This window comes from Lotus japonicus, chromosome 4 (assembly GCF_012489685.1).
Source record: "Lotus japonicus ecotype B-129 chromosome 4, LjGifu_v1.2".
NCBI lineage: Eukaryota > Viridiplantae > Streptophyta > Magnoliopsida > Fabales > Fabaceae > Lotus > Lotus japonicus.
In genome coordinates this window covers 75,076,801-75,148,889 of record NC_080044.1, presented here as the reverse complement: position 1 = coordinate 75,148,889, position 72,089 = coordinate 75,076,801, and the positions used below count along the sequence as shown (strand labels likewise).

Below are 72,089 nucleotides of genomic sequence, written 5' to 3'. Positions count from 1 at the left end.
TTTGACTTTCCGCTATTTTCACAATCCGCGATTAACAACACTGATTTGTTTTGCTTGTTAATTCACAGGTCATACAAGAGTGCAAAGAGATATATGAAAATTCTCTTGTTGATGGAAGACCTCCAAAGGCAGGTTTTGTTTTTCGACGCGTGAAGTGCTTACAAGCTTCCAAGGGAGGGCTTTGGCGTAAACTCACTTGAAATGTGATTCTATTCACTTATTTATACAGTTTGGTTTGCTTTTTAAATTATTTGTTTCTTGTGCATAAATCGCTAGTTATGCTGTCAATAGATGAGTTTTGTAAAATTTCATTTATAGCAGTTGTTACTTCATTAGTTCATTTATCAATTTATTTCTGCTATCGTTCTGTTTTACTACACAAAAGAAAAAGCGCCATTGACATTTTCAAGATTTACATTTTTCTAGGCCAACAATACTGTGAGCTAATAGCTACTACTAATACCCAAGAGAGTTATTGTTCTGTACTAGGGCAAGCTTATGTAAGAGAAAGACAAAAAGTAAACCCTAGCAGAGCACTAAAATAGCAAAACTACCATAAAAGGAATATTCTCATTAATGCTGAAAAAGTTGGTTTCGTACAAGTGGATGACCTCCCCTTTTATAGAGGGGGTGGTCATGATATGGATCTTTCCTATATTTGGGCCTGACAATCAGGGCCCAAATCCCCGTACATATAAGACAAATCCAAAGGAATCTTCCAGCTGGCTTGTGGGTCCATCATCTAAGGGGGGGCAATGAAGCTCGTCGTGTCGCCTTTCCCGCCATGGCTATCTTCAATGGTTATTTGTTCATTTTGGGCGGGACATAATCTTCTTTATGTCCCGCCCAGTCCACATGCCCCCAAGACATGAGACTCGAGTAGAGTTGAAATGTCTTCATCATGTTACCTAGTAGTTCGCCTCTATTGTTTATTCGTTCATCGCCATTTTACCTTCGTTGTTACATCGCCATTTTCACGCTTCGCCACCTTTGTTGCCGTTTCAAAGATATGTCGCCATTAATCATAACCGTCAACCACGTCTTTTCAACTGACGCACGTATCCTTATTTTCCGGGATTTCGTCATCATTTGTTATAAATGCAATCTTCAGTTGCGCGTCTCGAGGAGTAATGTCTTTTCGCTTCCTAACTTTTCGAATTTCAAATCCCACGATCCCACGATCTTCCCCCACTCATTCTCTCTCTTCCTTTCTCTCTATAAAATCCCCTTTTCACTTTTCATTTTTCACTTTCTTAAAACTTTTGCTCTGAAAACCCTTTTCACCGCAGCTTTCATCCTCTTCTTTGAACTCCGGTGAACCTTTTCTTCTTCCGGCCGTCGTCATTGCGCGGTGCTCCCCTATCGCCGACGTTCTCCTTTCTCAAATTCACGGTTCTCCCTCTGGTTAGTTTTTCTCTTTCTTGAGACTCTTCGTTTACTTCTTTTTTCTCTGACTCTGTTCATCTTCTTTCTTCTTTTAACTCTGTTCATCTTCTTTTTACTTTTAACTCTGTTCATCTTCTTTTTATGAAACTGCCTCACATGTCTTTACCAAACGCTAGCCTTTCTTCCCTAGAACTTTCTTCACCCTCCACGGAGGAGGAAGTTGTCGCCCCCTCTATAATTGAAATTCATTCCTCGCCTTCTACCCATGATGATTCCGGTCCCGCCGGCTCTGTAGACTCAATTCTCTCCTCTAATGGAGATTTGTCTTCACCTGAATGGCGCTCTGACGTGCATTTAGTTGAAGATAAATGTCTGTTGCATTCTATCTGGAGCAGCGTTGGGAGCATTAGTTCGCTTCGAATTTCTGCTCAAGGGTTCACGAAGATAGATCCCGCCACCTCGAATAATGAAGATCATCTGTTGAATGTCCTCCCATGTGGCGAAGATGACTGTGTTCTGTTGCGTAAAGAACCAGACGATGGATCGCCCGATTTTTTCTTTGTTTATGGCTATTTCTTCTTAGATTTAAACATTAAACTTCCTTTCTCGCCGTTTATATGTCACGTTCTTTCTTTTCTGAATGTGGCGCCTTGCCAACTCCAGCCCAACGCCTGGGGTTTCCTCCGCTGCTTTGAAATTCTTTGTGAACACTTGAGTTTCACTCCAACCTATCCCTTGTTCTTCCTTTTCTATAAATCAGTCACCACTAAACCTACTTCTGTGAAATGGGTTCCACTATTAGCCCGTAAGAACATGAGTCGGTTTACCGCCCTTAAAAGCCATTACAAAGTATGGCAGAAGAAATACTTTAAAGTTGTGGAGTCGCCCGAAATAAAGAACTTGTTCCGAGATTCTGACAATAACCCCCTCTTCCCTTTTTACTGGACAAAGAACCCTCGCCGAAAAATATCTGTTTCATACGACGCCTTGGATGAATCTGAACAAGGCGTCGCCGATTACCTCCGCACACTACCAGTAATTTCCGGTCACGACTTGATTGAGGCGTCGAAGTCCGGCACTTTAAATCAATTTTTTAGTAAGTTTATAATCTTTGTACGTAACTTCTTTTTCTTTTTGTTCATGTATCTCGTCTAATTGATGTTTTCCGTACAGCTACGATGGGAAAAGGCAAGGTTGACGCGAACCCACTCAAGATGAAGGAGTACCTCGCCCAGTCTGCTGCGGCGGCGAAAAAGAGGGCCGCCGAAACTGAGCAGAAGAAGAAAAATGAGGGTACCTCGGGTTCTGACAACGTCAGGGACCCTAAACGTCAAAAAACTTCAGGTGCTGCTGGTGGTAAGCCTCTCCACCAATCGACTCTTGATTCAAAAAGCCGTCCATCTGAGAAAAAGAAGGGACATGACAATGTCCCGCCCCCTCAACAAGATTCAAGCACGCTGATCAACCGCCCATCAACTCCATTTGGCCAGGCTGGCCCTAGTTCAGCCATTGGTGGCGAAGCTCCTCCCCCCTTGCTGAGCTTGTCGGATCCTCACTTCAATGGGCTGGAATTCATGACCCGTACTTTTGACAACCGGATTCACAAGGACATTTCCAGTCAGGGTCCCCCCAACATTGCTTCCATGGCGATCCATCACGCGCTTTCTGCCGCCAGCACTGTGGCGGGAATGGCTCAGTGTGTAAAAGAGTTGATCTCAGCCAAGAACCGTTTTGAGAAGAAGGCAGCTGATTACAAAACAGCCTATGAGCAGGCTAAAACTGATGCTGAGACTGCCAACAACAAGCTGAAATCTGCTGAGGAGAAGTGTGCTAAGTTAACTGAAGACTTGGCTGCTTCGGACCTGCTTCTTCAAAAGACAAAGTCTCTTAAAGAAGCCATAAATGACAAGCACACTGCCATTCAAGCCAAATATCAAAAGTTGGAGAAGAAACATGATCGCCTGAATGCTTCCATCCTAGGGCGTGCTTCTCTCCAATATGCTCAAGGCTTTCTGGCGGCCAAAGAGCAGATCAGTGTAGTTGAGCCGGGCTTTGATCTTTCCCGCATTGGGTGGCTGAAGGAGATCAAGGATGGTCAAGTAGTTGGTGATGATGACATTAGCCTCGATCTCCTTCCCCAATTCAATGATGAGAGTGAGCCTGAAGAAGATGGCGAGGATGGGAATGAGCAGCACAGGAATGAGGATCAAGGGAAGGAAGATCCTCAAGCTGGGACAAGCCAGGGCAACAACTCCAACAACGAGAACCTGGCTTGAATTTGTTTTTATTTTATGAAGTTGAAATTTTTCTTTGGGCATTGCCCTGTTTTATTTTCATTCCAAATCATGTATGGGCATCGCCCCCTTTTTTCTACTTTAAATGGATATCATCTTAAGTTCATTCGTTGTTTTTAGTTGTTCCCAACTTTCGTTGTTATATACCTTAGCCGATTTTTCGACGAGGCTTGGTTTCTAGTGGCCACTAGAATTGCCAAGGCTTTAACTTTTGAAGGCGATACTTTCTTATTCCGAAAGGTTTACTCGCGGTATTGCATACCTTGATACGATTTGCATTGCATGAACTCGTAATAAAACATATATGATTCTGTTGAAATGATCTTTTCATTAATTTTCTTTCGTATGGGAACAATTGTCCCTTCATTACAATTGTCGCCTCATTAAAAACCTTTCCAAAGAAAGGGAAAAAGAGTGCGACTTCGTTCACATTTGTTGTTTCTACTAACTAAAATACTGCTTTAGATGAGAGGCGTTCCATGTTCGTGGAACCTTTTGACCGCTTAGTTGTTCCAACTTATAAGCTCCTCCTCCAACATCGCCAATAATCCTGTAAGGCCCGCCCCAGTTGGGTGAGAGTTTGTTGTGTTTATCGGGCATTGTATTTTTTCGGAGCACTAAGTCTCCTACCCTCATTTTTCTTGGCACCACTTTTGTTGAGAATTTTCTTGCCACCTTCACTTTTCCCGCCTCATTTCTTATGTGGGCCTCTCGTTGTTCCTCGGGCAGCATAATTAGATTTGCTATTAAGTTTTCTCCGTTGTCATTTTCATTAAACCGAGCCACTCGCCAATTTTGGTTTTCAATTTCCACTGGGAGCATGGCGTCAGTTCCATAAGTTAGACGATACGGGGTTTCCTTTGTGCTTGACTGCTCCGTGGTGTTGTATGCCCAAAGAACGCCTGGTAGTTCCTCCGCCCAAAGCCCTTTTGCCTCATCCAGTTTCTTCTTTAAACCCTTCAGGATAACTTTGTTAGCCGATTCAGCCTGCCCATTGGTCTGTGGATGTTCTACAGAGGCAAATCGCATCTCGATTCCCATTTCTGTACAAAATTCTCGGGTAACACTACTTGTGAATTGTGTTCCGTTGTCCATTACTAATGCCCTGGGAACCCCAAATCTACAAATAATCCTTCGCCACAAGAAGCTCCTGACCTTAGCGGCCGTGATAGTTGCTACTGCCTCAGCCTCTATCCACTTAGTGAAGTAATCAACCGCCACGATGATGTACTTCATTTGTGCCTTCGCCACAGGGAATGGTCCTAAGATATCGGTCCCCCACATGGCGAACGGCCAAGGCGCCATCATGGTTGTTAATTCTTCTGGTGGAGCCTTGTGTAGGTCAGAAAAGACTTGACATTTTTCACATTTCTTAACATACTCCAAACAATCCTTCTTCATCGTTGGCCAATAGAATCCTGCTCTTATCACCTTAACTGCCAAGGATCGCCCGCCAATATGACTAGAACACACGCCTTCGTGGACTTCCGCCATTATTCCGAGGGCGTCCTTGATATCGACACATTTGAGCATAGGAGACATGATTCCTCGCCGATACAACTCTCCACCCACCAGTGTGTAAAAACTGGCTTCCCTTCGTTTTGCTCTCGTGTTCAAATCATCCTCCTTTGGTGGGTTCTCTAAGAAGGTTTTAATCGATTCCATCCAAGATATCTCGCCCTCACTGACTGACTTTACAGCTTTCAACTTTATTTCTACCAAATCAATGCTCGGGCGAGGCAGGGTTTCTTGAATGACTGTCTGGTAGTTGCCCAATTTCCCTGTGCTTGCCAACTTCGCCAATACATCAGCCCTCTCATTTTGTCCCCTCGGGACATGTTCTATTTTGATTTCTTTGACCTCCATCATCAATCTGCGCACCACTTCCAAATATTTGGACAGTTGCGGATCCTTCACCTGGTACTCACCTTTCACTTGTTTAACCACTAACTGCGAATCTCCTTTGATAAATAACTTCTGGACTCCCAATTCAATGGCCAACCTTAAGCCGGCAATCAGAGCCTCGTACTCAGATTGATTATTGCTCGCCTTGAACTCGAACTTGAGAGACTGTTCAATGATCATTTTATCTGGACTTTCGATTGTTATTCCCGCCCCACTTCCAGTGTTATTAGAGGATCCATCCACAGACAGGACCCATTCTCCTTGAGTCTTCTCTCCTTCAGTGGGTGTTAATTCCGCCACGAAGTCAATTAAACTCTGGACTGTGACTTGGCCCCTTGGCTCATATTGTAAGTCATACTCTGACAGCTCAACTGACCAGCTAACCAATCGCCCTGATAAATCAGGCTTCTGAAGTACTTGCCTTAAGGGAACATCAGTTTTAATTTTGACTTGGAAACTTTGGAAGTAAGGTCTGAGACGCCTTGCAGTTTTCAGAATCGCCAAAGCCGCCTTTTCAATTTTTTGGTACCGCAATTCTGCCCCCTGTAAAGTATGGCTCACGAAATATATAACTTTCTGCTTTTTTCCTTCTTCCTGGAGCAAAACCGTACTTACCGCCTTGTCAGTAACCGCCAAATAGAGCACTAATGGAACGCCTGGTGTTGGCTTGGAGAGTACCGGTAATGTGGCCAATGTTTCTTTCAATTTGGTAAAAGCTTGTTCGCATTCCTCTGTCCACTGAAACTTTGAATTCTTTTTTAAACATGTGAAGAACGGGGCCGCTTTGTCACCCGCCATTGGCAAGAAACGTGACAAGGCGGCCATTCGCCCTGTCAAACGCTGAACCTCCTTTACACTTGTTGGGCTTTTCATTTCCAAGATCGCCCTTCCCTTATCTGGGTTTACTTCTATTCCTCTTGATGTTAACATAAATCCCAAGAATTTTCCTCCCTGGATCCCAAAAGAACACTTCTCAGGGTTTAACTTCATTTGATATGTTCTTAACTGATCAAACGCTTCTTTAAGGTCGCCGCCATGATCACTAGCCCTGGCGGATTTTACAATCATGTCATCCACATACACCTCCATATTCCTGCCTACTTGCTTTGAAAAAATTTTGTCCATGAGCCGTTGGTACGTAGCTCCTGCATTCTTCAAACCAAAAGGCATTGTCTTGTAACAATAGTTCGCCTGATTGGTCATGAATGCTGTACTTTCCTCATCCGAGGGATGCATCATAATCTGATTATAGCCCGAATAAGCGTCCATGAGACTTAAAAGTTCATTCCCTGAAGCTCCATCCACAAGCTTGTCAACATTGGGAAGTGGGTACGAATCTTTGGGACACACTTTGTTCAGGCTCGTGTAGTCCGTGCACATTCGCCATTTCCCATTGGCCTTCTTGACCATTACAACATTGGCGAGCCACGTTGGGTACTGTACCTCACGGATGAAGCGGGCCTTGATCAATTTTTCAGTCTCTACTTGTACAGCCTTGTTCTTTTCTTCACTCATTCTTCGCCTTGGTTGGATGACCGGGGTCGCCCCTGGTCGTATGGCTAGCTTGTGGGTGATCACCTTGGGATCAATCCCTGGTACATCATTGATGGTCCATGCGAAGAGATCTAGATTATCGCCCAGAAGGGTGATTAGTATGTCCTCTTGTTCTGTTGTCAACCCACTGCCAATCTTTAGAAACTTGTCCTTGACTTGCACCTGCTTGGTTTCTTCCAGCGGTTGTGGGCGAAAATCATCAGCATCATCTCTTGGGTCCAAGCTAAATCCTTCTTGTGGGAAGATTTCTGTGATTCGGTGGCTCTCCTTGGCGGCCTTCCGCCCATAGAGCGCCACGCTCCTCAAATAGCATTCCCTTGCTGCATTCTGGTCTACACGCAATATCCCGACCTTCCCGTTGCAGGCGGGATATTTAACAGTTAAATGAGCAGTTGAGATGACCGCGCAGACCTTATTGAGGGTGTCTCGCCCCAAGAGTACGTTGTAATTGGCTCTACACGCCAATACTAAGTACTTTACTTGAAACTTCTTGACAAACTCTCCTTCTCCAAAGGCAGTCGGAATTTCGACGTATCCCCGCACACTGACACGGTCTCCTGTGAATCCCACCAAAGTTCCCCTGTATGGTTTCAAATCTGATTCCTTTAGTCCCAGGCGATCAAAGGCGTCTCCATAGATGATGTCTGCCGAAGATCCCTGGTCTAAGAATACTTTCTTTGTCACATAATTGTTAACCCTAATTGTTACCACAATTGGATCGTTGTCATGGGGAATTACATGCGCAAAATCCTGAGGGGTGAATATAATAGGGGAATGATTCACCCAACACTCGCCTTCGTTCGACTCCTGTACTGAGTGTACTGCCGCTACGTAGCGTTTTCTAGCCTTACATGAAATTGCACCCCCGCCAAATCCTCCTGCAATAGATGAGCATTCCCCAGCAGGATCGCCCAACTCTTCAACTATCTCTTTACCTTTACCTTTGTCCCCTTGAGTGATTTTAGCTACCTCCGGCGCTGCTGTGTCTTTGACAAAGTTTGCCAAATGGCCAGCTTTAATCAAGCGATCAATTTCCCGCCTTAAATTCCAGCAATTATCTGTCGTATGCCCCAACGCTCTGTGGTACTCGCACCACCTATTGGTGTCCACGTTAGCTGGCGGCCGCCGTGGGGGTGGTGGGTACTGCACAACGTTGGTCTGTCCAACCGCCCTTAAAATGGTACTTAAGGGTGCATTCAACTTAGTAAGTGGGATTGGCGTTGGCGAAGCACCAGGCTGACCAGCTGTGGCAGCAGCGGGACCTTGTGAATTTCTGTGCCATGTATTTTGAAAGCCAGGTTTAGAGTTGTGGTATGGTCCCGGTCTTGGTACGCGGGGGGTTTGCGCTATCCTGGTTTCCTTCCCCGCCTTAGATTTGTCTTGTGAAACACCGCTAGATTGAGACTGCTTACGTCCTTCCTCTCTTTCTTGTTTCTTCTGGTCATCTTGCTCAATCAATATGAACTCTTGAACACGAGCGCGAAGATCCATCATATCCTTCGCCGGTCGCCTTGTTAAGTCTCTATTCAAATCTCCCGCCCGAAGACCATTTTTGAATGACGCCAAACAGACATCTGGATTTTCATCCTCCAACTGCACCGCCATCTTGCTGAAGCGTGCCATGTAGGTTTTTAATTTCTCGCCTGGTTGCTGATGTATGCTGATAAGATCAAACATTGTTGCTTTTGTGGTTTTATTGGCGGAAAATTGAGTCAGAAACTTAGTGGACAGATCAGTGAAATTATCAATGGAGAAGGGCGGTTGTCGAATGAACCACTGCATCGCCATGCCCTTGAACGTGGAAGGCAATAATCGACATTTTACCGCATCCGACGCCCCGCCGATCACCATTTTAGTATTGAAGTATCTAAGATGCTCCATAGGATCAGATTCGCCCGAAAAGGCGTCTAATGCCATGGTTTGCAGGTGCTTTGGAATGTCCACCCTAGTGATGGCCGGAACAAAAGGTTGGAATTCAACTACATCCTCCGCCTCCAGGCGTTGTTCTTGCTTAAAATTCTGCCGCTGAGTAAGATACTCAACTTGGGCTTGCAACTGCTCGTTTTGGGACTGCACCTTCTGCAAGGTATCTAACATTTGTTGCAAAGCCGCAGGCGTGATACCTGTCACTGCCTCTTGCGCTCTCCGTGGAGCAGTTGTTTTAAGATCTTCCAAGTTCACGTAGTCAGGCGGCGTTGAACGCCGCCGAACACCTGGATCTGATTTAGCGATCAGATCTGAAGGTCTTCCCGGAGCTGCATTCACCAATGACGCCGGCGACGGCGCCACTGAGTGGACCCCCTCCGAGGAAGCTTCCTGCTCTTGGTCGTCCAGTACGGGACGGTTGTTGTTTCGTCCGCCGGCGCGACCGCCGTGTCGACCACCACCGCGCCGGCGATGATCGCGCCGACCTACGCCGTATGAACGAGTCTCCATGGCTCGCGATTCCTCCTTCTGTCACCGGAAGAGCTGAGTCTTCCCCACAGACGGCGCCAATGTTCTGTACTAGGGCAAGCTTATGTAAGAGAAAGACAAAAAGTAAACCCTAGCAGAGCACTAAAATAGCAAAACTACCATAAAAGGAATATTCTCATTAATGCTGAAAAAGTTGGTTTCGTACAAGTGGATGACCTCCCCTTTTATAGAGGGGGTGGTCATGATATGGATCTTTCCTATATTTGGGCCTGACAATCAGGGCCCAAATCCCCGTACATATAAGACAAATCCAAAGGAATCTTCCAGCTGGCTTGTGGGTCCATCATCTAAGGGGGGGCAATGAAGCTCGTCGTGTCGCCTTTCCCGCCATGGCTATCTTCAATGGTTATTTGTTCATTTTGGGCGGGACATAATCTTCTTTATGTCCCGCCCAGTCCAGTTATATTTTTTAAAGTTTGATAATAAATCTTGCAACATAATGTTGCCTTCAAAAGAGATTTTGTACAATGGATAAAGGTTTTTGTAGATTTGGTTTCAATCACCATTGAGTTATGGCATGTCTCTTAAATCACGTCTGGGAAATTAAACATAAAACTTTTTATGGAAGTAGTCCATCTTTTCCCACTGAATAATCAACTAACCTTCTAAGTTTTTCATTAAAAAGGGTGGACAACTCATCAGAGTTAAATGTTCGATGAGAAGTGGCATTAAAAAAAGTGAATTCGATTATTTCTATCTTAAGAAAAAGTGCATTCAAGTTAAGCTAGTTTTGTGTTGAGAAGAGTATAAACCAAGCTTACCTTTTTGTCATTCAAAAATTTGTTTTTGGCTGAACATTATGAAACAATTTTTTCCTTTTTTTTTGTCTTTGATAGGAAAACTGTAATGGTTCCTCCCAAATGATTTTTATAGGGATCGAACTTGTGTTCTCACTCTCATGAAAGTCTAAACTACCTACCATTAGATCAATAACTTGTTGGTAAAACAACTTCAATCATTTAAGCAACGTACTGAATTCATGTAAGAAAAATGAATTCATGTCAGAAGAAAAAACTTTTTATTGTTGTTAAATAAAAATAGACGCTCAAAGCCTTTAGAATTTGGACCTCCTTATATTAAAACCCACCTCCTTAAATTAAAACAAAGTAATGATGTGAATACATCTACTTTTTGTGAGTCAAATAGCTTAAGTTGTAAAAGCTAGTGACATAAGGGTTGGGTGAGATAAATGGTGAAAGGTCCCGGGTTCGAACTTGAAGGATGAATTAATTTACTAATATTTTTAACAAATAACATTTGCCTATAAAAAAAATCTATTTTTTGTGAACATACAACAAACACATATTAGTGATGATTTTTAACTGTCATAGCATTTAGCGGCGGTTAAAAACAGCTAACATATGTGTTTGTTGTATGTTAGAAAAAATGTATGCACAAGTAATATTTTTCTAAAATAAAAATATACTGCTCTCATAATTTATGCAGCATAAAAGTTAATGACAAAAAATTGCAATTTTATCATCTGAATAAATGTTAATAAAATTAAAAGAAGCTGAACTATATATTTGTATCAAAAGAATAAAAAAAATACGGAACAATTTATTTAACAATTATGCTTCTTATACATGATACATTTATTTTTCCCTTCACCCCATTTTCTCCATCTCTTTTACTATCACCTTACATCATTCCTCACATTTTGTATTTCTCTTTCCTCTATACACTTTATGAGGTGTCCAGCTATTTTTCCTTCAATCGAATAGCAACTCACATAAAAGCAAGTGGACCATACCACATGAACACCATATGGGCTCCCCAAATTATGTATGACAATATACTAATAGCATGCTGGATTAATTTATATTTTCTCAGAATTGATTCTGGAACTTATAAATTAATCACAAAAACTTCTCACTAGAACTGATTTTATTTTTAATATCAATTGTAGAAGAACTTTTAAACATACATGCATTGACATACTATAAACTATATATTTTTTCCCTTATGGCAAACATACCAAATAAAACTGAAAACTTATACTCGATCTCTAATTAAAAATCACCCTCAAGCATAATACCATTCACCTTAAGCTCAGATTTGAGCTTCACCATTTCATCCTCAGGCAATATCATGGTCACAAACTTCCCTTCAATACCATTCTTGATTGAACCTTTTGGCCATGGCAATACCAAAACAGCTCCTTCATCTCCAACCCCTTGAAGGGTGTAGTACACATACATTGGTTTTTCTCCATTCAATTCCAAGTCATAGACATTAACATCTTCCAAGTCTAAAAATGTCAAATTGGCACCATAGACACAGAAATCAACCACCCCTTGATCTTTTTCCATTGCTTCCTCAATCTGATCCCTCTCATCCACACCTTGATCAGCAAGCATGCTAGCCAAAACTCTCAAATCAGTGTCAACAATGTTTGAACATTCAATTCCAGCTTCAACCTTACTTATCACTTGGTGGTTACCAATCACATTAACCCTCCTATAATGCGGGTCAGGTCGGCAAACCGTCACGGTATTGGGTTCGGATCCGGCCCGAATCCGGGCAAGGCTTTGCCAAATAATGGCACATAGGGACTCAAAAGGAGGGGTTTGGTCAACACTTGGACCCCAAACCTGTGCTTGCAAGTGGCTCATTTGGGATCCTGTTAGGTGGAAGGAGAATGTGTCCATTTTGCTGTTGTTGGCTGGGATCCAGTGGTCACCCACCGGGTTGACCCGTTTTGCTGAAACAGGATCATTTTCATGACCCGGTTGGTATGGCCTTGGAGCGGGTCTTGGGCTGTTGGAGGGTGTTTTCATGCCCATATTACTCATGACTTGGCCCCAACTGTTGATGAAATCTGAGGCTGAAAGTGGGTCCCCCAGTACATGGGCCCAGCTAAGGCCCAAGGAAATTCCACCACACTTGAATTGAGTTAGCTGCAAAAAAGCAAAGTTATGAATTTTATTGATTCCAAATATATATCAATAATATTGATGTGATGGTTTTCTAAATAAATTTTGATTAGATATATGAAATTGGGTGGTCAGCATGTGAAGAATATTTGTTCATTACATAGTACTATTAGTTTTTCTTGGGGTCTTTGTGTTGGGATGTTCATTACATAGTACTATGGTTAATATCATCATAGAAGTCTATTTGATTATTAAAAGAATCAGCCATGTGTCCTAGGCTGTTGATTTTGTTCCTGTCAACAAACAATTCAAAATATCTCAACTCAATTTCGTATGTAGAAAAATAATTATTAGAGGTCACACGTGGTCCGTTAGATCCAGGTTTGAAACTCACTCTCAAAGGTGTGGGCTCGAATCCTCATGTGAATAAAAATGTTAAATTGGTGGATATTTCTACTTAAAATAGTTGCTTCTCCGAGACCTACCATTTTTATTATTAGGGAAAATTGTAATATTTCGAGGTTTATCATTGTTACACTGACATTTATTTTATTATTCAATAAGACACTAACCATCCTTATTTTATTAAGAACATTGTACTAACCTTCATTGAAATTTACTCATAAAATTTCTCACACACTTCTCTATCTTCCTAAATAATATTGAAAGATGAGAAATTCGTGAATTTTACAAACTAGATAAAAGATCATTATAATGATAACAAACCTCAGTTGAGATGATTGCATTTACCTTAATTACTATTATCCTTAAAGTATGGAAAAGTAATATATATATATATATCACCTATCTAATTCGTATTGGGATTTGTTTCATACTTACAAATAAAAATAAAAATAATGCGTATATATTTATTTTTGTATTTTGGTATTTATGGATGAGCATTAGTTTTAACACTCCCTCAATTAATCCTCCACCCTCCTTTATGCACCAAAATGTCTCAAATACCCTTAAAATTTAATTTCATTCTAAACATATCTCTTTTCCTACTTTATCACTACCATCATCTTTGTTTGTCACACCACTCTTCACTTTTACTCTCATCTCATAGTTTTCTTCGTTGTCACTTTTCACACTTAATATATGTGAAAACATTTCATACTTTGTAAGTGTGAACCGATGTATGTTCATTCTCTCTTCACCTTCTTCCTTTCATTTTAAGTGTTTCACACTCAGTGAATGTGAGTGTGAAAATGTTTCACAGTTAGTAAGTATAACAATTTCATTTTATCACTGTTGTTCGTATTTCACACTTTAGAGTGTGAATTTGGTTTGTAGCTCACACTATGGAGTGGGAAATAGTTGTTTTGTTCACACTCAAAAGTGTGAAATTTACTAACAATTGGTTCCTTCACACTCTTGAGTGGGAAATGAAAATATAAAAAAAACAAAAAAATATATTTTTAAAAATAAAATTATTAACAGTTCAATAACTTACACTCTTGAGTGTGAAATTTAAAAATGTTTTACACACTTGAGTGTGAAATCTAATTCTAAAGAAACGAAAAATTTAAAATTGAAAATAAAATTCTCAACAGTTGATCAATTCACACTTCTGATCTTGAGTGCGAAACTGAATTGTGTTTCACACCCTTGAATGTGAAACACAATTGTGTGAATTGAGTATGTTCATTCTCTCTTTACCTTCTTCCTTTAGTTTTATTTTCACACTCATTGAGTGTGAAAAATGTTTCACAGTTAGTAGGTGTGAAAATACTATCACACTTTGATTATCTCTTTATAAAAGAGGGTATTAAGAAAATTTAAATAATAAAAGAGGGTGTGAGATTAATAAGGGGTGTTAAAACTAATGCCCTTTATGGATATCTCCCTTCATTTCAGAAACTATAATGTTATTCATTTCAATAAATGACTTTCCTGATATTTATCTCATATTACTTCTTATACTAGGAGTGATAAGTTACTTACTAGTGTATCATTAATGCTCTTCAAATTTCAAAAATAAATTAATTAATGCTCTTGAGCTCTTCTGTTCTGTTGTCGTGAGGTTAAAACATCGTGCATTCATGTTGACTGACATGCATTTATGCATTTTTTTTTTTTGAAACACATTTATGCATTTTCACTTTAACAACACTTCCGGTTTTCAATTCATCTTCTCTTTTGGACAATAAAATTCATTATATATAATTTTTATTTTACAGATAAAATCCATCTAATATTAAAATCTAATTCTATTTGCTTATAAAAAAAAAATCTAATTCTATTTTTGGTAAATTCATATTTTCAAAAAGTGATTTAGAAAGCACAGAATCTATAGGTTGTTTTTAAGGGGAAGGGAGAATTTTTTTCTTTTCTAAAAGACAGATCCTTAAAATAGAATCTTTGAGAGTGGAAAAAGACTTACAAAGAATTTGCCTCTTTCAGGAGGGAAATGAATTAAAATTGCTCAGTATTCTTGCAGGGTTGCGGGGGAGTAATCATCATGTAAAAACTTTCTCTATGTTAAAGTTTTTTTATCAATCTTTTTCTTCATATATATTAAATATGTATTAAATGAGGCCTCGTTTTAAATAGGAGTAAGTGAAATCATGTGAATATTTAAGGTAGAAAAATACACACAAAAACTTCACCATAAAAAAAACATCATAGAATTGTTAAATAAGATGATACCAATCCTTCATATAATATTGCTATATGTCTTTGTGTGATAGTTTTCCCCTTTTTAACCGCATTTTAAGTAAACTATTAAAGTAACTATTTTTTTATAGGCAACTGTTAGTTGTTAGTAATGTTAGTAAATTAGTCAATCTCAGAGTTCAAACCTTGGATCCTTCACAATTCATCTCACCCAACCCTTATGTCTCAACTTCTTACAACTTGAGTCATCTTTTGAGGACAATAAGGTATTAATTCATGAAAGATAATGCACAGAGTAATAAGTAAGTATTAAAAATCTACTGTCGTGTGAGAATTAGAATGATTAGGACTAGTCTATAAGGGCTAAATAGTTATACGGGCAGATTGAACACTCAAACAATATGAATTTGTGCCTGTTTTTAACTGTTACCATCTTTGTTTAACGTTTTTTTTTAATGCATGTAGATTGTGATAGTTAAAAATTGTCAAAAATCCATTTTGCTAGTGCATTCTATCAATGATTTTCATGTGAAGAATTCAAACTTCTTTGTCTCTTTTATCCTTTCTTAATTGTATCCATCAATCAACAATTATATCAACTTAAAAAATCAATAATATTTTTTATAGCCAGAAAATATATTTTTCTCTCAATATGTGACATGTTTGTTGAATGTTTTCAATTTGAATAAGAGCAAATTTATAGAGATGCATGCATAAAAGAATCAAAATTGGACCAGTCACTATTCACAAGTAAAAATAAAAATAATGGACCAGTTAATGTTTAATGCATTTGCCATGTGTAATATGCTCAGGCAAGGGAAAATAATGACTTTCACTTTACTTGGTTAATATACCTAGAAAGTAGCATATATAGTAGTGAGACCTATGATAAAGACTTATGAGGCTGTAAACACCTCAATTAATGATAAGTGAGAAAAAAATATAAAAAAGAGATCACAAATATAATATATGATAAAATATCACGTGAAAATAAAGATAAAGAATATATGAGATGTGCGTACTATATATTATAAATATGGTGTTTAAAATTTGGAATGGTATGATAAATGATTGGAGAAAAATAAAAACATGTAATTAAGGTGAGTGTAAAATAAAGTGTGCATAGATAAAGCACCTGAAACAAAACACTAGGGGAAAAGGATAATTCTGGCCCAATGACTTGTTGAGACACCAACAACTTATAGAGAGGCCAATCCTTCATGGCTAGCCACTCATCAAGAGTTTTCTTGCACTTGGCCTCAATGAACCTGGATCCACAATCATTGCACTTGATGAACGGCCGACCGGACTCCGATCGCCGAAACCGGCCGCAAGTGAAGTAGTAGTGGTTGAACCACTGGAACATGTGCTCCTTTATTTTCATAGTGGTTAGTCCTTGTGCAGCTTCACTATCAAAGAAGTACACCACTCTAAGATAGTGAAGCTTCATGGCCAAGTCCAAGCCACCCGGGTGGTGAAACACGTCTGAGCCGGTTGCCCGGCCCGGCCCAACGGAGGATAGCTTCAGATCATAGACTAAGGTCTCTTCTTCTTGGGAGAAAACCATGTTGGCTTCACCCTAGCTAGAAATTAAGAAAGGTGGTGGTAATTATTTGATGAAATTACAAAGGTGAGAGGCTTATAAAGTGGTTATGGTTATACCAAACATAGAGAATGATAAACTGTATATATAGAGTGATGGAGTAAGGTGAGATGAGAGGGGGGACCACTAAGGGCAGGTTGATAGAGTTAATGGAAACTTATTGTGCGTTTGCTTGTTATTGGTTCGTACTGAATAATCGGTTAGCAACTGGCACTCGGTGTTAAAGTTTGGAAAAAATGGTTTTACACTTCTCATTCACCTACTAGAAGTGATATAGTATTCTCTCGAGTCATGAATTTTTTTTATATATTTATTCTTATATTTAATATTAAAGCATGAATTTTTTTATATATTTATTCTTATATTTAATATTAAAGAAATAGTGTGATTTTAATAAATTTTTAACTTGAAGGGAGAAGATTATGGAGTTATCCTGAAATATATTATTATATTTATTTATTTTCTAAATAAACAAGACTGGGCCGCATAAACTTTTCTTGCTTTTCGGCTCTCACTTCGAGCTATCCAACACTGCTCATACAGTCATACATTTAACTCATCAAAATATCAAGAAGAAAAAGGTCAAAATACGCTTATCAAAAAAAAAAGGTCAAAATATTTATATTTTAAATTTACTTTTTTATAAATATTATGTAGTCTATACTTAGCTTTCAGTTTTGATCCCATAACTTTTGGCTTCTCAACATTCATTCACTTTTACTCTTTTAGTTCCTTTACAATAATTTTTTAGGTGCAATAAACTTCTCTTGCAATTCTCACCAAAATATGTTGATATTCAAAGATCTTCTAAAAAAACGTGACTCTTAAAAATTAAACTCTCAACTTAAAAGTTTTTTTTTATAAAACTCAACCTAAAGTTCAAATAATCATTTTAACCACTGCAACCGGTCAGATGAAGTTTTCCTCTATTGTAATTTCCTTTAACAGCAAAATAAATTTCATTAACTAGAATAAAACTAGGAAAAGATTAACATCTCTCTCATATGAGAATAAGGCAAAAGCCAAATATTAAACACCTCCAATCATAAAGGGCACTAATCCGAAAATTATAATCATCCACCCGCCAAATAAATGAAAATGAGAACTGAGAAGTATATATCAATTCCTTTTAAAAATCCCAACCCCATCTCAATCAAAACTGCAACAAATGTGAAGTACTATAAATACTAGAAATGGTACCCGTGCGTTGCACGGGTTTATTGATAATATTTTTAAAATTATATATGATTATCATAATTTTAATAAATATAAATATTATGGGCCTCTGACACTCCAAATTATAAAAAATATATACAAATATTAAAACATATTTAATTATAAAATATAATAAATTAAATAATAATGGATGTGAGACATTTGATTGAATAGAATTAGAGTTCTTTAGATCTAAATAATTACTATTACTCAAATTTAATAATTGATATTTAAAAAAAAACTTTTTTGAAACGCAATAAAAATGAGAACAACCTTCTCACTTAGATAATGACATTGGATCACAACAGATCGATATCTGTTGTTCCTTACCAGACCCTTGATTTGACAAAAAATTGTTTACAATGTTTCCCTCACGCAATACATGCACCACACTAACACATTGAATTATAGGCATCAGATGATCTATATGATTAAATACATGTTCCATTTTCCATGACCTCCTATCTCCCCTAGACACTCACCCAACCACTAAGGATGAATCACTTTCAATCACCACATTTGAAAAATTAAATTGCTAAATAAACAACAAAGCGCGTAACACTACTTGAACATTCGTCAAAAGCCCACAACATTCCAGGTCCTTTTGCAACCTAACACCCCCCTCCTTGATCCCTAAAAACCCACCAATACCATTCACCACTGAGTTTCCTTTCGACTCCTTATCCACATTAAACTTCAAAAAGAGTGGCTGGCGGTCGCTCCTAATACATTGTTTGTGACATCTTTTGTTTTTGTGGCCATTCAATGCGCTCAAAGCCTCTAGCAAATTGTTCCAAATCATATGGACAATCATTCTACTTCCCTTTGACTCACCAAAACGTACAAACCAAGCAATAGTTTCATATATGTTCAACAGAAACAACTTTGTTATTAAACACTGCATGCATTTCTCTCTAGTAATAGATATTAAATCATTAGCGCTTAAGTAGTCTTAATTCTTTTTCGTTTAGAAATATAGAAAATTATTAGGTGAGTTAGAAATATATTAAATCAAGTAATAAGTTTTTAATATCATAAATAAATTATAATGACATATTTTTTTACACTTTATATCCACAATAAATTAATTTTAACTTTTAACATCATAATAAAAAATGTTTTTATTAGAGTAAAAAATTATTTGTTAAATTTAAATTAATTCAAATTTGGTCATAATTATTTTAATCCGTTATTCATTCTCAAGTCATTTCTACTTATATATAATAGATCAAAAATTATATTTAAAGAATTTTTTCAACGAATGCACACATATTATAGTTAATGGTAAATACTTATAGAGCGCCACTTTTTATTCAAAGACTAATTTTTCTTAATTATTTTTTAATAAATATTAATTTATTATAATTAATTTTAACTCTCAATATTTTTTGTATATTCAAATATTACTTAGTTTTATTTTAACTTTATCCCCTTCAATTTATGATTGATAATTAATATTCTAACTTTTTTAACTAATACTGAATAAACTGTTTTTTTATAAGTAACTTAAAATTATAATTAATACTTAATACAATTGATACGAACGTGAATTTTTTATTATTTAATGTATTTTTTATTTTTACTATTTAATATATAGTGCTCCCATATGATTTAGTGTAGTTTTTTTACAATTCATTATATTTTTCCTGAAATAAATATATAGTAAATGAGTAATGTAAAAAAAATTCAAAATTTAGTTTATAATTTTATTTGTATTTAGCATGGGTAGCTAAATAGTCTCTAGTTAATTTCTTTCAGTTTTCAATCTTTATATTTAATGTATTTAATAAAAAAATTATTACATATAATTTATAATTCAAAGGTTACATTATTATATTGGCATGTGTAAAGTCAAAAAAACAAAAAGTTTGACATATTTCAAAAGTTACATTATATTGAAAGTTGAATAGAAATTTAATTTATTTAACTTCTTTATTTAATGTTTTTAATACATATAGCTCAAGTGAGCTTTACATATATATATATAGATATAGATAGATATAATTTTTTTAATTTTAAAACTATTTTATCTAAATTATTTGTTAGTAAGTATTATTTTCTTATTGAATTTAATTTTTAATATTTGTGAAATACAAAACTCAAGTCAATTTTAATGTAAGTCGTAGTTGAATAGTTTTTGACAATATAAATTTTGTCAATTTTAATTTTATTATTGTTTAATATATTTATTAAAAATTTGTTTAATCCAAATCTTGTCAATATATATATAGAAGATAGATAGATATATATATATATATATATATATATATAGATATATTGAAGATAGAAAGATTTAAAAGTATTTTATATAAATTAATTATAAATAAATAATATTTACTATTAATTTTAATTTTTACTTGTCAAATGCAAATCTCAAGTCAATTTTAAGTTTATGAATGTTGTTATTTAATATAAGTATTTGAATAGTTTTTTATTATATAATTTTTTTTCAGTTTTTAATATATTTTTTTAATGTATTTAATATAAATGTATGGAAGCTTTATGGTTTAATGCATTTAATACATGCAAAACCTCAAGTCTCCTTTACATATATATATATAGAAGATTTGATTCCCCCTATTTAGTTATAATTGATGTGTGATTTCGATTCCATAACATTTGGTAAAATTAATTTAGTACTCAACTTTCAGTCACTTTTTTTCTTCTTTCTGTTAATTAAAACTAATTACTTTTATATATATATATATATATATATATTTTGAATATCCGGTAGAAGACAAAAAGAGAAAGATATTTGTTAATGTCACCCCCTTTAATCTAATTTCACCTCCCTTTTTTACATCATCTTAATTTTGAAAGTGCTTAGTTCACGCATCTAAGAGACTAAGAGAGGAAGGTAAAATTAGATGAGAGGAGATGTTAATAACAACTACAAAAGAAAAATCATGTTATAATTAACTATGCTATTTGTAATTTTATACTACATCATATATCTTTTGCTTGTATGGTTACTTATATCGCGCATTAAACTTTCTTTTACCTTTTAATCCCAGGCACCCTTTAATGTCAAGGATCGATGCTACCCAACGCCACAAGACAAGACAGCTACGCTACGTAATTAATCTCTTATCCAGCCAGCACATGGCAATTAATACCATCCTCATTCATATATGCTCTATATGGCTATCTATTCATCTGTGCACGTATAGTATGACTAATAAATAGTAAGAGTATTCTTTAAAAGAAAAACAAACAAGTGACTAGTGAGGTGTCTCAAATAACTTGCACTCATGCATTGAATAAATATTGAATAGTCTTTTGTTTTAACTCTACAAATATTTTGTGGCATAGCTGTATTATTTTGGTGCTCCTTAGGATGATAGGATCTTTTGGTGGTACTAGGATGCAATAACAATTGATAACATTTTCTATTGATATTCTTTAGACATACTGCTTTGTGAGGAGAGTTTAATTAACTGCGCTACAAAGTGTTGTTGAGGATAAAATTCATTTCAACATTGTTTCTCACCTAATATAAGCTGAGTTCTAAGCCAAGATCTCCTTCAATTCTGATTGATCTTGGGTCGCTTGGTCATGTCATGGCTCAAGCGAGTTCCATTGTGAAAACCTTTCTCTATATTTCGCGTCTTTCTCTATAATTCACTTCCTTAATCATAGCTTAAGTGAGTTCTTCTATTTGAAGCTTTTCCCAAACCGCCTTGACTCGCTTAATTCTCTTGGTTAAGCAAGACTTTTCCTTTCAATGAGGGTTTTCTCATCTTTTTGGCATCTTTTTGGATGGATCCTTCTTGTTTTTCATTGATGATAAAATTAGAATATAATGATTATTCTTCCTGTAATTATGCTGTAATTATTCTTCCTATTCTATCAATTGAAATTCATTCCTACATAAAAAATCAGGGGTTAGATCCATAATTTACATATAATCTATACTAAACCTAGATAATTACTAAACTACTCATTTGAGGGTTAAGATGATGAATGAGTGAAGCACATAAGTTAGATAACTATCAGAGAAATACTGAAAATCATTTAAAATTGACACTTCTCGACCACTACCACCATCGGTCAAAAACCATGCAAGCGTTGCAGCTGCAGCTATAATTGTAGCCACGAACCTTGTTGTCGCGCTCCATAAGCCATCGTGTTGCTCCACTTTAATCGTCGACGACGATGTCTCCCTTGATGTTGCCCTAGCCTCGACCTCAACCCGTTTTCCTTGTAGCCAACCTAAGACCACAACCCCTCAATGAAAAAGTTATAGAAGGAAGATATCAAATAATCCATGACAATGCTTTTAATCTATATCTGGGAGATTATAGGGTGAATCTTTATTAAGTGGTCCAATCCAACGATGACGATCCACTATTTTTAACCGCTTATATAATAAGTTTTAATTAAAGCTCATGAATCAAACTGAATCAACTGCTTGTGGTCTGTGGATTACTTGTACCACTGTAACTTCCCTCTGTATCTATAGACACCCATGCTCCTTGAGTCCTTGGGGCCTAGAGTACGGCTACAAATTTGGATCAATAATTGGTACGACTAACCATAATGCAATCCTGCTGATCTGCCACCATGATGGAACATGCGCCTCGGTGACCATATCAAACCTTGCCAGTGGTGAATCAGTTTGATACACTCATACTTTTTTTTTTCATCTCATTTTCATTCATTTTTACTTTTCTCTTCATTTCTTATCACACTACTTATATATTATTTATTTTTCTTCTATTTATTTTACCGGATGTATGGTGGAATTAAGGTGTGGATATATTATTTTCCAATGTGAGCCATTCATTGATTAAGTAACTAATAGCCATTATTTTGTTCACAAAAGGTCATATACCCCAATCTTAAAGAGCTAGCTAGAAAAGGATCAAGGAGTACCATCATGATTCATGAGCACCATTATAATAACTATTTTCCTTTTTATTCGCCAATTTTCTTTTTCTTTTAAAATCAGGAAATACCTTCACAGTTTAAGCCCAATTAAACTAACTACTATACTAGTTTTTAATTAGGCATCTGAAAATACAGATATAGAAGAGAAGAATGTTTATGAATTGGGCCATGTTGCCAACCATGCTAATAAAATATCAAGCTTTTGAGCCTAAGATATTGTTCATTGTTGAATGGTCCCAACCTTTTTGCCGTTAAAATTACAGTTACAGTATCTAAACTGATAATACTTACCTAACTGAATAGCTAGTCATCGCTTTCATCAACTGCACATATATTGATGAAAGTAAAAAAATTCAGAAAAAGTAGTTGAAATAGAAATGTATATCAAGTATCAACTAGTGGATATTTTGTAAATATGGGGGTCTATGTTCTGCATTAATTGGTTTATATACAGTTTATTTGATATCTAAGTACTTTTATGATATCAATTAATACTCATAAGTCATATCAAGTGATTTCCTGCAGCTGCAAATGTCTCTAACTAGCTGCTGATAAAGGAGGTTTCCTGTAGATCTTGACATATATTTGAGACATGCTAACTCTGTCTGCCCTAGGCTTGGAATATTTGTGGTGATTTTATTATATTGGTGTGTGTCTGTGTTCCTCAACTACTCTTCCTATTTGTACCCTCAAGGAAACAATTAATGTGAGCAAATACGGTTTGGCATATATGAAGCCAGAGTGTCCTCTGACCCCCAGATGCTGAGATGTTGTTATCTTTTAATTAACTCTATGCTTTTAGACCACATTAATATGTCTCATGAAATGAATTATATCTGCTTCTGTTTTTAGATTACTACATCACCAGGATTTTCAAGTAACCATCAATTTCCATAATTAACCATGTTTTAATTTTTTTATTTCTGTTAATCTAACACATTATCCTCCACGGGAGAAAATCACGCTAATTCAAATTGTGGACATTCACATTTTTGTGAGACTAGCTCTCCCAGCAAATGGTATTTTTCATACATAAAAACTCGAATTGTCTCTCTTCTCTTTCTATGTTTAGGTGTGTACACTCTACACTATACACACACAAAAAGCGTAGGAGATCTTTAATGATTTGTTTTTGCAAAGTTGGTGCTGGGGGAAGAGGTCGAGAAGAAAATCTGCAAAGAGTCTACACTGCTAGCTCATGGCCATGTTCCTAACTTACTAATTCATGAACTTCAGCTCCCCGGCCCATTCTTAGAAATATCCTCTAATTCTATTAAAATATCAAGACATTTTACCAAAAAAAGTATAGTATAAAGGCACTGAGTTTAAGATTTTTTCATTGGTCCCAACATGGCTATATATTTTCAGGTCCCGCTAACGTGGAGCCCTATTTTTCGGGCTCCAATTTTAGACCCCGGTTTTTGACCTGCTATCACCTTTCAAAAAAAAAAAAAACGGATTAATTAGACAGTTTTGATTAACGATTTAAGTGGTATGCTAATTTAGTTTTTTAATCTTCATCTTCTTCCCACAAAACTCAAACCCAGAAATTTATCTATCCAAACCCATTCATCAATTCATCCATCCATTCAAATTCTCATCACCAAACTCTCACCATGCTCAATAAAAACAAATTCAGAAAACATTTCAACTCTCATTTAGAAAAACAAATCTGGGTTCTTCTTCTTTTCTTCCCCCCACCCAACAACCACTGTCACCCACAACCCTAAACCCGACCACCCAGCCACAACCCCACCCCACCCAACCTCGCCGCCACAACCCTAATCCCTTCCAGATCTTCTTCTTTTTCATCATCATTACCAAGAACAACAACAAACCAGCATCAAGCTATGTTTGTTGACCCAGTAACACACAAAACCGAGCATCAAATCAAGCAAAATTGACCCAGTAACAGACAAAATCCCACAACAGCAACAAATCAAGCACGAAATTGAACAAAGTGGAAATTTCCGCAGACCAAGCATCAAATCTCTCTCTCTTTTTCTTGATGGGTTTGCTGGAAAGATGGAAAGAAGAGAATAAGGAGCAAGGTAGGAGATTGGGTTTGCACTGATGGTGGGATATTGGGTTGTTGATGGGTCTGTTAGGGATGGAGTCCTCATGGAACTGGAGCTTGGTACCCCTAAATCACCACCACTCCCCTCACCAACCATGGTTTCCTCTTCATCTACTTCAATCACCACCACTATTCCAGATCTGTTTGATGGGTTTGGGTGGAGATGTGGGTTTCGATGGGGTTGAACCTAAGCTTGCGGTGAGGAACGATTAGGAGCTGAGCAAGCTGATGGGGTTCTATCGAAGATTCACAAGAACTGGGAAAGGGAAGGGGAAGATTGAATCTGCTAGTCGAAGATGAAGAATGAATCAGCCCAGTGAGGAAGGAGAGCAGTAAAATATTTTATCTTCGACAGAGCCCAAACAATATCATTCTTGTTCCCCTCTAATAGCAATTGGTATTGTTATTTATTTTACCCAGAATGATGTTGATGAGATGGTGAAAATGGAAATTAGGGACTGTGAAATGATGATGATGATGATGATGATGATGATGAATGAGGAGGTTTCATACAGAAGGCTTTTAGTTAGATTAATTAGGTTCAATTAGAATTTATTGATTAATTAAGCCTTAATGTAACTTAAAGAATTTGAGATAAAAAAAAATAAAAATGAAAATAACTGTTAATCACCGGTCAAACACATGGCTTCAATTTTGGAGCCCGAAAATCGGGCTCCATATTATCCAAACCCTATATTTTCATGTTAAAAGAATGCATGTCTGAACTCCTAACTATATTGTCACTTTTGATAATTTAAGAACTTCAACTCCTCCAATCTGGCATTATCTTTTCTTTCCAATAAGATAAACAATGCTCTATATAGAAAAAAAAGTGCCAGGACACTTTAGCTTAAGATATTTCATTGGTCCCCAACCAGCTCTTAATGCATGTTTACCTGTTAACAATTGTCTTTGGTCCCCAACATCTATCTATCTTGAGGTTAAAGCAGAGCATGTGCCCCAATAATGGAAATGAACCAACTATAAAAATGCAGTTGAAGTGTAGAGTGTTGGGGGAGATAAGGGAGCCCATGGGCCAAGAAGCAAGACACCAAGGGATATCGACGCCACATCTTAACCCAAAACCTTAAGGCATTAGGTTTATGAGTCACATCTCTTATAAAGTCTTCTCTTCACCCAAACTTAACCAATGTGGGACTCCAGCTCACACTTGAATTCTTAACATAGAGATATATGCACGTGTTTATTAATATGGGGTAAGAACGAGCTTTGTACGTAATAATCCAAAGTGGAATGAACACTAACTGCAAATAAAGTAAATTTATTGTGAAAGACATTTTACATTTGGTAACAAATTATAAACCACTAACTAATGGTGTTTAGGAACAGGTTGAATGAAACCAACCATAAACAAAAACTGAGTTATTATTTAAATAGAAGAAAATGTGATTTGTTTCTAAGAATACATCATCAGATCAGTATATGCAGAGGAAGCACATTCCCTTGAGATTTGAGGGTCACCAAATGCCATTGAGGTTGGAATGATGAAGTTTTGGAGAATGCTATTTTTAGACTCAAGAGCATTTGGAGCATGGTGTACCTAATGTCCAACTAGTAGCGAATTTAGGAAATATCCACCAAATTAAAAGTGGCTTTCATAACCTTCGTCCATTTCATATCTGTCATCAAAATTGCAAGACTTGGATTCAAATTATTTCTGTAAAGTCTTGTTGAAGTTCATATTTCTCTTGGTTCTTGGATCCTAGGATGTGTTTGAACCAATTTACAAAATGAAGGCCGACCCAAAGCGAATGCAGCCACTAGCCCACTACTAGAGAATGCACAGGGTGTTTTTTTTTGTCAAGAATGCTCAGGCTAATTGACCAAAAAACGTTACATGTTATTCAAGAAAAAACATGTTTTGACCAAAAACAAAAAAAAAAAATGTTATTACTTATTGACAAAAAATAAAAGGAAACATGTTATTACTCCTTCAGTTTTTCAACTGTTATTCACGAAAAATTCCTTTTTTGTGTTTATTTCAGAAATGTAAGATGATATAATAATTATTTTATAAGGTATACTCTTATTTTTAACTAATTTCTTATTAAGTAAGAATTGAATAAAATAATTAGTATAAAAATAAAAATATATTAAAAATAAGGATGTAATTAGTAGTATTTAAATTCTATGTGCTATAACCTTTAAAAAAGAAGCAAATGGAGTAGTTGATTTTTCATATTTTTCTAAAGAAGATATCATGATGGCCGGAACATGGACTTATGAAGAATGAGAAGTGCATAAGCTTCTTATTGCAACGCAAATAGAGTACCAAACTCTATCCTTTTTGCATTTAATTTCCTTTAATGGCCTGAGTTCTTCATTGTATTTGAGGAGGTAATGCGCAATAAATTTTTTTTATACATCGGAAACGATAACATCTTCTTTTTTAGAGAAAATAAAGAATGGATTTGAAAGGAAAGACTCCCTCTCACACAAGGGTTTTCAAAATTATGCACATTAAACACGTGGCAGTGCAATGTAGGATCGGTGATACCACATGACAAGATTATTAGACTACCATTTTTTATGAGTACCAAAATTGAGGTATTTTTCAAACATTAGAGACTAAATCCAAATTTTATCCCAATGACCAAAATCAAACTTCATAACATCTATGTTTTTTTTTATAGGCAAATGTTAGTTGTTAGTAAATTAGTACAAATTATCCTTTATCGGGGTTTGAATCCTGACCATTTACCTGCAATTACTATGTGAGCTAAATAAGAAATGTATGTTATACTAATAGTCCTGGCTTTGGGTTTCTTCAAATTTGAAGGATTTTCGCTGCTCACTATCATAATGGATTATGGATCCTTGTGCATGTATTATCCAAATTTGATTATGTTGGTTCTCTTTGGTTTTGTTGCAGGCCGTGTGTTTTTTGTTGCAGATTATGTGTTGTGCTTTTGTCTAAGTGAAGGATTTGTTTCAATATCTTTGGGCACTAGTTTGGTTCATGGTCAGAATTCATTGCTGGCGAGTAGGAGTTTACTTGTCGGTCTGATAAACATTGTCTACATACTGGAAGACTTGGCAAGTGTTTTGGAGGGTGGGTTTTTTTTTTTAGTTTTCTTGTAAACTTCCTTGAGAATTCCCCTTGACTTTATATACGTGGTACTCTTTTTCCTTCTAGGTTTTCCCTAAGGGGTTTTATCCTAGTAAGGTTTTAATGAGGCCATCTCTATAAAGTCTTTTTTCAAGGAGGTAGGGGGTGGGTAGATATGTCTTTGGTAGGATTTGTGTTTCTTATATTTGTTCTAGTCTCTCTTCTTTTCCTCTCTTCTTTGTATTGGGTTGAAGTACCCCTTGTACTTCTTTTCAATATAATTCATTGCCTATCAAAAAAAATGTTAAACTAATAGTCATGAGAATACGCAAGATGTTGCTACATTGTTTTTTTTTCTCCTTTTGTGGACCGTATTACTCATTGTTATGCCTATTTTTTGGTAGGAAGTAATAGAATTTTGTAAATAGTGTTATTATTATTTAGGATACCAATCTTACAGTATGTTATTGCATTTTAAAATAATGTGCTTCAATAATTTGTATTTGTTTCACAAATTTTAGTTTGTAATTAATGTTAGGAGGTATTATTTACTAGAATTTAGAATTACTACAGCAATTTTAAAATATTTCAAAATTATATGTTTTGATTCTAAATTATTAGTAGAATTCTTATGACAGGTAAAAATAAGTAATGCAGTTTCAGAACTGGAAATGGAAGTGGTGCGGTAACTTCAATTTATGGTTCCTTTTGAATATTTATTCTCACTCTTTATCAAAGGTCAGGTTAAACAAAAGTGAATATTGGTTTTCATTATTAATTAATGATATTTTATTAAGTTTGTAATCACATTTAAAAAAACATATTATCTACTTAAAAAAGAAAATACAAATGTAACTTCTGAGAATCACATTGACCAAAGTAATATATTGTCCCCTATAGATAACATAACTGAATTCAACCTTGTCTACTATGTTGAGATGACCAAAAAATTTAGTGGGAACTGAATAAATGAATCCGATTACCTTTTTTCCCTTCTCTATCATTCATACACATTCTTGTAAATAGGAGCTCTATGTTACAAATCAAAATTGTGGTGGAGTTGCAATGACCACATCTAGTTTCACTTACAATCTCATTTTCAATTAGAAAGAGCAACTCAGCTCTCAGCAAAAATAGAATAAACAAGTTGCATGAAGCTTTTATCTCTCCCTCCCCTCGTCCACTCCCTGGCTGCCAGTATAAAATCTGTGTCTAAATGAATACTATGATGCAGATCCTCCAACCTCACCTGCAGCAATGCAATGCACCGAACGCAACAACTTGTGACGGTCATTCAAACATCTAAAGATCAACACAATCATTCACATATTATTTGTTGCAGCTGTGCAAACTACAATGGAACCCATCAGGATATTTGGAATTAGATCACTAGAGGATGCAGTTCCTCTCTTGCAGGGTGCCAAAAGAAGTCGTCTTTCGCACATACAGGTGAAGTATCGCGTGCCGATTAAATAATCAATCAGTAAGGGATGACATATGGGAGAGCAATAACATCTGCTTGCTCTATGTGCAGAGCTTCTGCCCATACCTGTGGTGTCTGCCCAACCTCTGGAGATTTCACCACGGATTTTCTTTCTTGTGAAAGACCACTGTCAAATAACCATTCATGATCATCAAGATCAGACAACTCCACTTTAGGCACAGTATATACCTGACTTAAGTATTTGGAGTCTGGATGAGGTGGTTTTGCATTTGCTTCAGTTAACAGATCATCCATTGACATGGTAGCAATGTGAGTTTTGTTTGAAGGAATTTTAAATGGTTGAACTTCAATGGTGCCATTTATCTTGCATTCCTTATTATCTACCTTAACACTGTTGGCCACTCCTGGACCATAGGAGGCATTTGGAATGGAAATCTGACAAGGTTCCAATATCCTTCCATTTTCCGTGAAGGGATGAGAGGAGGAAGATGGTTTCAGCATCTTGTTGGGACAACTATCATTGACTGTAAGAAAAATTTAAAAAAATATAAGCAAAACAATGTATATAAATCTGAAAAAACTCCTTAAAAAATCAGCTACTAAAATTTCCATATAAGCACCGGAAACATCATTGAAAACCCACCATTATCTCAAATATATAGTATTTGTTATTAGCTTAATAGGTCAGCGAAATACTACACTAAATCAACAAGAGAAACATCTTATATTTGTATTTAAATACAACTTAAAATATCACTAAGACTTATTGTAAATAAGACTCACCACGTGGAACTCCATTTGACTCGATGTTCTTCCGTTTCTTGTGATTAACTCCACTAACAGCATTCTCAAGATTAACTCCACTAACAGCATTCTCATAGCTGTTCGTAGAAATCCGTGGGAAAGAATTTACACCTAGAGGACCAATGTTGTTGCTTTCTTTGAATTTACTCTGCTCTGTGGCTTTCAGTTCAGTATGCTCCTTAGATTTCTCCTCCTTTTTCTTCTCTTTATCCCTATCTTTGTCCTTCCCATGCCCTTTCTTCTCCTTCTCTTTATCTTTTCTTTTAACTCCCCGTTTATCATCTTTCTTTTGCTTAATTTTCTCTTCTCCTTCGTTTTTCTTTTCCTCGGCCTTTTCCTTTCCTTCATCTTTCTTTTCCTTAACCTTTTCTCTTGCTTCATCTTTCTTTTCCTTAACCTTTTCCTTCCCTTCGATTGTTGCTTCCAAGTTCCTGTCAAAATGCTTCGCCACAAGTTTGGGCAGTCTATCAATTCTAGGATCAAAATTTCCAACATGATTCTGACCTGCTGCATTTCCAATAGAGCGAACCTCACCCTGAATACCTTTCCCATCAATCTTCTTAGCATCAAGACTTCCAACGTGATTCTGATCTGTTGCATTTCCAATAGAGCGAACCTCAATCTGGATACCTTTCCCATCAATCTTCTTAGCATCAAGACTCTTGTCCTTGAGCTTTTCCTTACCATCAGACCAGGGACCACTACCCTTAGCCACCAACCTAACTGTCCCCTCATCCTTTGTATGGGCAGTATCAGTAGTAACCTTCTGAACCAATTGATTTCCAGCTCCTCCGTCATTAACCTTAAGCCGCCTGTCCAACTCCAAGAGGAATTTAGAATCCTTGTTCGCCTCGGCCACATGATTATTCTCTCTAGCACTCTCCCCATTGTTACCAGGATACTGTTTGACAAGTTTATTCTCAAACAAGATACCCTTATTACCACTTTGCTTGATTTCCTTTGGGATACTAGATACATTGTGATCCCCACCTTGTCCAGAAAATCCTTTGTCATCTGCAGTACTGATTTTATTTTTATCCCTATCTCTTCCCTTGTCCTTATCTTTCTTCTTGTCTCTGTGTTTTTCCTTTTTTTCCTTTTCCTTATGCTTTCCATCCTTTCCGTCTTTCTCTCTCTTTTCCTTACTTTCCTTCTTCTCTTTGTCCTTCTTATCTTTTTTATGCTTTTTTTCTCTCCGCTTTTCCTGCAAATCATATGGTGAAAAAAGATGTTTAGATCAAATAAGCAAATAAGGAATCAACCACAATGGCTTCACACATTCTACTAAACTGATGAGCGACAAAAAGTTAAATAAATATCAACAGTAAAGACGCAAAGTAATTTTCCTTGGAGGTTATAGAGCTCCGAGGTAGAAATTTCAAAGATAACACTAACAAATAAAAGTAAATTAAAGACTCACTGTCTACCTACAAAATATTTCAGATTTTAGTAGCACGTTTTATCCCACTATAACCAAACAAATAGGAAACACAATTCCGTTGCAGAATTTTCAATCAAAATAAAAGTGACAATATTTCAAGTTGATAACTTAGAAGTCTCCAGGATAACTGATTAGATTTTTTCAACTAAACAGAATCACATTCATCCTAGATATTATATCAGTCCTTCCAATTCAGATATTTTTTTGCTTATGTTACAATTGAAATATGCTGCATGACATTTTTTAAGAAACTTATGCGTGAAATATAGCTATACACCTGATGTTCAAATAGACAGAAAAGAAATATCATGGTCAGACCATCAGAAACTAAATGTTAACAACCATAAATATATCAGGATTGTCATTTTCTGCATGCAATCATCAGTTTGAGAAGTGCAACTGACATGTCTTACTAAGGATCAAAATAAAATAAAAACTCCAGCAAATAATATACACGTCCAGTTATAACCTAAAGATGAACAATCAGGAAACTTCAACGATACCAGGAAAACACCCTTCTATATTCTAATACTTGACCTAAATCAAAGGCAGAATTTAAGAACACTTGATCGTTTTGTTACTCAAAATACTAAGGCATAGAACGAACCACAAAGCCTTCATCATTCATTTTATTAGTAACAAGTAGCAATACAATGCGCCCCTAGTAAATACCATGGTATGCCAAATCAAACCAGAGATATGTCTATATATCCTATTAAGATGTTCTCCATCCCGCAGAGAAGCATCTTAAGCAAAACAGATGAGACCCTAGAATCTATATCTTGTCGGAAACTGAACCTCCGTACTTGGTATCAACATTGAAGTGTTTTAAAAACTGATTAGCTGATTGACCTGATCGAAAGCAAACTAGAAATAACTCTAGTTAAAGAAAAACTAATTCAGGCTCAACCACAAATTTAGCTAGTTCAAACATTTGAACAATGACCCAAAGGTAATTTAAATGAAGATGCATATTATTATCACTTCATATCTAATTAAGATTTAACTAGGATTTTATATTTGATTAGAATTTTTATTTTATTTTTATTATCTATCTTTGGGATTATAAATACTCTTTCAAGTGCCTTATGTTATTCAGACCTTCTGTACAATATTATTGAGTTTTTCTTTACCTCATGTATCTGAACTCGACAGGAGTCAGCTTGTTTATTACAACTTCACTCAAATTCATTTCTTAAGCATTAAACAAGCAATTAATTTTATCATTGAGGCTTTCTCTATCAGCACTAAATTGAGTATTGAAGTAAGCTCTGCCGCTCTGATACGGCAAGGGGGAAATCCTTACAGGATCAGGCTTCGTAAATGAGGATAAACTTGCAATTCTCTACCTCCGTTCTAATACAAAACCCATACAATTGTCACTCTGTCTCTGGGCATATAATTAACCCCAAGACCCCCCCCCCCCCCAAAAAAACACACACAGCGTGATCTTACCATGTTCCCCTATTTTTCACAAACTTCCTCCATTCAAGGGGGTGCCCATGGTTTTGGAAGCAGGAAGTGTGGGGGTTTGGTACTGTGAAAGTCAGGAAAAAAGTATTGAACCAAACTCAAACAATAATCATCTTCAAAATGTAATTATCTGTTAACTATCAGTAGTCTATAATTATCTAAAACTCCCCATAACTTCTACACAGGGAATTTCAGGTAAACTGACGAAGTCCAAGTTGCAAAGTTGAATTAAAAATATGAAGTTCAGGTTAAAGGCCAACACGCAATGCCCTGAATCATCTAAAGCGATAAAATAAATGATCTCCAAAATTTCAACTTCCAGTCTTCCACAATCAAACATCTTCCCGCAAAAAGGATGCTTCTTTTTATGTTCACTTTTTCCACAAAATTTTTAAATGTGCTCTTATATGAAAGCTCAGATACCTTCAAGAGATGCTACAGCCAAACCTCCAATTAAAAGTTAAGACAGAGAAAGGGTCTAATACAAAAAATGGAGGGGATTTTTTTTGAAAAAGAGAGATATGGCAACTAGCCATTTAAATTGCATTGTGTTGGCAGTAGCATCTCTTAAAGGTAGCTGAGCTTTCACTAAGAAGGGGTTCAGAGACCACCAGTGAACTCAATGCCAATTATTTCAGATGAGAAGCATCACAGTCAAATAAACAGGTTTCTCAGTTATGCATATTTAGAAATATAAAGGGAACTATGTAAACAGCATGTATAGCATGTGCTTACTGTTGCGTGAAACTTGCAATGCGAAAGATGCAGAGAAGAGGTATCTTGCAAGGACTATAGATTTCACACTATTAATAACTATGATCCTGAATTCAAAATCTCTTAATAGAAAAGGATAATCAATTATTTTGTAATATGGGTCAACATACACCACAGCTATAAAGAGAAAAAGTACTCCAACAATTCAGTACGGAAATAAACAAGAAGAATAACACATTTACATTTGAACAAAAGGAAAAGAGTTGACATTGACATTAAAACAAAATGAAAAAAGGTTTACTTGTAACGATGTCAGCCTAATTACTAAATCAGTCCATTCCGAACTTATGGATTTGTAGGCATCACCCATTTGATGATTTCATAAGCAAGTTAGATTAAGCCCGGAAAATTTGTAACTTCTTAATCTAATCAAGGTACAAGTAACATGAATTCAAAGGACACATAAATTTATCATGAAAAAATGATACATACAAGAAAATATACAAATAAGTTTATCCGACCTTCATCAGGTTATCATGGCAATTTCACCACAAAATATTGATTATTTTTAAATGTTTGAGGAAAATAAAATTTTGAACAATTTCTCCAATATGAACAAAATTGTGATGTATGGTCCAGTCATAGACTCTAGGAGAAACTCAGCGACCCATTCAACATACGATTATTGAATAATGAGATCAACTAAAATCATAGCCAGGAAAAAACATAATATTTTAAGTGAAGTAAAAGAATAACTCAGCGACCCTCTTTTTCTTTCTTTTTGGAGTAGAAAAAATAATAAGCTTGTAAGGAAGTGCAGATAGACATATCAAAATAAGGAACATTAGTAAAAAGATTATAAAGGAACTAAAAAAAATTCATCTTCGGTACTTAAGAAGTCATAGTCACCCGATAACTAGAGACCACGTAGTTAATATACTTTACATTGATAGAAGTCGATAGAAGTCTAACGTGATGATACCATAATTTCCTACAAGATCATCAAAAAGATCACATTTCCAAAAGACTTTTCCTAATAATTGAAATCGGCTACATGGATCCAAGCATGCCATTGTGCAATGTCAAAATCCAAGTTTTTGCAGAGACTATTATTTATTTAGATCATAGGTCTTCCTTAATGGTTCCACTAGGAGTTTTCCTTGGTAATCACAACAAAATCTGATCAAGATTAAAACCAAAACAAGGGGTAAAAACAGATTTATTGGTACAAAATCAGCACAGTCTATTGCATTCAAATCAATAGGAATTCTTAGTTTCCAAACCTCTCACTCCCACTTGTGTAAAATCAATACGTTGGGCCAAGAATATCTGGAATCATTTTTTGCTAGTATGTGCAGCACAGTAATTGTTTTAATCTATATCATAATTTAATTTAGAATATGCATCTGATAAGTCTTCGGTTTAGCATACAGGAATAGTCCTTTCAATAGTCCTTGAAAATCCACACATGTTATCTTAACATGGATAGAAGCAGATGACCAGATTATCATAACTTATTATAGTCCTTTCAAACTCCAAAAAGTTATTGTTTTTCTGTACCAAAAAATCTCTACCCTATTAATTCAGTATACTTCAACAGAATCTGATTGAGCAGCCTAAGAGGCAACATATATAAGTAAGCCACCCAAAAATTTGAAATCAAGGTTTGTTCTGTGACATACAGAACAAACCTAGTTGAAATGAAGGGGAATGAAAATAGTTGCTTTCAAAATATCAACAAGCATTTCAAGTTCATTTGAAGAATGTCGAAAATCCAAATACATAATAGAGGCAATCTCTACCAGCACTGAATATTTGCTTCAATACCTAAGGTGCCAAATAGAAGGCACAGCATCGAGCCCAAAGGTTATTGTTTTACAACAAGAGACTCATAACTTCATTACTGATGATCACTCATTCAATAACCTACAGCTCTACCCCTATAAAACCACTAAAAAATCCATAAGAAAAGCACTAGTTTATATATTACGAGAGACTAACCACATTAACATGTATTTACTATGAAAGAAATTTTAAATATTATAGATGGCTTTGAAGTAAATGATAACATCAACAGTCCTAATCAAACTCACTTACATATACGTCCTTGGCCTACTATCAAAATAATAAATATAATTACCGAGGCAAGGGAGTAGAAGGATTTAGTGAAGTATATGCAGGGATGAATGTGCATAGAACAAGTAGAGCACATAAACTTCTAATCATTCATCCTTGCCTCTTCACTAGAGATGACATAATTTCTCCACTCAATCCCCTTCAAACTTGTAATATCCAGCACTACAAGGCACAACAGTCAAAAAATCCAAATTTTGGACAAAGCAAGGAAAACTAACATATATCTATTCAACATGTAAGAAGACACATAAAGACAACATGTAATACAATGTGCACCAATGGGGAGTTGTAAATACAAGAGAGTGCGTGCCCAACTATCAGCATAAGACTAAAAAGACGCTGTCATGTAAGCCTCCAATAATCTTCAATGGCAAAGTTGCACTATACCCCAAAAAAACAAGATCATTTATATTTTCATTGCATGTACGGCACTTTAAAGAGGCCATGAAAAATGTTTCTAGGTTAGCAATATATAAAGAATCTCAATAACAAAAAAAAATATATCACTTAAAAGAAAGAGATGAGAAATTATAGACTACATAAATAAAATGGACATGAATATGTGCTAGCACCTATGGCAGATAAACATTTAATTTAGATTATCAATGAACAACACAAAGCAATTCACAAGAAACTCCATTTTGTATCGTAAATAATGTTTCGCCAAATTGTATGTAGAGTGAGAATATAGGCAAAGTATATTAACCTTTTTTAACAAGTCAACTTCGTCTGTTCTAGTCTTCTTTTCATATCCTGGTGGTGGAAATGGAAAGCAGCGCGACATTGCACAAAATACAGATGCGCCTAGTGCAAAATCTTCCCAAATTCGAGAGTGCTTAGAAAGGGAACGAACCAGCAACTATGCTCCTGCCCATGCACCATGTCACAATATTCAGTTCCAGCTTTAACATTCCTCTACAAGCCCCTTACTCATTACAAATACAAATTATGAAAACCACCAAGGTCTATTATTTTCCTTCACCAAGTTATTCAAATAGCCCAAAATATACTACTGGAAATTGATTCAAAATCAATGCAACCAGCACAGCAACCACTCAGTCAAACTATTTAAAGTCCTAACAGAACGGTTTATGACTCAACACATCCGCAACCAGCTTCACTTTAGGAACACCCTAAGGCGCCGTTTTAAACTCAGATTAGCTATGTCAATCCAAAGAACTGCCACTGAAATCAGCTATTATCAGCTACCTAAGGACCAACAAAGAATGCTTTTACCAAAACCATCCCCCCGGCAAAGACAAACAGAAGAAGGAAAACACAGAAAAAATGGAAGTCCAAGTCCCCTTTTCACCGAGTCGAAAAACGGTTTAACAAAATCCTGATCACTGTTAATGATATAGGCAATCTTCTTCCATGCTCAAAGAAGTAAAGTTAAGCACCATTTTAAGCAATCACCAAGTGCAAGTACACAAGCATGGAAGCAGCAGCAGCAGCAGCTCCAAGTCCACAAATTGAATCAGTGAAAAGATCAGAGCTCATGCCCATTTCAGAAAAAGGAGCAAGCAGAGTATTTTCCCCTTCAATCACACTCTCTGATCATAGCCCTAGGGGAATTTCCCAAATTCAGCAAGTGCACAGCGATCCAAAACGAAACCCTAGAAAAAAATCCACCATCACTATGAGTATCCATACAAGGAAAGAAACCCTAATCTGAATTTTGATGAATCAAGATTGAAAAAAAGTGTATAAAGCAGCAAAAAATTGAAGGGATTAAAGGGGAATAATGCTTTTGGTACCAAAGCAATAATGGGTATTTGATCAAAAGCGTCTTGATTCGAAGCGTTAACGAGAACAACAACAGAAACAAGAACAAGAACAAGAACAAGAACAACGTGAAATTTCGACTGATTAAGGAGAGTCTGAGTGAAAATTGTTTGGTGATTCTGGGATTTGTTTTACCCTCGGTGTGGTTTTTCTTGTGTTGTTCTTCTCTCTGTGTGTGTGTGTGCGCTCTCTCTCTCTCTCTCTCTCTCTCTCTCTCTGGTTATGGGTTCTAGCGTTTGTGTGCTAGACTTGTGTGTTGTCCCTAATATATATCTTCATTATTGTTAGTGTTATTTATTGGTCATGGTCATGTGTTTCTCTTTTTTTTCTTTCTTTTTTTTTTCAATTTTCTTCACCCTTTCTCTGTTCTTTCTTTCTTTATGTACCTTATGGTTAATGTGGTGTTTTGAGTTTGGAAGTTACATGCCAAGATGAAAACCCTTGGATGTCAAAGCAAGGGGGAAATTGAGTAGTTTTGGGGAAGAGAATCTTAGGTACTACTTTCACTCATATTGTGACACTTAGATATATATGTTTAGTTATCCATATGAGAGTACTAAGCACATGCCACATGCACTTCGCAGAGACATGTTATTTGTGTGATTACCGTACATCTATAATGTGTAACATTGGCAATGGCTAAAGTATAAGATCATCACAAATCTAACATGATAATAGCATATTCCCACCTTGGTTCCACTTCACTTATTTTAGAAGAAGGTAAAGTAATTTATCAAAACTATAATTGAATTGTTTTATTGATATTTTAAAGTAGATAACCACTATTAATGATTGTCATGACTTACTTTACCCTCTAAGTCTCATTTTAGAGGAGTCAAATCCAAGTTAGTAACCTACGTTTTTAGGACTATATCAAATTTTGAGTTATAATTTGCTCTAAAAAAATAAATAAGAGTAAGTTAGTAAATTATTATATGATAATGGACCAACTTACACTCGTGTATTACACCAATAATCTTACAGTACTCAATAACTATTTACTGGATAAATAGATCTTAAAATTCAATATTTGATTGAAAGTCATGGTCGCAATTATCATATATGTCAAATTTGATAGCAAACCAAAATTGTTTAGTATGTCATTAAAATACATCTGAACCTAAATCAATCTACATATGCACATTAATATAAAGGAAATGAGACATGTTTATTACAAACTTATAGTTTTTAAAAATTTACAAGATTTTTTACAAATAATTAAGGAGATAAATAATTGTTATTCAACGGTTGGATTGACAAAATTAAGTTGTGCACATTTTTCAAATATGATAGTTTGATAGTGCAAACAATACAACTGAGTAGCAAACCCGACCCGATTCATAACAAAACAAATGGCGTGCAAGTAACTTACACAACTAGATTGCCCTGTCAGTTTAAACAAAATGTGAGAGAAACCTTTGACGGATAACCATTGCCGAGTTTGTGCTTGGAAAATAAAAATCATTGATACCCAACCAAAACTAAGTTAGGTATTTACTATTCATACCGCAATTTCTTCTCTCTACACCGTCCAAATATTTTCATTTCGAAAAGTACCCTTCAAAGTAAGTGACGTAGAAGATGGCTTATTCCGTAAAGTAGTTTCCATAATGTAAATGAAAAGCTTCCGGAAATGATAAAGTTTTCTAAATACAAATTTCAAATATCTCAAATTAAATTCCTGAAAACAATAAAGCTTCTTCTATAAGCTTGTTTTGTTATTTATACGAAGATTTGCGTGTATCAGACTAGCAATAAAACGAACACATACCTCATTTCACGATTCAGACAAACCAAACATCGGTAAATCATATGTCTATCAGATCAGTAGAAATCAACAATCAATTAGCAACAAATCAATCGGATCTATTACTATCTATACTAAGGATTATAACACCAATAAAATCAATATAAAATGCGCACCTCTTAAAGGTAAAGCGGCACCAATCATAATTTCAAGAATCTACCTGCAATAAGATGTTGTGCCGAAGTGTGCCCTCAAGAATCATGATCTCCTTTTCTTCCCCCTATCCACCACTTGGATCTTGAGGGGAGAGGGGGAAGATGACAAAGATCATGAACTTGGAGGGAAAAGTGGTCTCAAAGACTGCGCAACCATGGTTCAGGAGAGAACAGGGGGTCCTGACTCTATATATATTATAACATTAACCCTAATTTCAACCAATCATGGGCCCTATGTCATTTATTGGGTCCTACACTAAAATTCAACACAATTACTAGATGAGCTTAAGCCCAATAACAATAAATATATACATGGAGATCCCTAAACTCATAATGGATCAAATAATTACATGGGTTTTTTGGGAAAATATCAAGTTATACATTCAATTTGTTTTATAAAACTTAAATATACCAATCAAAAGTTAATATAAATGAAAATGAGACCTATTTGATTACAACCTAATAGTTAATAAAAATTACAAGATCTGGCACAAATAAGTAAGGTGGTCAATAATTGTTATTCAACCATTGGATTGGGAAAAAATAGTTGAGCACTTTTTTAAATATGATAGTTTGACAGTGTAAACAATACGATTGAGCAGCAAACCTGACACAACTCGTAATCAAATAAATTGCGAGCAAGTAAATTACAAAACTAGATTGTCATGCCAGTTTAAACGTAAAGTGAGAGAGGCTTTGACGAATAACCAATGTTGAGTTCGAGCTAGGAAAATAAAAATCATTGACACACTACTCGAACCAAGTTAGGTATCTATTATCCACGCCCAAATTTCCTCTCCTTAAACCACCCATAATTTATTATTTTCACAAAATACCCTTAAAAGTAAGTGACATATAGAGGAGAAAAGTTGATACTTGTTCGGTAAATTAGTTTCCCTAATGTAAATGAAAAGCTTAAAGAAATGATAAAGTTTTCGAAATACAATTTCAAACTTCCATAAGTTTTTCTTTTTAAGCAATAAAGCTTATTCCATGAGTTTGTTTTGTTAGTTTATTTTTATTTCCACAATTTTTAAGTTATTTTCATAACTAATTTCTGTAAACACATTTTCTTTGTTTATTTTCATTTTCATAATTCTTAAGTCACTTTCATAACATGATACATGATCATCTAAAAAACTGAAAAAATCATAATAAGAGAGTCAATAGAGTAACCAAACATCTAAATACTCCAATCCAACATAACAATCAATGAATGACAACATAATTGGCAGTACACTTGAGTTCACATACAAATTACAATGCTGATCAGAACCTATGAACAATTAAACTTGGAAAGGGCATGCCCAATTCTTCGAATCCTCTTGCACCTTGCCACTCCTCATGGCAACAACAGTGTTAGCCCCACCAGCTCCACCTTCAAGGTAAGAGTAATACTTCAAGAAAAAAGCGAGGGTAAGAACCACCCACTCCAAGAAGAAGATCAAAGCAGCGAGGCCACCGGTTATTTTGAGAATCACAGAGGCATTATCTTCGTTCACATAGGATTTCAACTCTGCAAGAAAATCCTCTGTTCTAGTGAAGATCAGAACAGAAACAGAGCCCTGGAATATGGCTGCGAGCACGGTGGCTATCAAGTGAGAAGAGTACCAGCGAGAAGGTCCTGCTGATGATGCGGCCGCGCAGCCGAAAGCGGCGCCTGCGATGGTGAAGGCGTGGAGGAGGAGGAGTAAGAGGCCGCAGATTGAAGGGATGAGGCGGAGGGAGAGGGTGAAGAAAATGCAGCTGGCAGCTGCGCCTAAGAGGATGTAGTTGCAGAAAAGGAAGGCCTTGTGAATGTGGAAATGTTTTGTGCTTGAGCTTGACTCACTCTTCATTGGTATTCCCATTTGAATTGAATGGTTGTTGATTGTGGAAGGAAGTTCAATTAGCTGCTATGTGAGTGTGAAGTTGTGATGTTGTTGATGATTTTTGAGGAGGTGCTAATATATATAGATCATAGATGGTTGAATTTGGTGCTAATTAATTAAGATACAAAACGGTCACTTACTTGATTCGGTGGACTAGGATGATGAATGAGACCGTTGGGAAAGAGAACAAAGATGGGTTGTAACGGCTAGCTTTGAAAAACTTGTTTTTTCTTCATTTCCAATTGTGAGAACTTAGCTTTGCTAGATCTTAATGGTCACTTTTCTGTTTAACCATGAGTAACAATCTTACTTGACTTGACTGTAGTAAATGTCAAATGTATTTTCAATATATAACACAATAATATAAAGAAAGAGATGAGATTAAATTTTGAAAAGAAAAGAGAAATAATGAAAGGATTAAATGAAAAAATTATTAACACATATATTTTATTAACTAAGTGTGGTGTTTTGTTAATTTCTCGTTCACTCACTTCACAATTCAAATATTACACTACATAGCTCATATCTCATCTCATCATAATAACAACTCATAGGGTATATACTATATACAGTGTAGCAATTATGTGTCAAAAGACTCATAGTATGTTTGGATAATGGACGGACCGAAGTACAAAACAAAAAAATGAGACGGTCACCTTAGAAGAAAACTTTTTTTTTTAATAAAGTAGTATTCAAACATTGTATTTGTCTCTCGAAAAATCTTATACTGCCTTATTCAATTAATCATTATTGATTTTACTCAGTGTATTAAATTTCACCATCTTTCCTTTTTCTTGGTTCTATTATTGTTTGAAACAACTTATTTTTCCACCACCTGAAAGGTACTCCCAGAAAAAGCTTCTTCTCTCTATAACTGATCTTTGATTTATAATCAGCTGTTAAGGGATTTTCAAATATGCTGCTCGACTAAATCAAAGTAGGAAAATAAAGGTTCACTTTCAACCAAGTTAATGCTTCATCTGAGATGGTAAGTTTATATTGTTGCATCAGTCAAAACTACGGGGGACCCTGTGATTCAAATTAATCAAATTATTGTGGAGAGTGAATGAATACTCGCGTAGGTTACAGAATCCCTACCACTGTGTTTGGTTGTGGAGAGATAGGAGAGAGAGATGCAAGGGAGAGAGATAGAAGAGAGATTGATGATCCACCCTTGTTTGGTTCTCATCTACTGTTGGTGAGAGAGAGATAGAGGGTGTGTTTTTTGCACTTTTTCTCCTCTTCTCAATTTGAGAAGAAATGCTACCACATCCGTTTTTTATTTTATTTTTTGTATTATGTGCAATCACTATATGCACTTCCAACACTTTTTACATTAAAAATGATTTTTTAAACAAAAGTTAATTTTTTCTCTCTCTTCCACCTCATTCTTTCTCTTCTATCTCTCTTCTCTTTTTACCATACCAAACAACCTATCAAATCTACTCTATTTCTCACCTATTTCTCTCCACTCAACTTCTCTCTTCTCTACTCTCTCTACTCTATCTCTCTCTACTCTATCTCTCTCTACCCTACCAAACAGAGTGTACAAGTCCTTTGCATGAGGGATATAGCTACAGATAGGGGTGGCAAAATGGGCTTGGCCCGCTGGGCCAGCCCGTTTGGCCCACCTTTTTTGACGGGTTGGGTTGAGATTTTGAACCCAAATTTAAAAGTGGGTCAACCCAACCCAACCCGTATTTTGGCGGGTTAATGACGGGTTGGGTTGGGTTAGCCCGCCAACCCATTTTTCACTTTTTTTTTTGAAATTTTTTAAAATTTCTTTCTATTTTTATTCTTTCAGTAGATTATTTTAAGGTGCGCATATAATATGATAGACCTAAACTAAAAAAAAAAATTTTGAAAACTCCCTTCAATGGATTCACCTATATAAGCTGCTGCTCTTATTCGTAGGTTATGTTTTGTCTAAAACTTTCATGACTACTCGACATTATATTTTATAATTGTTGATTGACTATTATTGGCTAAAGTAAACTCTTGTTGCTAGTGAGGTTACAGTTTTACAACTTTTAATAACCACACATGATAAATATTTTTTTGTTATTGCTATTGGTGAGACTTTCTAGTTGAACTTATAACATTTAAAGATAAAGAACAAGTATAATTCTACTTTTTTCATGTGTCAACATATAAAAAGTGAAAGATTGCTTAAAATTTCTCATTGCATTTCTTTTTTTATTTCACTACATTTTCTAAGTGGGGCTAGCCCACCAACCCGTTTTTCCGTCAAATATGGGTTGGGTTGAGACTTTGAACCCAAATACCAAAAGTGGGCTAGCCCAACCCAACCCGCATTTCGACGGATTAGTGGCGGGTTGGGCCCAACCCGGCCCGCCAACCGCCAACCCATATTACCACCCCTAGCTACAGCGTTCCTTTGTTTCCTTTTGCGAGGGTAGACATTAAAGCATGAGACAGACGCTAGATTTTGATAGCATAGTCCAATAGACAGACAGTAGTAGGCGTGTTACCTACGAGAAATAAAGACCTCAAATGACAATAATTACTTTCGCATGTTATCTCAGCTAAATTTAATTCCTAGTCGCAAGTTCTTTGAGTAAAATCATGACGAGACACACTCCCTTATGAGGAAAAGAAAAATAATACGTGTATTATTTCAATTGTTGGATAACAAGAATATCATATCAGGCTAACAGAAACAGGAAAAAAAGGTATTAAAAACTTCAAATTTTTGAATTGAAATACCATAAACCTATCACACCCAAACAAAGGAAGACACTCTTTTTCTTTATCTCCATCCTTGTCTCAGAACTTCGAGTGCAAAGTTATATGATTTAATCTAATCCTGGTACTTCATCTCAGACATCAGGAATCCAGGCATGTCAAATGAGGAAGAGAACTTCTCAACATCAGCCTTGAGATCTTCAAGAGCCTTGTTGTTCACCAAGCCCTTGTTAAAATCCTTCAGAAGTTTGCCATACTCCTTCTGGATGTCGAGTGTGAGAGTCACAGCACGGTGGAGGAACTCTCCAATCTGCTCAAAGTCCTTCTCAACCAAGCCTCTAGAGGTCATGGCTGGAGCACCTGTTAACAAAAACTCCAGTCAAGTACTCGTGCAAAATGAATTGAAGCCACGTATTTTCTGTTCCCAAATATTTATCTAGTCCTGCTTGCATACTCTAGAGGCTAATACACCTTTGGTAGAGCACTAAAATTCTAAAAACATACTCAATGAAATTCTTCCAATAATGATCTACTTTTAAGATGCTATACCTTCTGATGATCCGATCAATACATCACAAGACTACATACATAACAAAGTCAAGCTCATAGAGAATATCTTACCAACTCGAACTCCTCCAGGAGCCAAGGCACTGCTATCACCAAAAACAGCATTTTTGTTCACTGTAATGCTACAGAGGTCACAAAGTTTCTCCACCTTATTGCCTGCAAGAACATCAAGCAATGATGAAATCAGTTTTTATGTGTTCAAACAAATTTTATTAATTTTCCAGTTAAATTTATGTGTGACGTATCCTTTACCGGTCAATCCAAGAGGCCGGAGATCCCACAAGACAAGGTGGTTCTCAGTTCCACTGGTGACAAGACTGTATCCTTTGCTCATCAAGTAATTTCCAATGGCAACTGCATTGGCCTTAACTTGCTTGGCATATGCCTTGAACCCAGGTGTCATGGACTGTTTCAAAGCGACAGCAAGGGCACCAATCTGGTGATTGTGAGGACCACCCTGAAGGGAGGGGAAGACTGCAAAGTTGATTTTGTCCTCAAACTCGTAAACTGCACCCTCGGGCTGGCCCTTCTTGGCTGGTTTAGGTCCCTTCCGGTAGAAGATCATACCAGCCCTAGGTCCCCTCAAGCTTTTGTGGGTGGTTGTTGTGACTATGTCACAGTACTCAAAGGGATCATTAACTTCCTGTAGACAGAAAAAAAAATCAATCATCCATACCATACCAAAAAAACAAGCCTTGTTAGTTGTTACTGTCAACAAACTCTAAGGCATAATGAAAATGTACTTCGATAAATTCCTACATCACCAAGGTAAACATTGAAAGTAATCTATTAAAAGTGTGTGTCCTAACCCCTAACTCAAAGGGCACTGAAATAATTATGGAATTAAAAGTAACAAGTATTTATTAACAAGTAGTACAATCTATTAACAGTGTGTCAATGCTGCATTTCTTGATGTGTCCATTAATACATGTAAATTCAAGAGGTTCAGGGATTGGATTTACCTAATGTACATAACAAGGCCCTTATTCAAATAATCCCTTATAAAAAAATTGTAAAAAGTATCCCAAGAGCACCCAGTTTAAATTGCAAAAATAGCAAGTATTCATAAAAAAAACACTGCATTCTCAGTGCAAGACAAATTCAACAGTAAACCAACAAATAATTTTCATTTCTTCATTCAAATCTGCACTAGTTAGCAGGACACTAGAAAAATTATCAATCTAATAACATTTGGTTTCGCGATTAGCACATAATCCAATGCGCCTACACTCAAAAGCTAATATTAGTAACTTCTAACCCAATTGATTCTAGAGCATTTCATATATAACCAAACATGCTATGAATCTCAAAATTTCATGTCAATCAAAGTAGAAAAAATCCCAAGAAAACCAGCATACAAAACACAATCATGTTAGCTCATCCATGTCAAAATAAGATCCAGAAATGCAGATTCATTTCTAAGCATGAATGTTAATGGATCAGATTGAATTCGATTATACCTGAGCAGCAACAAGGCCACTAATGTGCGCCATATCACAGAGCAAAAGCGCGCCACACTTGTCAGCAACCTCCCTGAAGCGTCTGTAATCCCAATCCCTAGGGTAAGCACTGCCACCGCAGATAATCAACTTAGGCCTGAAATCCAACGCCTTCTCCTCCAACCGATCGTAATCAATGTACCCGGTGGTGGAGTTCACCTTATACGGAAGACTCTCAAAGTAAATCGAAGTCGCAGAGATCTTCTTCCCGCCGGAGGTATAGTACCCATGGGTGAGATGTCCACCGGAGGGGAGATCCAACCCCATGATGCGGTCGTGAGGGTTGAGCACGGCGGTGTATGCGGCGAAGTTGGCCGGTGAGCCGGAGTAGGGCTGGACGTTAACGCCCCATTTTGCAGCGTCGAGATGGAAGGCTTGAAGCGCGCGAGAGCGGCAGAGATTCTCGATCTGGTCGATGAACTCGTTGCCGCCGTAGTAGCGGTTACCGGGCATGCCCTCGGAGTATTTGTTGGTGAGGGCGGAGCCGAGAGCTTCGATGACGGCGAAGGAGGTGAAATTCTCCGATGCGATTAGCTCGATGCCGCGGCACTGGCGGCGCTTCTCCTTCTCGATGAGGTCGTGGATCTCGCCGTCGACCTCGATTAGGGGTGTGTTACCCCATACTTTCACTGGATCCATTGGAAATGAGAATGAATCTGAAGGAAGAAGAAGAAGAAGAGAATGAGAATGCAAGAGGAAGAAGAGGGTGTTGCGGTGGAAATGGAATGAACGTGTGTGTGTTTAAAAAGAAGGAGGTTCGAGTGTGAATGGACCGTTGTGGCCTGTGCTTAGTGGTTGGTTTCTGGTTTGTTATAGGTGAGTAAATTATATCCACTTGTTTTATATTGTACTTTTTTTTGGAAATATTCAAAATTGGAATTGTGATTAATTGTATAAGTCGTGGTTAATTGAAGCTTAGCTCATTATTATTGTCAATTACTTTTTCTTTTTTCTCGTGGAATGTACGTGGTTGTGACTTGTGAGACTAATCTCTTGCTACACAGTTAATCTTTTGTGGCATGATCATGAGACTAATTTCTTGTTCAACCGTCAATGTACGAGTGTTAGAGGATTGTCCAATGAGTTTCTTTTCTTTCATAAGAGTTGGAATTCGAACTTTCAACCACTTTTCAGGACTAAATGCTGAATCTCTCCTCAAACCATGTATCTTGTGGCTAGTAGACATGACACTTATTCATTTGTGCCTTAAATATCACATTAAGGCTCCGTTTGGAAACACAACTTAATTAAGCGCTTATAATCATAAGCGCTTATTCATAAGCTATTTTAAAATATTTATTGAAATAAATTGAAAATAGGTTATATATAAGCATAAGCTCTTTTTTTATAAACTATCATGAATAGCTTATGAAAATAAGCTCAAAACAGCTTATGATAGGTCATAAGCTGTTTGCATAAGCTCTCTCAAACACTGACATAAGAGCTTATGCTATCAGATAAGCTCTTTCAAACGGGGCAAAATATGCAAGTTTTTTCCCAAATCTTTCTTTACATGCACGGTTAGAGATTGAATTATTGTCTAAATACTTAAGGAGTCAAGCTATCTACCAGTATTGCTTTATTGCTTGTTTGTAACAATGATAGCTGAATATAACCTCTCAAGTCTCAACAACAACAAAAAGGTATGCAAGTTTCCAAGATTTGGTTTCACTATTCTGAGTGTTGTTGGTGGCAACTGAGTTGGTGAAGGTGAAAATTGCCATTTTCTACGCACACCAACCCTCCCAGCACTACTGCACTCTACTGATGATGCTGACGCTTTCCTTCCCCCACTGAACTTTTATTTGATCACTGATATTGGAATTCTAATTTGAGTATGACTGGGAACTGTTTTATACTATTATTTATTTTATGTCCCCACTCCATAAATTAATTTTCCATGTCCAATGAAATTAAGCTTAAATAATGCAATAAGTCCATGGTTCAGTTTGATTTACATTGAAGTCAAGATTTAGCCAGCAATGAATCAACCTCTAGCCACCAACCTGGTGTCCTTTTTTCCCTCATTCTTTGCTACTCGCCTACTCATGTTATGTTATGTTGACATCTCATTTTTATCTATATCTAAAGTGAAAAATAAAGAAGAATGAGATATATAATTAGTAATATAATAAAAAAATAAGATAAGAAGCAAAAAGAGGTGAAATTGGGCTGGAAAATATTATGTTGGTGTATCAAAATTGTTTTTCGCCTCTGGTGGTTGCTGGATTAAACAACTTCACCAACCTCGACAAAAAAAATCTTCATTATAAATTTCTCATATAGAATGGGAAGGCAGTATTACACTGACTAGGACTTAAAACATAAATAATGTTGAATTTAACAAGTTTAGCTAGACATGTTACGTTTTGGTTGACTAAATAGCGAATTGCCAAAAGAGTTTTCAAGCACGATATGATATATGTTGTTTTCGGGTTGGCACGTCCTAACTTTTATAACTTAACTTTACCAACTTCACAGTTTTTTTTTTGTTACAACAGGAAAAGTACACAGTTTCTTTTTAATTATAACTTAACTTTAATTCCTGCAATATTTTATGATATTTTTTATTTAATTATAACATTTCACATACTAAAGCTAATGCGGTAATGCCCACCTCATAACATATTTAAACTTATCTCATAGGAGAAATATGTATCAAGTATTTGAGAAAAGTTACATAAATAATTTATAATCTAGTTAATTATAAGTTATTTTGAAATTATTTTTATATTTCTTTTTGTCTTTTAAGTGTGTCGTCATATTTTTTGAGAGTATTGTTTGGGAAATTGTGACAATCCCTCCTAATATGTAGCTTTTCTATGGGTTCAAACTTATATCATCACTCACATGAGAGTCTATAGCTTGTTTACTACTAATATCACTAATTAATATAAGTTATTCAAAGTATTTTATGAATAGCCGCTTATATATATAACTATAATATATTTTCAATTTATTTCAATAAGCTTCTCACATTAAAATGAATAAATATTATTATCATAAGCATTTGTTCACATCGTGGACCTCATAGAACCAAAGTAGAGACAACAACACTACATAACGAAACAAATTAAAGAGATATATATAGTTAGATCAAAACAATAAGGGATAACATATTGAATAAAAAGAACCAAGAGGAAAAGGAAAAAAAAGTGTTCATTTATAACCACATAGAGCTATGGTAAAAATGACTTAAGCTTTTTCCCCTAACTTTAGCTTATCACTTTGACATCTCTTAGAATAGAAGTATAAACACTTGTAATGGAAATACTTGCCAACATATTATTTTAGAGAAACTATAAGATCTTTGGCCAGACCTTCATATGCTTATGTTATGTGTGCTGATCGTTGGCCTTCCAAAAAAAAATGGGTACCGATGATATTTTGGTGAAAAATAAAAAGAACTGTATGATGCATATGTTGTCATTATGTCGTTGGTGGAGAAAGGTGGTGCCCTCAGACAGCCGACAAAAGAAGCACATGGCTTTATTTAATTTGCAATACACCAAATTAAAGATGCTCACCGCTCACGTTAATTTCCAGCAGTACTACTGTACTTTAATGTCTCATAGTAAGATTTGTTATAGTCATTAAATATTCTTCGAGTTTATATATTAATTTCTCTGGATCACGCACCGTTCGACTGTGATTATAATATGAATGCTCATGGGCATGGAAAGGCCACTTCTGATATTTTGGTCCATTTTTATTCCCTCTGCCTATATAATAAGGTCAAAAAAAGGAACCGACACAGGTTTTGCTTGGACTGGGTTAACCTTTTTTCTGAATCTTGAGCTGTACTTCAAATCTTGGATCAACGTGGTTCGCATAAAAAAAGACATTCAGGTTTCATATTTAGTTTACAGTCTGTTTATTCAAAGTAGAAATCCAAAGGAATTGTAAAGAGAGAATTTATGATGCGTGTATGCATAATGTAAAACAAGTTTATTAGAGAGGAACGAAGATTTGTTGCCGTAGCTATACGCCGGTTGGGTAAAACATCGTGTTCGTGTCTATAATAATTGTGACTTTGAGTGTGCGCTGGACCAATACCTTTTGGTTGGTCCAAGATCTCCATGGTACGCTCCATGGCTGGGGCTAGGGGTGGCAAAATGGGCTTGGCCCGCTGGGCCAGCCCGTTTGGCCCACCTTTTTTGACGGGTTGGGTTGGGATTTTGAATCCAAATTAAAAAGTGGGTCAACCCAACCCAACCCGTATTTTGGCGGGTTAATGACGGGTTGGGTTGGGTTAGCCCGCCAACCCATTTTTCACTTTTTTTTTGAAATTTTTTAAAATTTATTTCTATTTTTATTCTTTCAATAGATTATTTTAAGGTGTGCATATAATACGACAGACCTAAACTAAAAAAAAAATTTATTTTGAAAACTCCCTTCAATGAATTCACCTATATAAGTTGCTGCTCTTATTCGTAGGTTATGTTTTGTCTAAAACTTTCATGACTACTCGATATTATATTTTATAAGTGTTGATTGACTATTATTGGCTAAAGTAAACTCTTGTTGCTAGTGAGGTTACAGTTTTACAACTTTTAATAACCACACATGATAAATATTTTTTTGTTATTGCTATTGGTGAGACTTTCTAGTTGAACTCATAACATTTAAAGATAAAGAACAAGTATAATTTTATTTTTTTCATGTGTCAACATACAAAAAGTGAAAGATTGCTTAAAATTTCTCATTGCATTTCTTTTTTTATTTCACTACATTTTCTAAGTGGGCTAGCCCGCCAACCCGTTTTCCCGTCAAAATATGGGTTGGGTTGAGACTTTAAACCCAAATACCAAAAGTGGGCTAGCCCAACCCAACCCGCATTTCGACGGGTTAGTGGCGGGTTGGGCCCAACCCGGCCCGCCAACCCATATTGCCACCCCTAGCTGGGGCCACAGGTTAATCTTTTTTCGATAAAACAACAGGCTAATTTGTTCATGCATATGCAGTTTTATTTTTCTTATGGGTCATTCACTTTCTTTTCCATGTATTTAGTGTTAGAGCACCATACACATGTATGGTTCAAGCAGTTGAAGTTGAAAGGACTTCAGGGATTCATTTCATATTACAGTATTATTATATCAATCATGCACCAATAGAAAGTAAAGAGTAAATAGATTACTGTGGAAAATAGACCTACAAATTATTCATGGTTTGACACGTAATAATTAATTTTTGAAAATCCCCTTATTGTATATGAAAATTGCATAATTAGATAATGCCCATGAATGAGACACGTATGGGTTTTTTTATGTCTCTTAGTTTTTTTATTTAAAAATCATTTTTAGACACAATTTTAAAAACATGTTTTTTTATTTAAGAAAAAAAAATTATGATTGAGAAGTTTTACAAAGTTAACAAAATTGTGACTTGCAAATTAAAAACAAAAATAGGATGTTTTAGAATTTTAATTCATTTTTTTTAAATAAGGATAGTTTTAAGATTAATATTTTAATTGTTTTATACAAAACTAGTTTTTCTTTTTTTTTAACTAAAAATTAGTCTTTCTTATTGAAATTTAAAAAAAATTAAGCTTGTACCCACTTGAACCCACCACTCATGGGATTCAAACTCCCTCATGTTTTAAGCTCACATGACAATGGGAGCCTTAATTTTGTTTTAATTAAATCTGGACCCATAATGGATGCATGAAGAGAGAAAATTTAAATTGTGCGAGATCTTCCTCTCCCAACTCATATGTTCCCAACTTTTACCACTTGAACTACTATTCGGAGACAGATGAATCACCTACTACAAAGAAATAGTATTTAATTATGGTAAAGAAAATTCTATTCTCACCTTTGATAATAGTCATTATCCCACTCATTCTTTTGCAACTTTTCTTCCTAATACGCCATAGAATTTTCTTCAAAATGGAAAACATTGATTCTTTAAATAATTTTATGAATGTTTTTTTGTTTACATTTGAAAATGATTACTAATTATTGTAGAGAATACTTTATCAATTAATAAATAAATATTTCATGTACCTATCATTTCAATTCGCTAGACGTTAGAGATGAATATGACAAAATTTGTCAAAGAAAAAAGAATATGACAAAAAATAGTTGATAAATAGTTAGACAATGGGGCTCGTATGGCACGCCGTATTAGGCATGATAGTATAAGCTTATACAATACATTATGAGTTTATCCATTGTTTGGTGATGACATTGTATTGTATAAGCTTATCTATCAAAGTCCCCTTATACGTTAAAATGACGTATTATTTAATCCATCATGTGAGTGATGGATAAGGCATGATAAGGTTGTTACATATAAGTCACCATCACCACAACCCTCCATTGCTGCCAACTTACACCACCATTGGCACCACCACCGCTACCGGTGTTGCCGCCACCACCCGATCACCACCGCCGCCGCCACCGCCCTACCGTCACCACCGGTGTTGTCGCCACCACTACCGCTCTACCAACACCACCGACACCACAACCACCACCCTATCTCTACCACCACCATAATTGCCGCCACCACTCTATTGTCACCACCGACACCACAACCACCACCCTATCAACACCACAACCACCACCCTATCTCCACCCCCACCATAATTGCCGCCACCACTCTATTGTCACCACCGACACCACAACCACCACCCCTTCGCCGCCACCACCAACATTGCCTCCACCCTCCACGTCGCTGCCACCCTACTGCAGTCACCACCGCCACCGCCTTACCACCACCACCCTATCATCGCCACCAACACAACCACCATCGCTGCTGCCACCACCACCAACCTACCACCACTTCCATCACCACCGCCACCACTATTATAATCACATCCATATCTGATTTTTATTATATATCCTTATTCAATACTTCACGAAACATAAAATTGCATTAATTTAAACGATATGGTAAATTATATAGAGTATGGCCAAACGCTGGATAGTATAAGAAAGTTATCAGGGCTTAAACTATCAGGCCTAATACTATCATGTCTTATACTATCGAGCCTTATACTATACGTCGCACCAAACGGGTCCAAATGTGCGTGGAGAAAGATTTATTTGAATATGTTTATTTATTTAATGTAATATAAAATTTCAAAAGAATTAATCTCATAACAGTTGATTGTGAATAACTAAGTGCAAATAAAAAAACGCTAATCGCTAGGAACATTCATGCAAGCCTATGCAAAGCGGGAGTTTGATGACAAAAGTTAAAACCTTTTAATTGGTTCAAGTCAGCTTAAAACTTGGACACGATATCAGTAAATTGATGTTAATTTGTTTTAGTAGTGCCTACTGTCTACTATGGTCTAAAGTAAGAAAATATGAATCATATATCGTACTATAATGTAGAAAACTAGAAATCATAATATAATGTGTGGAATACGAACATATGGTCAATGGTCTAACTTAAAGCAAATTAGAGGTGAATAATAAGAGCATTACAACATAATTTGCGGTTACTCTTTGTGTATTGTTTCTATTTAGAGCATCTCAATCACTCAGTGCAACCCCTGCTGCAGCACTAGTCGCTGAGTCACACACTCTGCCAAAATAGACGGGTACTACAAATGCTCTCTATTTGATGGGTGGCTAAAGAACCACCACAGCCACGAGCTCTCCCTTTCTCCATTGGCCAACGGCAAAAAGACAAAGTTTGGCCTTGATTTAGAAACTGATCGACATGCCAATTATAACATGCCATATGGGTAAGTCAATTAGTATTACATGGAAAAGTGTGATGTTTGGTCTCGCATTAGGTATCGCTAATGTAACTTTATGTATTTGAATGCATTAATAAAGAAAGTATAACTTATAGCAACCGGGTGCGATGCGAGACCACCATTGTGGTTGGTCTCAATTGACCGTAGTTTCGCGAGATCTTTGTAGCCTCTCCATCTCCACCTCTCCCCTCTCCCTCTCACCATCTTATTTCCTTTTTTATGGATCCATAAGCATAAACTGAAAAGTGCTAATAACTCAAATTTTGGCTTTAAAAAGTAGTCTTTTTTAACTAAGGAGGCTCACAAGGAAACTAAAGCTCCTGAAGTTGTTGTGGAGGAGCTCACTTGAACTCATGGCGACAAATTAGATGGGAATCGCCTAAACCACGATAAAAATTAGTTTTCTGGTGAGTAAAATCATTGTTGCAACTTATGAATCAATAAAGTGCACAAATGAACAAGGAAGTTGTGGTGATATATGGTGGCACATCTGGTGGAGGCTAGGAGGTGGGTGACATGAGGTGGTGGTTGGTGGTCAAACATGAAGCGAAAAGAGCTTATTAATTAGAAAACTTAAAACACTTTAAATAGTGGTAAAACACCTCTATTACCTTTAACTATTCACAAGCATATAATTAAACACCTATTTTTTTTTGTTACACATGGAGAAAAATAGAAAGCAAACTAACTAACTCAATCTTGACATCGGAAAGACACCACTGCCGAATGGGGAACTTCCAGACTCTCCAACTCCAATCCCCAGTGATCGCCATATTTGCCAACACATCTACAACAATATTCATTTCCTGAAGGATATAAACAACAGACACGTTCCAATTCCTAGCTAGCACTGCTCCAGCTAGTAGAATCACGTCTCCGTCCTAGTAATTCTGCACATTATTGTTGCTTGTGAGAACTTGCTGCACCTCAAGGCAATCCACATATATTGCAATATATATGGATTGCAAACTAAGCTCTCAGATATGCAATATGCCTTTTGTGGATCGTTGTGATTTTTGCCTTAAACGCATCTCCAACACCCAGCGTTGTTGAAAATCCCGAAATCCATCATCCGTTCCCACAATCATAGTAACTTTTAGTTAAATCGTGAATTTTAAAATACAATTATTTACCGGTGTAAAGTTACTAAACTTTTTCAACTTTCCTCCCCATATATTATTATCAACTCAGTACATAATTTATCCCAAAAAAATTCTTTTGTTGGCAAGCAGTAGTTAGAATTGGGAGTAAAAAAGTTTATCCAATCATGTGTTACAGTATCAGGAAGAATTTTCCAGGTGTTAACGCACCTAAACAACCTTCATATGATTCAAAGCTCGAATCTAGAAAATGGAAATAGCCTTTGACTGTGGAGTATGACATTTTTGCACCTCGATTTCAATTAGCTCACAAGTTAGTCATTCATTCACCATATTATACTATCTTTCAATCATTCAAACTTGTTTTTACATTAATTTCTCTATCAGAAAATATTGATCACTTGTAGCAAGTTTGAATATTGACTAATTTTAGTATATATATATGTTACACGTAATTTAAATAGGCAACAGAAGAGCAAACAAGGCACCTTTTGATGACTCCAAGTATCATATTACTCGAATATAAATAGAACGATTGGAGTTCTGTTGTTTTATGGATGGAGTAGTTTTCCTTTGGTATGATGATGGTGATGTTATGTAACACTAACCAAACTCCTCAACACGAACCTTATCCCAGTAATTTGATATGACGTGGTGTAAATTAAAATAAAGCAAATAATACATGACAGAAACATATTTTTTGTAAATGAGGGCAGAAACATCAAACATGGCTTTATTTGGTTTTAAGTAATTAATTATTATAATTTTGTGTATTCGAATTTTCGTTGAATACAAAATGAATTTTCTAATTTCTCCATTCATACCTTAAAATAAATAAAATCATGTTGTCTTTATACCAACACCAAATCAAATATAAGCTAAATGGAAAAGGCAATAATTCTAGCTGATATTATAGACAATGAGGTGAACTCTCTCATGAATACCTAATCTTTCATGTGAACATATAGAAATGAGATCTCCTAAAACATTCTTAGAAGGATCATCCTTTCAGAATTTCTTTAATGCATAGTTTGTTTAAGTGCATAGTAAGAGATGAGAAAGAGAGTGAAGAGAGTTAGAGGCAAAGAAAAAGAGACAAATAACATTTTATTCACGAAGTGAATCCTAAGCGCTGAATTCCAATAAGAATTCAAACCCTAATTCTTAAAAATACAACATACATGAACGGATGAACCTATATGCTCATCCCATTTTGTGCACAATGGGTCTATCTTAACATATTAAATGAAAACATCAAATCTCACTATATTAAGAGATATTATCTTGATATATTCAGACATATTATATCTCTATAATTATCATAAAAACAAATACCTAATGATGTAGCTATCTTTTAAAGGCATCTGAAGTTGGGTTTGGACTTCTAATTTGGCTCTAACACACCGGTCCGTCCATAGGTCTTTCTAACCCTCTCAAGAACAAAGGTCAGGTGTGGCCTCACATAACTTGATCGATGATACCGGCCCACCTCCGTTTGGTTCGCAACTAGTGAATGGAAGGATAACAAAAACACGAGCCCAACCACATTTTCTCTTTCTCACATCTTTCTTTCGGATTTAGGTTCCCTCAAAATCAGACGATCCGATCTCCCGATCAATATCCAACCAATCAAATTTGTTATAACCCAAATATCTTCATGAGACATAAAGAAATGAGAAATAAACACTAATAAAATGGGTAGTAGAAGATTGTGATTTGCATTAGGTCCACAACTTGTGAAGGAATAGAAATCAGATCCAGTCCAGTCCACCAACTCCCCAATCCCCCAACCCCTATTTATACACACTCCCATTCCCACATTTCCTCTCGTCTCACTCCCTCTTCCTCTCTCACACACACCCTTTACCCTTTCTTTCTTCTCAACCATCACCATAACCATGGCTTTGTTGGTCGAGAAAACCACATCTGGCCGCGAGTACAAGGTCAAGGACCTCTCTCAGGCCGACTTCGGCCGCCTCGAGCTCGAGCTCGCCGAGGTCGAGATGCCCGGCCTCATGGCCTGCCGTACCGAGTTCGGCCCTGCTCAGCCCTTCAAAGGCGCTAGAATCACCGGATCCCTCCACATGACCATTCAAACCGCCGTCCTCATTGAAACCCTCACCGCCCTCGGCGCCGAGGTTCGCTGGTGCTCCTGCAACATCTTCTCCACCCAGGACCACGCCGCCGCTGCCATCGCCCGCGATAGCGCTGCGGTTTTCGCCTGGAAGGGTGAGACCCTCCAGGAGTACTGGTGGTGCACCGAGCGTGCCCTCGACTGGGGTCCCGGTGGTGGTCCCGATCTCATCGTTGATGATGGAGGTGACGCTACCCTCCTCATCCACGAGGGGGTTAAGGCTGAGGAGGTGTTCGAGAAGACCGGTGAGCTTCCCGACCCGACTTCCACCGACAACCCTGAGTTCCAGATCGTGCTTACCATCATCAGGGATGGGTTGAAGACTGACTCCCATAGGTACCGCAAGATGAAGGAGAGGCTCGTCGGTGTCTCGGAGGAGACCACCACCGGAGTCAAGAGGCTTTACCAGATGCAGGCCAATGGAACTCTCTTGTTCCCTGCTATCAATGTCAATGACTCTGTCACCAAGAGCAAGGTCTGTTTTCTCTCCCCTTTTTGCTAGATCTGTTTGTGTTTCTCAATTTTGGATCAAGGGTTTGGTTTTTGTTTTCGTTGTAGATTCAGATCTGTTTTGTCTTGTGTTTTTTGCTGTTCGAAATTCAGATCCACCAAGTGTTTGATGTATGTCTTGAATGAAGTTTGATCTGTATATTTGTATGCAATTGATATTGATAGGCTTCAGATCTTAAGAAACAACAAATGGGTCATTGAATTTTCATCTAATATACTTGTATTGATTGCTGATGATTCTTTAGGGTCAGTGGGTGTTTGATATTTGTCATGAATGAAGTTTTGTCTGTGTATAGTAGTGTGCAATTGATATGGTTTTGCTTCAGATCTTAAGAAACAACAAGTTGGTCATTGGATTTTCATGTACGTTACTTGTATTGATTGATCATGATTCTTGTGGTAATTGGATCTGGTTAATTATATGTCGGTTTTGTTTGTTGTTGTTGTGTCCTTTTCTTGTCTAACAGTTTGTTTTTTGTGTATTTGATATGTTGGTTGTAACAGTTTGACAACTTGTATGGATGCCGTCACTCTCTCCCTGATGGTCTGATGAGGGCTACCGATATTATGATTGCTGGGAAGGTGGCTGTTGTGGCTGGATATGGAGATGTCGGCAAGGGTTGTGCTGCTGCTTTGAAACAAGCTGGTGCTCGTGTCATTGTGACTGAGATTGATCCCATCTGTGCCCTTCAGGCTCTCATGGAAGGTCTTCAGGTTCTGACCCTGGAGGATGTTGTCTCTGAGGCTGATATCTTTGTCACCACCACCGGTAACAAGGACATCATCATGGTTGACCACATGAGGAAGATGAAGAACAATGCCATTGTCTGCAACATTGGTCACTTTGACAATGAAATCGACATGCTTGGTCTTGAGAGCTACCCTGGTGTGAAGCGCATCACCATCAAACCTCAAACTGATAGGTTCGTCTTCCCCGAGACCAACACCGGCATCATTGTCTTGGCCGAGGGTCGTCTGATGAACTTGGGCTGCGCCACAGGGCACCCCAGTTTCGTGATGTCCTGCTCCTTCACCAACCAGGTCATTGCTCAGCTTGAGCTGTGGAATGAGAGGAACTCTGGCAAGTACAAGAAGGAGGTTTACGTTTTGCCCAAGCATCTTGATGAGAAGGTGGCTGCACTTCACCTTGGCAAGCTTGGAGCTAGGCTCACCAAGCTCAGCAAGGATCAAGCTGATTACATCAGTGTGCCTGTTGAGGGCCCATACAAGCCTCTTCACTACAGGTACTGAGATATGATCAATGGCTGGTGATGCGATTCAGGGAGAAGAAAGAAACTGTTTTGTGAACCGGATTGATTGTTTTGTTTTCCTTTTCGGATTTTCATTAGACTTTTTATAATTTGTGGTGGAAAGTTGGTAGGATTATGATGATTTTTGTAGAATTTCTGAACTTGTGGGTGGGAAGGGTAAGAGTAAGGTAATCTATTGGTCTCTGTCATATGAGACCAAATGGGTTTTGAATAATGCATTGGTTGGAGGCTGTGTTCGTTTTCATTTTAGTTGCTAAATTTGTGTTTCTATCTACATATCATCAGAAAAATGAAAAAAATATTTATACTCTAATATCCAGTGTCAAAAAGCTAAATCTGTGCATTATTTAATTACACGTAAAAATGATTGAATTATGACAAATGAATTGTTTTTACATGTAAAAGCCATCTCTTTTCAAAGAATCATATCCATCACTCAAGAATAAATTCAGAGTATCCCAAAAATTTCAAACATTAGCCCTTAACCAAACACAAAAGAGGTGGTAGACCGTTATAAAGTTTTATAGAAGTGAATGTAAATTTGGAAACTTCTTTTTTTTTTTTTTGGTCATGAATTTGGAGAATTGTTTGTCCAAGCTTTTCTTTAACAAGACATTTGGAAAGAGAGCCTTCCTATACTTGCTTGTTCAAATCTGTTTTTTCTCTTCGTGTTTTCTCTTTAGTTTTCATATCTTTCTATTTCTCATTGTTAACCTTTTCTTTTTCTCACTTTCACTTGTTCAATTTCTTCTTTCTCATTCTCTTATTCTTATTATTACTTTTCTTCATCCTTTTTCTATTTTTCTTTCCTGAATACTCTATGTTGTTCCACTTTCTTACAACAATTTTGCTCTTGGGCTCATCCAACTTCTTGCCACTCCTCAACTCTATAACATCTATGGAAATTTTTCATTGCAGCCTCTTCTGTTCTTTTATTCAATTAAACTTGAGGGAAATGAATTGTCTCAAATTTACTGAAGCATTTCATATCCTCCTTTAGTAAATCAAATGGATGTTCCTCCTTTAGTAAATCAAGATTTTTTTCTGGAGACCTCTTGACACTTCAAAGTTTCACTAGTCTCATTCACAAAAAGCTTCTTAATTTTGAAATTTACTCTAACTTCATGCACAAGATTCGGGGGGCTTTGGCCATTGGCATGCGCCCCATTGGCAAAATCATACTTCAACATGGGAGCTTCTATTGCCTTAGCTTGAAGTCCTTCAATCTTCTTAGACACTGACGCCATTTGTTGCGATAAAAGCTTGTTTTGCGCAAGAAAGACATCAAATGTCTCAATCTCAATATTCCCTTTCAGTTTTGCTTATCATTGGTGGATGATGGTCTCCGTCACCAATTCGCTAATGAATGATGTGACTTGTGAGCATCTCCTCAAGACATCCTTATATCTATCTTATGCATCATAAAGTGATTCGGAATTTAATGTCACAAGAAATTAATTTCATTCTTCATCTTTCTCCATCTAGATGGAAAAAAAATGCTTGCTCACAAACTTGGTCTCCAAATCCTCCACTGATACTTCTTTGTGGTTGTGATTGAAGCCATGCCTTGGCTTTATCCCTCAAAGAGATAAAAAAAAAAAAAAAACCTCAACCTAATTTCTTCTAGCCCTTTCTCAACTTCACGGCATTGCAAAAAGAATAATTAAATTCTCTCCAAATGAGCATCTGGGGGTCTTAAGTTTCAGCCCCACGAAATTGATTTTGGGCGATGAGTGTTATAACTTAAAAGTGTCTAGTTCAACTCAAACGTGTTCTATAGTCCCTTAACGTCCTGCCTAGTTCTTCTTCGTCTATAACTTTCTCCTCCAAAGGTGGAGTAGGAATATACCCTGGTTCTTCCAAAATAGAACCATACTTGTTTTTTAGAAAACTAAAACCGTCCGTTCTCTCCTCCTCTTACTTGAATTGAAATTGATATGCTTAATATAATAATAATTATTAATATGCTTGATATTATATTTTTTAATGTCTCAACCAATCTTATAAAGTAATTATATGTCTAACGCAGTCTTATTTTCGTAATTTATTAAATCTGAAACTAAGATGTGGAGCAGCCACATAAAAACAATTTCACTCTCATATCATGTCACATTAACAATTTTAAACTAGAAATTACGTATATGACATTCACTATAAGAATAACACGAATTAGTGACGCTAAACAACCATTGGGAAACCCTAACAGTTGGTAAAGAAAAATTACCACAACCAAAGATCTGTTAGTATTAAACTACTCATCGATAGTATTTATTGACAATTTCCAAAAAGTCATCGGTAATTTAGCGACAGTCATAGCCATTGATATACAACACCAACAATCACTAAATTACCGACGACACAGATCGTCAGTAATATGCTGATTCGAACGAAAAATATAAAAATATTTACTAGGGATGAAAGTGCTTCATCGGTAGAAAAAATTTAATTTTTAATTTCACGCGCTTTTCGTGACAATATGCTATAACTCATTTATAGTTTTTTTGTTACAATAGGAAAATAACTCATTTATAATTTGATAAAAATTGCCCATATTATTAAATAATATAATTTAAATATAAAATGTTAATTCTATTTCCATATTTAGTCTTTTTATAAATAAATAAAATAATAATAACTATTATATATAAAATTAGAAATCCCCATAAGATAGCTCAAGTGGTAGGAGCTGGGGGGACATATGAGTTGGGTAGGGGGAGGTTCAGGGATGAATTCCTAGCGGGTGCAATTTATCTTTCCGATGTACCAAAAAAAAATATAATTAGAAAAATGAAATATTGAACATTAGAATTATTTATTCACAATTATAATTATTAAATAAAAATATATGAATAATATGTTAGTTATTTAGAAATTCAAAATATTTAGAGACTTCTAGATAATCTCATGAGTCTAGGTATTTTCAGTTAAGAATGAATATTGCATGTTTATATAACACACTTAAAATGCACGTTTACGTAACAAATATATAATACATGTTAACAATCTATATATGTGTTTATCTATAAAATATAAAAATATTCCTAAAATTTTATGAAATGCATGTATTCGTATAGATATATTTAGTAAAATTTTTAATGTGAAATTTTTTATTTCTAAAATTCATATCATATCTTTGAAATGAACTCACTAATTAAACCACCATCATCGTTTGTATTCTAAAAAAACATCGATTGGGAGGATAAAGATTAGAGAAAGATGAATGAAACTAAAACTTTACCTGGTTGCAAGTGCAATTGTGGAACTCGGTTTGGACATGCATACGCTTCAGTAGCAGGGGCAGCCTCTGTATTGGGTAAAAAAAAAATAGAATTCATATCAAATGTTTGAAATGAAACGAACCCAAATTTAGTACCAAAACCACGATTGTTTGTTTTCTAAAACACACCGATTGGGATGGTAAGGATTAGAGAATATGAATGAAATAAAAGAACATTACCATTAACATTTCTTGTAATAGCTTCTTCCAATGGTTTCGCTTGAGATTGAGTCCAATCATCTATAGAATAGATGGAAAATCTCTTGAGTGTTATTTGAAAATGAAATAGAATGAAATAATTCAGGTTAAAACCTTGTTCCATGTTGCAACCAGTTAGGCTCAATTAATTCCAGCCCCTGTTGGTTTTGTCTTTGCTTTAGGCATTTCTGCACCTGACAAAGGAAAATAATAAAACATTCATACATTCGAAGTCTAACTGGCCACAGATATGGCACTAAAACTCACGAAGATAAATGCAGTCAACGAGGGCTTGAACAAAATTTCTGAGATCCCCAAGTTGAATCCGTGTGAGAAAAGCGTTGAGTTCTCCATCGGAAAGACCAAACCTCAATAGTAGAAATTGTCGACCATCCATCTTCCTTCTGCGTTTGGAAACCTAAGTTGATCACAATGTAGAACAGTAATGAATTATGCCTTATATAGACTCAACTCAGACTCATAGTTCGAACTAGACAATTGTAACCAAAAGATAAGGCTCAGAAACACTATACTCCGTAATGTGGGAAATTTAACACTAAGTTTTATCAGTAATTCAGACATCGCTCCGACGTCCAAACGAAACATTATCGCGGCCGCAACGGACCGTCGTTTTCCCCGCAACAGAGACTGGCACAGCTGCAAACTCCATTTTCATCGCTGGAGAGGTGATGCAGTAGCAATTCAAACACCATTTTTCTGCTTTCGTGGTCTTCACAACACATTGCAATAATTGGATTGAATTTGATCATGTTTCTCACTGCCGTGTTTGTGCTGGCTAAGAAGAGAGATGAGGCAGAAAACTCTTAGGCTCCTCTCGATTCTCCCCGGATTTGAGGATCGCCTTTGACCTGCCCGACATGCTGTTCGACGTTCTAACAAAAATACTTGCATGCATCAAAAATCCCAGGTTCATGGAGGTAAATGCATTAAAAGAGGACAAATTTTAGCAGATGGTGCTGCTACAGTTGGCGGTGAACTCTCTCTGGGAAAAAACGTATTAGTAGCTTATATGCCATGGGTAAAAGAAAGCACACCATCCTAGGTAAGCAGCATCTTTGAAGCGGCATCTCACTCAATATGCGCAATTCTCAGATCTGTCTTTTCCGGCCGATTCCATGCCACTCTACTTTGGACCCTCTTGCAGGAGCTCGGACTGAGTCTAGTTTAGGTCCATCCGAGGGTTTGCCTTTTCCTTCTGCTCCTCCTTCTCCTTTAGGATAGGATCATCGTTGGTCCTTCTTTCACTAATGATCTCACCATTCATTTTCTAGTAGATTCGCGCGAACGCGCGAGGGACTATCCTTTCTATCGCTTGCGCTTGCTTTTCACTCTCAAAACAACGGTCTCTCTCTTCTATAAAGCGAGGCAAAGCGCATGGCACTGAAGTGAAGAAAGCTCAATAAACACACACGAACACGATGCAGGGCATAACATAAATGAGACCGCTGATCATTTCATAAAACATATATGCTTGACCTTTCTCGATGCTTTGGGGTGACTCACCATCTCAACATACATAAGCCCAGCAGTGATCGATGACAGAATGGTACGAACAAATCAAAGTCATTGGATTTGGTAGTTCTCCATTGACTTCTCTCTTTACCCCTTTTCATATGTTCCTAAAAGGGTGTGCACCTCCAGATGGGCGGGGGCCGGCCTCCCACTCTCCTATGCAGCATTTATTAGCTTAGCTGAGTTAGGCTTTTGCGTTGACCGGAAGATCTCAGTTGTCCTGGACTGGACAAGTACGTAGAGATCTTTGTGGGACCGGGGAGGGAGTCTCAATCGATCTTTTCTAGGATTCCTTATCACGCCACACACGGAGATCTTTCCATTGATAGATAAGAGGCCCCCCCTTGAACATACTCTTAAAGGTTAGGTTACTACCTGCCATCTCATAGATACATATAGAATTCTGCGGAAAGCAAGGGATGAGAGAGTGAAACCTAAAAGTTAATATGAGCCAATTGGAGGTGTGAGGGATAAGATAAATAGGGTCTCAATTCATATAAAAAGGGCCTGCATAATTCATTGGTCAACTTTGGCCCAATAAAACTCAATCAATTTGTTTAATTTGGTTTTTGTACATATCAATAGTTATTGATTATGTCAAGGTGAGAAATTTATGGTCTTCATTTCATTTTTTTCCTTTAAATATCTTATATTAATAAGAAAATTAAGTCATGAGAATTTTAGTATAGGTTGTGAATAATTGTGAACCATTCACACCGCAATAACTGCAACACATATCGCAACAACCGCAATACCCGCAACCGCGAAAACCGAAACGTGACCGCGACCAATATTTAAAACCTTTATTTAGGTTAGAACCTTCTTGCATTTTGCAACTAGGTTAGACTCAATTAATTCCAGCCCCTGTTGGTTTTGTCTTTCCTTTAGGCATTTCTGCATTTCTGCACCTGACAAAGGAAAATAATAAAACATTCATACATTCTAAGTCTAACTAGACACAGATATGGCACTCAATTTATAAAAGCTATGAAGTACAACATTAATTTGAGGCAGTTTGCGCAGTGTGCTCTAAGTGGCTCGTATTCTTCAGCACTGCCACGGAATCTGCTCTGTCATCGCCGCTCCGATCTCTCGTGAACCATCTCGACACTTCCAGCTCGTCGCGGCCTGACAGAAGCCGCTCTCGCGAAACTTCCAGCTCTGCTCTGAATCTCGCCTCGCCCTCTCCCTCCTCGCAATCGGCCACAGCCTCGGAAGCCTTCATCGCCGCTCTCTCTCTCGTTACACGAGTTCTGCAATAGGGGCTATGACTTTTATCTTAGGTCAAAACACAAGAGCGGGTTTTGGGCTCGTGGCCCTCTTGTATCTCTTTAAACATGTTAAGCCCAACATGCAGCTTATGATTTTTTTTTCTTTTATTCTTTAGAGTATTAAATTGGGGTTCCCCTAATATGCACCACTTTTAGAGTGGTGCAATTTTACACCATTTACTTTGACCGGTTATAGCCGTTCAACACATTATTTTTTTAAAAAAAATATCATTAAAAATTTGTTATATATTAAATTTGTTTAAAAAAAATGTGTTGACATGTTCTAGCAGGTTAAAAAAAAGGTGTAAAATTACACCACTCTAAAAGTGGTGCATATTAGGGGTCACCATTAAATTATGTTCGTAATTTCCAGCAGAATAAAACTATCGGCAAAACTCTCCCAAGCATTTTCACCTAATTATACACATTTTTATATTTTAAAATACACGTTTGTTTGTAAAAAAATATGCATAAGTTATGGGCTTGGTCGCGGAGAACCCCAGACGTTTTAACCATATACTAATGTGATTTATGCGTGAGTGGATGGTGTATGTGAAGGAATGTTGTTCTTGTTTTGTTCGCTAAGTTGAGCACGCGGTCTTCTCAAGCCTTCGTTTTGCATGATCACCCCTGCGGTTTTTTTCAAGATATTCTTCGAAGCAACTACTCTGGAGTCCTGACTCTCAAGCAACACTCGATATACTTGTTCGTATTAGGCCTGAAAAAATTTAATACTGGACCGTCTCGCGACTTGGGTCGGGCGGACATGGAACCCTTAACAGGCCGGTCAGACTACTCTAGAGGTCTACCCTTCCGCAATCACGCAAGAGTCAATATAACAGTCGGATCTCCTTCAATCACAGAAACAGTTAGATCTCCTTCAATCATGGAACACAGTCGGATCTTGGACCGCTTCGCGTCTTGGACCGGGATGACGTGGTACCTTTACTAGGCTGGTCATGATTGCACTACATACTCATCCATCCACAATCACTCAAGAGTCAACTCAATAGTAGGAAATCCTTCCGCAATCACACAAGAGTAGTAGTGGTTGTGGTGGTGGCTCTAGATGTGGTAGTGGTGATGATGAGTAGTGGCGGCAGTGGTTGTGGCAGTAATAGTGGTGGTGGGTCGTGGCGGTAGGTAGTGGGTGATGGTAGTGATGACGATAGCGGTGGTGGGTGGTGGATGGTGTTGGTGGAGAGTATTGTGGTGGTGGCAGTATTGTAGGGCGGTGGTGACAGTGTTGGAAGGTGATGGTGATGATGTTAGTGGGTGGTAAAAATGGTGGTAGCGGTCGAGGTGGATGTGACAATGACAATGGTGGTTGTGGTGGTGGTTGTAGATGTGGTAGTGGTGATGCTGAGTGGTGGCGGCGGTGGTTGTGGCAGTAATAGTGGTGGTGGGTCGTGGCGGTAGGTAGTGGGTGATGGTAGTGATGACGATAGCGGTGGTGGGCGGTGGATGGTGTTGGTGGAGAGTATTATGGTGGTGGCAGTGTTGTAGGGCAGTGGAGACAGTGTTGGAAGGTGATGGTGATGATGGTGGTGGCGGTGGAGGTGGTGGTCATGGTGGTAGTTGCGATAACAATGACGAGGATGAATAAAACCTTTTTCTTGTAGCTTATATCAAACCCTTACCATGCATTATACATCATCTATAGGGTGGATAAAATAATTCATCATTTTAATGTATAAAAGAGGATGAACTCATCCATTGTTTGGTGCTAACATTGTATTGTATAAGCTTATACTATCATGCCTAATACGCTTGACAAACAAGCTCTAAATCTCGTAACAAACACTTCCTTTGAATAAAATTGTCCACGAATGAACTTTCAATCAGTAAGACCAATGAAAGGTAGTATATTGCATAGGTATCCGAAGGATGGATCTCTAGACATCCAGAGGCCCCTTTATAGTGAGTGAGTACTCTAACCCTAACTCTAACTCATACGTCTATTACACAGTCGGTTGACAAAAGTGGACAAGTTGCGCTAATTAGGATAGATGTGACTTCTCCCTTGATTACCATGATTGCGAGGTGTCCGACTGTTTCTGTGATTGAAGGAGATTCGATTATTTCCTTGATTAAAGGAGATCCGACTATTATATTGACTCTGGCGTGATTGTAGAATTATGAGCCTTTAGAGTAGTATGATCGGCCTGCTAAAGGTTCAATGTCTGTCCGACCCAAGTTGCGAGACGGTCCACCCCCCCCCCCAAGTCTTGTGGCTGAAGAGCCACAAAAGCCTTAAGCAAAATTATCCAGCTTTGGGCGAGTGTCTTTCGCCTCTTGCATGAACCTATCGGGGTTTGTTGGTTTTGCTTGTATCCCCTTTTCAATTTGTGGATGGATTGCTTTGGGCAACGCACGTGCGCCTTGTATCATGCACCTATTGCTTCCATGTTTGAAAATAATAGATGGTTTGCTAAGCATGTTGTGTTGTTTCCATGTCCTTCCTTCCGAGTATTATGAACTCCAAATTTGAAGCGTTATTATTAAAATTAAAGGGCGGCCAGACCAGAATCAGCGCAGTCGAAGCTCACCCAAATTTTAACCGAGTGGCAAGATTTTATGACTCACTTGAGTTAGCGGAAAGAAAGAGCTCACTTGGATTGAAGTCAAGTAGCAAGATTATATGACTGATCGGAATCAGCGAGGAGATAAAGCTTACTTGGATTAAAACCAATGGCAGGCCTTGATGTCTAATCGGAAATAACGAAGATGGAGCTCACTTGGATTTGGACCAAGCGAAAAAGTTTGACATCTGACCGGAGTCAGCGGAGATGGATCTCACTTGGTTTTGAACCAAGTGTCAAGGCTCAACGACCGACCAAAGTCAGCAGAGATAGAGCTCACTTGGTTTGGAACCAAGTGGCAAAGTTAGTAGTCCTTCTTCATTGCCGAAAGATAGAGTTCACTTGGATTGAAACAGAGTGGCAAGGCTCAACGACCGACCAGAGTCACCGGAGATGAAGCTCACTTGTTCTTGAACCAAGTGGCAAGGCTCAACGACCGACCGAAGTCGGCAGAGATGGAACTCACTTAGTTTTGATCCAAACAGCAAGGTTAGTCCTTATGCATTTAAGATTTTTCATAATATAGGCCTCATAAAAAACTCTCGCTACTGGGAGAGAAAATAGTACTCTCTACTTTTATTCAACAGGAAACAAACATCAAATACCTAAAACTTAAACAACAAAAGCGTAAGGCGTTTTAAAGCCTAGAGCACTAGTTGTAGTAAACCTTCAGGTTGTTGGCACTAGAATGAACTTTCAGTCCGTAAGAAAATGAAAGAGACTAGTATAGTGCATAAGTATCCAAAGGATGAATCTTTAGACATCAAGATGCCCCTTTTATAGTGGGTGATCACTCTAACCCTAGCTCCTACGTCTATTACACGTTAGGTTGACTAAATGGGACAAGTTGCGCTACTTAAGATGGACGCCTTGACTTCTCCCTTGATCCTACCGTGATTGTGAGGTGCCCGACTATTGTCGTGATTGAAGGAGATCCGACTGTTTCCGTGATTAAAGGAGATCCGACTGTTATATTTACTTTGGCGTGATTGTCGAAGGATGGGCCTTTATAGTAGTATGACTAGCCTGCTAAAGGTTTCATGTCCGCCCGATCCAAATTGTGAGACGGTCCAAAAATAAAGGCAGATTTCATGGAAATTACACAAAAAAAATTGAAAGGAAGAAAAGTCAACAAGAAACTAAGTAAAAATATTATTTATGAATCTTATCTTATCGTTTCTTGTGCTATAAATTATTTTTGAAATAAAAAAATGGCAACTCCTCTAGATGGAACCCTTTTAGTCTTTTTGTTGCTTGACTTTTCTTTTTTCTCATACTATTTTTAGTAGGTTGATGATGTCACATATTCTTTTATGCATATTTTGGAATGTTGAAAGTTTATTTGGTCTCAGGAATATTTTGAATTTGGGTTAATCGTCTATTTGGTCCCTGTCTTTGTCTCGCCGTCTGAAATAAGTCCCTCCCCGGAAAATTTGCAAATTTGGGTCCTCTCATTTGCAATAAGTCTGGAGCAGGGCAGGTCCTCGCCGGAGCCTGGAGCTCCGACGAGTGATGAATAGACATGCTGACTGGATAAATGAGGCTGATGTGTCAAGAAAAAATAAAACAAAAATATGTTTTATTTAATTAACAATCCTTAATTAACCTAAAAACCAACTAATCCTAAATTAACTTACTAACACTAATCTAATTAATTAACAAAAACAAATTCCACTAAATTAACCCAAAATCATCTTCATCAAAACCAAACCCTGTTCATCTTCATCAACCTCCACCACCCAAAAACCCAAATCCCCACCATAGCAGCCCTAGTTAGAGAAACCATGGAAGAAGAAATTCAGCAGTAATGGCGGTGGCCAAGCCGTCAGTGGCGGTGGTGGCCAACACCCGCAACCCCCCCAGTCGCAAACCCCCCCGTCGTAACCCACCCAATCGCAACTCACCCAATCGCAACCCACCCCACCCACCCCCCAGTCGCAACCCACCCCAGAAACTCAACCCCCTCTCCCACTCCTCCATCTTAATTGCAGGCAAGATGAAAAATCTGAGAAAAACAAAGCTTGTGATGGAGGCCGAGAAGGCTCTGAATCTATCGATCTACTCTATCAATCTGCTATGAATCCATCGATATGCTCTGATTGTGGCCTCCGCACCCAGATCTCCTTTCACCTCAGAAAATCGGGACATGACTTGAGGGGTTTGGCTGGGGAGGAAGGTTCACTAAGGTTTTGGTGGTCGAGGGTGGTGAGATGGGGGGGGAGGGCGCTCTCCTCCTCTGCTGGTGCGATGGAGGTCGAGAGCATCATGGCACCGTGCGATGGAGGGGGCTTTTTGCATCTAGTCACTTGTACGATTTGAAGGGTTAAAGTAGAGGAAAATGGAGTGGGAGTGGGGTGGGTCTGGAATGCCAGAGGCTAGAGGGTATTGATGGTGATTTTGGTGAAGAAGCGTTGATGGGGAAGAAGATGGTTGAAGATGATGATGAAGAGGGTAGAACATGGTAGAAAGTTTGTTATTCACCATTTTCTTTTGTGATTTTTAATTTTTAATTAATAAGTTTAACTTTAATTAATTTATTTGGGGTAATTTGTTTTTTTAATTTAATTTAATTTTCTTAATTTGATTTTAATTTTCTGATGTGTAATGTTTATTTTATTTTTTAAAATCCATGTAAGCATTATTGATTCACTCAGCGTGCCACTTCATCACTCGCCGGAGCTCCGGTCTCCGGCGAGGACCTACTCCAGACTTATTGCAAACGAGAGGACCCAGATTTGCAAATTTTCCGGGGAGAGACTTATTTCAGACGGCGAGACAAAGACAGGGACCAAGTAGATGATTAACCCTTTGAATTTTGAAATACTCTCATAAATATTTTTTGAATTTCGAAAATCATTATACAAATTGATACAATTACAGAATGAGATTAATTTCTATGCACCGACGATGTAAAAAGTTTTACACCATCATTCAATCACAACCTTCCATTTTTATTTTAGATATTATTAAATTTAAAATTAATTGTGAGCTAATAAAATGGAGGGATGTGATTGTATGATGGTGTAAAACTTATTTACACCATCGGTGCATAGAAATTAATCTCTTACATAATATATTTGATCTCAATCTTCAATTGTATTGTACCCAAAAATAATATAATTGATTCAATCTTTATTATTGTAGAAACTTAATAAAGTTTTCCCTAAAATATGGTCATTTTAATTTTCATAACATGCTGGAGTCTCATTTACAAATTAAGAAAAAGTCAAATTTCAATTTTTTTAACAACTATATTAATGTGTCAGATAAAGATGTGAAATAATAGTGGAATTCAAATTATAATTTCCCTTTTAGGTGCAAAAAAATATATTATAATTTATCTTTTCTTTATAAGCAATAACTTCTTTTTAATATTTTGCTTAAAAAAAACTTGCTTCCTATTTCAAAAATTCAAAAAAAGTCTTGAGATTGACGTGCAAGATTTCAAATTTCGATAGCACTGATTTTTATTTTTATTTTTGTGTGGTTGGAATCTTTTATTTTTTGTTACAGTGGGAAATAAGTTTTTTTTTCATAAGCATGGTTTTTTTTACAATTGAAAAAATAAATGAGATTTAAATAAATGTTACATATTTAAAAAGATTTGTTTTCTTAATTTATATTTTTAAAAGAAATCAAATCCATCTTTTATATTTTTTTTATAGCACCATCTTTTATTTAGGGGATGTATCATATGAGAAAGCTCAACTTATATGAGAATGATAAGAATAATTTTAAGCCTTTAGATTAAAATAGATGGCTGAGATTAGAACACCCAATTAAAAAAAGTCACGTGCTCTCTTTCATCCTCAAACAATAAACAATAACAACTTTCTTCATCATGGCCGTTCTGGATGTGAAGTTCTCGTGGGGATTATTCAATTTACATTCCATACCTGTACCTGGAGATCATTTGGAAATCTATCTTGATGTTATTTTCCCGGGCTTGTATGGCAAAATCCCCCATCTTTTCCATCCCGACACGAATTTGATATTTCTCCCCACATCACATACCAACAACCTTAATTGTTCTTTCAAATGTGTCAAGATTTTCTACAAACATTCTTATCCAAATCTTGCTTTTCTCCTTCATCTTGCGACCAAGTAATGAATGGGTTCAAATCTACCGTTCAAGA

The 72,089-nt window shown here is 36.7% G+C and overlaps 6 protein-coding genes across 8 annotated transcripts in view; 2 read left to right on the top strand and 4 right to left on the bottom strand.

Annotated features, from left to right (window-relative positions):
* LOC130711226 (exocyst complex component SEC6) overlaps positions 1-361 on the top strand; it is a 13,576-nt gene extending 13,215 nt beyond the window's left edge. For both annotated transcript variants that reach the window (XM_057560749.1, XM_057560750.1), the window contains one exon: positions 69-361. In XM_057560749.1, the coding sequence (XP_057416732.1) occupies positions 69-200 (132 nt within the window). In that variant the 3' untranslated portion in view covers positions 201-361. The remainder of the gene's footprint in view (positions 1-68) is intronic.
* Positions 362-11,088: 10,727 nt separating this feature from the next.
* LOC130715312 (protein ECERIFERUM 26-like) lies at positions 11,089-16,766 on the bottom strand. Its single transcript, XM_057565393.1, has 2 exons — positions 16,245-16,766; positions 11,089-12,514 (listed from the first exon to the last, which is right to left on the bottom strand). The coding sequence occupies exons 1-2, from the start codon at positions 16,674-16,676 to the stop codon at positions 11,627-11,629; spliced, it is 1,320 nt and encodes a 439-aa protein (XP_057421376.1). The 5' UTR covers positions 16,677-16,766; the 3' UTR covers positions 11,089-11,626.
* A 12,108-nt stretch (positions 16,767-28,874) lies between these two features.
* On the bottom strand, positions 28,875-38,010 carry LOC130710497 (uncharacterized). Of its 2 annotated transcripts, XM_057559789.1 has the most exons (5): positions 37,734-38,010; positions 37,377-37,592; positions 36,683-36,843; positions 30,192-31,416; positions 28,875-29,932 (listed from the first exon to the last, which is right to left on the bottom strand). In XM_057559789.1, exons 3-5 carry the CDS (start codon positions 36,758-36,760, stop codon positions 29,445-29,447), a joined length of 1,791 nt encoding a protein of 596 aa, XP_057415772.1. In that variant the 5' UTR covers positions 36,761-36,843; positions 37,377-37,592; positions 37,734-38,010; the 3' UTR covers positions 28,875-29,444. The 2 variants fall into 2 exon arrangements, with proteins under 2 accessions (XP_057415772.1, XP_057415770.1); XM_057559787.1 differs by having other exon boundaries at positions 36,683-37,592.
* Positions 38,011-40,890: 2,880 nt separating this feature from the next.
* On the bottom strand, positions 40,891-41,662 carry LOC130711836 (uncharacterized). Its single transcript, XM_057561596.1, has one exon. It carries the CDS (start codon positions 41,571-41,573, stop codon positions 41,010-41,012), a length of 564 nt encoding a protein of 187 aa, XP_057417579.1. The 5' UTR covers positions 41,574-41,662; the 3' UTR covers positions 40,891-41,009.
* Positions 41,663-44,198: 2,536 nt separating this feature from the next.
* Positions 44,199-47,157, bottom strand: LOC130710600 (serine hydroxymethyltransferase 4-like). The gene is made up of 4 exons (XM_057559928.1): positions 46,328-47,157; positions 45,120-45,510; positions 44,922-45,023; positions 44,199-44,660 (listed from the first exon to the last, which is right to left on the bottom strand). Exons 1-4 carry the CDS (start codon positions 47,003-47,005, stop codon positions 44,416-44,418), a joined length of 1,416 nt encoding a protein of 471 aa, XP_057415911.1. The 5' UTR covers positions 47,006-47,157; the 3' UTR covers positions 44,199-44,415.
* Positions 47,158-56,926: 9,769 nt separating this feature from the next.
* On the top strand, positions 56,927-59,336 carry LOC130715637 (adenosylhomocysteinase 1). The gene is made up of 2 exons (XM_057565755.1): positions 56,927-57,786; positions 58,326-59,336. Exons 1-2 carry the CDS (start codon positions 57,076-57,078, stop codon positions 59,070-59,072), a joined length of 1,458 nt encoding a protein of 485 aa, XP_057421738.1. The 5' UTR covers positions 56,927-57,075; the 3' UTR covers positions 59,073-59,336.
* Positions 59,337-72,089: the final 12,753 nt, after the last annotated feature.

Coding starts and splice junctions, on each gene's coding strand:
- LOC130715312 (XM_057565393.1), bottom strand. CDS start 16,676: ATGGTTTTCTCCCAAGAAGAAGAGACCTTAGTCTATGATCTGAAGCTA. Junction 12,515..16,244: donor CCCCTAGTGTTTTGTTTCAG/GTGCTTTATCTA, acceptor GCTTTTTTGCAG/CTAACTCAATTCAAGTGTGG.
- LOC130710497 (XM_057559787.1), bottom strand. CDS start 36,760: ATGTCGCGCTGCTTTCCATTTCCACCACCAGGATATGAAAAGAAGACT. Junction 31,417..36,682: donor AAGTTGACTTGTTAAAAAAG/GTTAATATACTT, acceptor TATGATTTGCAG/GAAAAGCGGAGAGAAAAAAA. Junction 29,933..30,191: donor GTCAAATGGAGTTCCACGTG/GTGAGTCTTATT, acceptor TTTTTCTTACAG/TCAATGATAGTTGTCCCAAC.
- LOC130711836 (XM_057561596.1), bottom strand. CDS start 41,573: ATGGGAATACCAATGAAGAGTGAGTCAAGCTCAAGCACAAAACATTTC.
- LOC130710600 (XM_057559928.1), bottom strand. CDS start 47,005: ATGGATCCAGTGAAAGTATGGGGTAACACACCCCTAATCGAGGTCGAC. Junction 45,511..46,327: donor GTGGCCTTGTTGCTGCTCAG/GTATAATCGAAT, acceptor TTCTGTCTACAG/GAAGTTAATGATCCCTTTGA. Junction 44,661..44,921: donor TCCTGGAGGAGTTCGAGTTG/GTAAGATATTCT, acceptor TTTTGTTAACAG/GTGCTCCAGCCATGACCTCT.
- LOC130715637 (XM_057565755.1), top strand. CDS start 57,076: ATGGCTTTGTTGGTCGAGAAAACCACATCTGGCCGCGAGTACAAGGTC. Junction 57,787..58,325: donor ACTCTGTCACCAAGAGCAAG/GTCTGTTTTCTC, acceptor TGGTTGTAACAG/TTTGACAACTTGTATGGATG.